Genomic DNA, 72,089 nt, shown 5'->3' with positions numbered 1-72,089 from the left:
TTCCTCATTTCTAGAAGGGGCCCAATCACACCTACCTCACAAGGGACTGTGAAGGTCAAAAGGCAAATTCAGATGCCTATTTCCATACATGATATGCTTCTTAGATGAGTGTGAAAGTCAGATATATTTCCATTGAACAAACAATATAGAAATATTATAAGGAAAGTTTGGTCCTTGATCATTATCATAATATATAAAAAGCCAGGGGCCGTCACGACCAAAACAACCGGACGGAAGACTAGACACAGGCAGGGCAGTTAGTGAGGGACGACCAAACGACTGAACAGCAGGCCCTCGATCATTATAAACTATAAAATCCCTAATTAGATCTTACTGTTCTGATAAAAGTCTTAGATATAATAGTTTAGCACTTTGTGTTATATATATAAAAAGGGTGTCCCAAAAATGTATACATACTTTTAATGATCATAAAGTCAGTGTTTATTAACATACAGTTTATTTTCAAAATTTAAAATAATCTGCAGAAATGAATAAATTTTTTTGTCAATGCCTGTTTTCAAACTGATGACCGTTCTGGTCCAGGCACCGCTGATAACACAAAGCAATGGAATGGCAAACATCAAAAATTTTCTCATTCAATATTTGTGTGTCCTCAACTCGTTGACTGTTGCAGGTTTCGTACCGTAAGCTTTATCTTGTATGTATCCCTATTAAAAAAAAGTCTCGTGGCACTTTAGGGTGAGCTTTCTTTGTTCAAAGCTTAGTTTGGCTTCACCCATTATTTCAAATTAGTTAAACCTGAAAAGGAGTAAAATTAAGCATGTTATCAGCTATTAAAGTGTGCATATATTTCTGGGGAAACACCCTATATATTTACTTTTAAAACCGGGGAAAAAAAAAAGCGTTAGTGAGCTAATGAGCTTAGGCTCAATGAACATGTGATTGAGGTTACAGATTGTTTGTTTTCAGTATGGTTATTTTATTCATTCATTTGAATATATATTATATATTATATATTATATATTATATATTATATATTATATATTATATATTATATATATATCAACACTAATAAAAGAGAAAAATGGTAATTGGCGTACGAGCTACCCTTTTCATTGGCTAATCAGGGCTATATGCAAATTAACTGCCAACTAAGATTGGCAGTTAACTGCCAACAAGATGGCGGTTAATTTGCATATGTAGGCACAATGCAGGGAGGCGAAAGGGAAAGCAGGAAGAAGCCCCCTGCCACTGACAGTGATCAGAAACCCAGGGGGGAGCTAAGAGCTGGGGGGCAGGGCAAAGGCGGCCCTGGGGCCGCCTTTGCCCTGCCCCCCAGCCATGATCGGAGAATCAGGTGCCTTTTCCGCCCTGGCCAGTGATAGCAGGAAGTAGGGGTAGAGCCAGCGATGGGAGCTGGGCACGGTCGAAGCTGGCAGTCCCAGGAACTAGGGGTCCCTTGCCTGGGCCTAAAGCGGAGCCCACGATCGCGGGGCCGCTGCAGCTGTGGGTCCCCGCTGCCCGGCCCGGACGCCTAGGCCAGAGGCATAAGGCCTGGGCAAGGGGCCGATCCTGCGATTGGAGGGTGATGGGGGTCAACGCCTGAGGTCTCCCAGTATGTGAGAGGGGGCAGGCTGGGCTGAGGGACACTCCCCCCCGCCCCACACCCAGTGCACGAATTTTGTGCACCGGGCCCCTAGTGTATATATATATATATATATATATATATATATATATATATATATATATATATACACACACACACACACACACACATATATATATATATGAATTAGTAGCCATTACTTGTCACTTTAGTCTCAAATGGTTAGGATTATGAGAAATATGTTGATTTGTTACTTTGCTTTTTTTTTAAACAAAAATTCAGCCTATTTTAAAATATTGATAAAATACAGTCCGTATCCAAATAAGTTCCCAAACACTGCAGATCATGGACAATGCCACTGCTAAACAGAACTACTAGCTGGCAGCAATACACAAGGGATGGCTCAAATGTCCTTTCATGACTGGTGATGAAAGTCTAAATTCAGCATGGAGATGTGTTTTAAGGGCCTCAGTGTAAAATATAGATGGTAAAAATGTTGAAAACCACCAATACTCTACCTAAAATATTTTGGTTAAGGCAGCAACCAAATGGAAGGGAATATTAGCACTGGACATCAGAGGGTGATGGCAGGTAAGAGAAGCAAACAAGAAAGCCAGGCGGGATGTGGAGTCCTGGCCCATAGACCATCTCCTCCTGAGAGCCGGCTCAGATGCAGGGGAAAGATGGCCTGCTTTCCTCGGGACAGCCCGTTCTTCCCTACGCCATTCACTAGCCGAGATTTCTGTAACTCCGCATTCTCAATCCTGGCTACAGATTCAAAACACTTTTGGTTCTTAAAAAAAAAATGTCAGTGTCCGGGCCCTACCCAAGACCAGTTAAATCAGAATTTCTGGGCTACTACCTGGGGAAGCTCAGGTGCAAATGTATGTCTGGATGCCAACCTGTTAGTTGTTTTTTTTTTTCTTTTCTGCTATATTAGTTTGGAGATTATACATTTTAAAAATTATTTGTTAGTGGTCACTCTGTATTTATATCATGCATCCTAGACTTAACAAATTTGAATGCCAATCTTTACTTTTATCTTTCCCTTGATAATGAAAAACCTTTCGAACACTTTAATTAAAATGACCCCTTCCTGATTTCTATCTAAATATCATCAGGTATATTAAGTCTACTATTTTACATCATTATTTCATGTCTTATTAGTTTTATCTGATGTTTATATCATTCTTATCTTCAAATATAATTATCAGTTTTATAATTACTAAATAATATTTTTTTTGGTCTTCATTATTTTCTCGGGACTTCCCTCTGGAATTACCTTCCTTATGCCTGAAGTGAATCGTTTAGAATGTCCTCTGATGTGAGCAGCTGTGGCCAGTTCTCTGCATTTTGGTATGTTTGTGAACATTTTTTATTTTACAGCCAGTCTGGATATATATTTTGATTGAGTATAGAACTTTAGATTGGCATTTATTTTCATTCAGCCCACCACTCTCTTTCACACGTGTATGTATTTCATATGTAGTCTTTTCAGGCTGGCTGCTTTCACTTAGCAATATGGATTTTCACATTTCTTCAGTCTTCTCATGGTTTGATAGCTCTTTTCCTTTTAGCCCTGAATAATATCTCATTTTTTGGATGTACACAATTTACTTATTCACTTACATGCTGAAGGGCGTGTTGGTCGCTTCAAAGTTTGGGCATTTATGAATAGAGCTGCTATAAACATCTATGTTTATAGTTTTCAATGTATAGCTTTTTAATATTCCTGTTTAGAATTAGCCTTATTGAAACTGTCGGTTATTGTTTCTCATCAGTTCTAGAAAGTTGGGTTTTTTTTTTTTATTACCTCTTCAAATATTGCCTCTGTCCCAATTCTCTCTTTGTTTTCTTTCTAAACTCCAATAAAATATATATTATATATTTTTATTCTACCTGCCACAATTCTTAATCTCTCTCCTAAAATTTCCATCTTTATGTCTCTCTTTTCAGCATTCTGGATCATTTTTCTGATCTGTCCTTTTTGTTCATTTCTCCTCTCTTCTGTGCTGTTCAACGTGCAGCCAAATCCACCCTCCAAGCCTTTCACTGGTTATAGTACTTTTCATTTCTAGAAGTTATATATTGTTCTAAGAGTTGTCACTTTCATATGTTATGTTCTCTTGGCTAAAATGCTCAAGCTCATTCCTATTTCTTTAAACATAGTGGGCATAGTTATTCTGTCAGCCATGTCTGATGGTCCCTATATCTGAATGCTGGGATCAGTGCTGCTGGTCCGTACTCATGGCCCCAGTACTTGTACCTTCCTGCTTGTCATTGCCCTCGATAAAATTATTTACAGAGGCTGCCCGAAGGACCTTCCTCTGAAGAGGATTTGGGTTTGGCTTTGTTTTTGCTGCTGGCCATCTAGGGTATTACTAATCTCTAATGATTTTAGAGCAAGTTGATGGTTTGAGCTTTCCTGGCTTGCTCTGGTGAAATCAGTTAGCACTTGTGCAGCAGGGAGGGGTTAGTTTCAGCCTTGCAGGGACAGATTTCTCCTCTTATATGTTCCCTCTGCTGCTCAGTGCTGAGACAACCCCCTAGTCCATGGGACAGCTGGGAATATAATATACTGTTCGTTCTTGCTCACCCCTACCTTGACTGCGTAGTCGTTTAGAATTGCAGCTCATTGTGAATTGCAGTGTCTGTCAGACCCCAGATTTTGTGCAGACGTTCATTTCTGTCCTTCAGGTTCTAGGCAGTCAAAACACAACTGCACATTATCGTTGCTTCTTTGAGGGTGACAAATGTCCTCTGGGCAAAACTAATTTTGCCTTTTCGCTTAACTTTTGAGATTCTTACCTTCATGTTTACTTGATTTTGATCTAAAAATGTCTCACCTTTTTTTCCCAGCACTTTGCTGTTTTTAAGGAAAAAAACATATTTTTTTCTATTTTCATCAGAATTGTTAGTTGTCCTTAAGGAAAGATTAGTCCAAGTAACCTAGCCTGTCATTTCCAGAAGCCAAAGAGTCCTTGAAGTAATTCTTTTAAAAAAAAGAAACATAAAGACATCTTTTATCTGTCGCCACTCACTTCATTCAGAAAACTTCACATGAAATAATATTGATATGTCAAGTGTGTAATCAGTTGCATAGTAGGAAAACTATTCTAAGTATTTGAAATCTTTAATTAGTGGGTTTTCACTAATGGGATATGTGTAAGGTCTGAATTTGAAGAGTTAAAACTGTTGCATTTCAAAAGAAATGGATGCATTTGCTAGAAAGCATAGTCATATGGTCCTTTTGATCTTTGTATTATGATTTAAGTCAGACATCTTTATTGTTTGTGCAATTTCTCCAAACCCATGAAAGGTGATATATGTCCCTCTGGCATGAATCCGACCCTCTGGATTGGCACGGGGTTATTTAACCACCCTGATAAATAATTTACACTTGGGGATATTGTGCAGAAACCTTTTCAATTAACCTGTGTTGACAGAGAAACTAAATATAGTAGTCAATGAAAAAACTGTTTTAACACATTCTTGACCTGTTGGGCACCAAAAAAAGTTATTGCTGAAAATATTATCTACTCTACATAAGAAAATATGTTAAAGGGGAATATTGAAAATAATAATGATGGTAAATATGAGATTTAAACATCTATTATTTTTTAGAGAGAATTTTAACGTTGTGTATTATTTTAACTTATGTATAAAAATTTAACTTATGCACACTATTTTAGTTCACTAAAAGAAGTGTCCACTGGTCGAGAAGGTCTCAAATCTGAGAAATTTTGGTTCAACTCCTGGTCTCATCAGGCTTGCCATTAGGCTTGCTAACACTCACATCCCTTAACTGTAAATTGGGGATAAGAATACCTGGCAGTGTTGTTACAAGGATTAGAGATAATATAGGTTAAATAGCTTATGTACGTAGTAGTTTTTGTTTTTCTAGAAAGAACTGTCTGGGGTGAGTTTAATCATATCTCCTAATTTGTCATATACTTGATGATCTATGGTCTTAGGAATTTTCAATAATGTGGCCTTCTTTTTAAAAAGAAAATAAGCTCCTTTAATTTTTTTTTTCAAAAATACATACATCTTTGAAAATTAAGTAGGGGGCAAAGTAAATGCATACAAACTATGGCAGAATTAATTGTGTTGGCTTTAGTAAATCATATCTAATTAATCGAAGGCAGACTGCTTACTAAAAGGAAACCCCCCAAAAAGCTGGAAGGCAGTAGTCAATAATCTGACTGAACTGTATAGAACAGTGATGGCAAACCTTTTGAGCTCGGCGTGTCAGCATTTTGAAAAACCCTAACTTAACTCTGGTGCCATTTCACATATAGAAATTTTTTGATATTTGCAACCATAGTAAAACAAAGACTTAGATTTTTGATATTTATTTTATATATTTAAATGCCATTTAACAAAGAAAAATCAACCAAAAAAATGAGTTCGCGTGTCACCTCTGACACGCGTGTCATAGGTTCTCCATCCCTGGTATAGAAGCTTCCAAGGGAATTTGTGGCCAGATTAAAATTTTTCTGTGTGTGAGCTTTCTTTCTAGCTTCTCTCATACTAATTCCAAATTACCACCGACTATCATTGTCAAGGCTTTGACATCCCCGAGGCTTTCAGACTCATCATGGCGTATTTTGAGGAAGAGTGTGCTGGACAATTCAGTGTCACCTTCACAAGCCAGCAGGGCCCTCTTCTCTCTGTAAGGGTTGAACACATTGTCTAGAGGGGCAGGCAGAAACCAGTTAAATTAGTTTGGTCTACCCTGGCCATCAATAGAATGATAGACATGTTAGTTTTTAGGTCATTAATTAACTGATTAAACAATCAACCTAATATCTTGTGAGTAATTGATATATGACTGCCTTTTGCCAGATGTTAGCAGGAGGCAGAGCATGTTGAAATATATGCCCCCGTCCTCAGCACACTGCAGTCTGGTTCTTGAAAACTCACATCTAGCCTTTGAATCCCCTCTACTTTTACTTCTCTGATTAGATTTGCAGCAGATAAACAGAAATAAATATTCCTGGGTTAGCCAGGGCTTCAGTTATAAATGTCTTTCTAATCCATTCACACTACCCACAGCACTTATGCAGGATTATCCATCACAAGTCATTCTACAATCTTAATCAAATTGCCTGCTGAAGGAAGCCTAGTATTTATTACATTTTTCCTAAATGGAAAACAGCTGTGATAAATTAATGTTCACCAGAAATCTCATATTAGGAATGATTCTCAACTGTCAGTCTTTCCAACTATGAATAATATATTCCTCTACAGCAACCTGTATCACTGAGTGTGGCTAATTCACTTGGCCCCTTCTACCTCTCTGTGTGGTACACTGGAGGCGAAATGTTTCCTGAGCCAGACTGGCAATATTTAAATGATAAACATATATTTTAAGAAATAAAAAAGAAAATGGCCTTCAGAAGGCGGCATGGTTGGCAACCCCAGAACACATGTGTACAAGGCTCATTTCAAAAGCCATGTCCATCCAGAGCATCAATCTCCCGCTTATGGATGTGCCTAATGCAAGTATCACTGCTAATGTCACCCACATTCAACCTCAGAATTAGTTCCCTCTCCTCTGAGTCTATAATAGCTAATCAAGGTTCTGATTAGAATTTGGCTTCCCAAATGGATTTCCCCAGTGAGACAGAACATACTATGGGAAGGAAAGAGGTTTCCAGTTCCTCTGGTGGTTTCTCTTTGTCAACTGACAATTTGACAACTTTAAATATCTGAGGCTGCTAAGCAATGGCCCAAGTATTGTATTATTGTGATTTCACCAAAGAAATGCCTCTCCTTCATCAGCCCCCCTCCTCCCTTTTCAAGCTATAATACTCAATTTCTTTGTGCCTTCTATATATGGTTTCACTGGCTCATTTGCAAGGTGGTTTTCATTAGCAAATTTATATGTGTGCTTTTTTTCTCTCTAGTCAGTAATCCTGGTAATCTACTTTTTTCATAGGAAACAAAATCCATCCAAATATTTTAGGTGGCCAGCGATAGAAGATAGTGTAGAAGATGCCTACAAATTCATGGAAAGGGCTGGAAAAGTAGGATAGGTTATAGTAATAGGAATGACTCCCAAAATACTACAGAACTGACCTAGGAGGGGAAGCTACTGCTTCTGCCACAATCAGGAAGGTGGGGACCTCCAGGGTTCCGATGGAAATACTGAGTTACAACCCACAGCACCACAGCTAGGACGCAGGGATCCAGACACGGGCAGGACGCCACTACCCTGCAGCCTCCTCTCTATCTCCACTAAGAAATGAGTGGACGCAGAATTTGGGGGTCTATCCCAATTGCCTCTTGTCGTTAAAAAAACCCCAGCAAAACTAAACAAAAAGAAATAGCTGTGTATCCACAACCTTTCTTGCCCACAGAAAATAGCCAGGAAGAGTAGAAAGAAGACCCTCTTTTCAATTCTCCCTTCAAAATCTCACTGTAGGGGCATCTATCTGTTGGAAGCTGGTGTGCACCCAGCACATGGGCATCAGGGTTTGTTGCTCATTGTTGTGAAACTCTCCAGCCTTCGCAGGATGAAAAGAGCACTCTCCTGGTCGGAACACTGAACACCAGTCGCGCATGTCATTCAGGTTCTATTTCTTGTCGTATGTTTGTATAAGCTCCATGTAAGTAACATTGAAGGCATCCTATCTTGCATATAGCCTACTGTTCAGATGTGATTGTTTAGTGCATGTGTATGGATATGGGGACAGCATCAAAACTGTGCACTGGAGGAGTTGTACGTTAGTTGTACTCAGTGTTACGTACTGTGTGAGATCCTGGATAGCTCCGTACCCAAAGGAGACTGTAGCTACGATTAAGTGTGGAATGTGCATATCCTTGAACGTCCCCATATTACACAGAGTGTGAAGCCAGACAAAGGCCCTCTGAAGAGAAGGGAACACTCGTTTGACTTCTGATATTCACATTTACTTTAGTGAGGCGGAGACCCCCACGTCTGCTGCCTTGCTACTCTGCTAATACTTTTCTAATTTAAGTATGGACACCTTTTTGTAGCTTCCACTAGTTCTTTCAAATATTGAAATATTTGAATATATCGAGATATTCAAATATAGTTATCCTCTTTCCAAGTTCACAGAGAATGCTAGAATAAGAACGTGCATTCAGAGAAAAATGAAAAACACACACATTGGAGCCTTCTCCGCCCTCCTCCAAAAGACTCCAGTGACTTTTGCAACACCCCCAAGTTCATTTATCTATAGGATGGCTCTTGATAGCTTTGTGTGAGCTTTTTAAAGTTCAGCCAAGCCAGCTGCATGATCAGCACAAAGACAATAGCTCCCACACACGGGGCTACATGGATTAAAGAACCCGACCCATCAGTAAATCTGCCAGATGGCAGTGGAAGAAAGCTTGTAACTCTCTCACTTTCATTTCAACAGCAGCAAACAATGTTCAATGTTTAAAATAAACTCTTCCAGATGAGCCAGAGATAAACTCCGAGGTGGGTGGACTGGAGCTCAAGAGGCTGCAGCTCTGAAGTGTTTGATTACATTAGCTCAAACCCCTGGGTAGGACCCGCTTCTGTCAACAGAATGCTTCGCCTCCAACACCTACTACATGAAGCCATTTCCTGTGCTTTCATGGGTTGGTGGCAGAAACTAGCTTTGCTTTTTGCACAGACTAATAATGATTATTTATTTCTCCGTGCTCAGCATTTCCTCAAACAGTGTGTACAACTTTAAGATATACCCGAAAGGCCAGCGCTGTATGTAGGTCTGCACAGATTAAAACCTTTTGAATGTATTGGCAACTCAAACTTCTACTGATGCTTTCACCCTCTTGTGCACTTTACTGTTCTCATGGTGACAAGAAAGGTACCATTATTTAGAACCATTCTGCTAATAACTAGACACCTATTTAGATCTTTTGGGTAGAAAAAAAGAGAAGGAAGGAAGGAAGGAAGGAAGGAAGGAAGGAAGGAAGGAAGGAAGGAAGGAAGGAAGGAAGGAAAAGTACAAGTATTTTGTTAAGTCAGAATTTATAAAAGAAGTTAGAAACATTTGGTTGTTTTCAGTAAACTTTAAAAGCTGTAACTTAAGACCGACCAGGCTATAATACATCATATGCAATATGGCAACTTTTAAAGATAAAATGACACACTGAAAAATAATTCTATTAAATATTAAGGAACTTATTTATTTAACACAATTAGTAGATGCTTTAAATGAGGGAGAGAAACAAACACAGGTTGATGACGAAAATAAATTTTAGGACACTCAGGATATCAACAAATACCCCATGAAGTATATTGGGGCATTTTAAAAAACTAAACATCGCAGCCTTAGATTAGAAGTCTTCGGGAAAATGTGATTCACAACACAGAACAGTGATTGCCGGTTCCTCCGGACCGAAGCCTTTATGGTGCGTCAGTAAAAGCCCTACTGTATGCAATAGAAGCTCTCTGATTTGGAGTCAGCTGGTTACATGGGGGGAAAAAAAAGAACTGATTTAAGAAGAATTTCATAAAGAGTAGTAATTGAACTTAATTATTAATTAAACTTAAAACATATGAGGTGTTCATTCATCTGCCTATCTTCTGACATAAGGTTAAAGGCTTGTCTATTGTTTTTCTGAGTGTGGGTTCACTTGGAATTTCATCTCCTTATATTGTGCTCACTTAGTTTATGGCTTCCAGCCTTTGTGCCTTTAAAATGGAGTCAAAGTTTAAGGTCATTTGCAGAGCACTAAATATAGACCCGTTTAGATGTCTATAATATTTATTTTAGTTGTTTTGAAACATTATTCAACAGTTCCTAGTGATTTGCCTTCATTCACTTTTTCACAAAACATTCAGCTTAGTTTTCATACAAATTCTTTTTGTACTCATAATTTATTAGTTTGCATTACGATGAACAAGTTCTATTCTAAATTATAACTAGCACAGCTAACACACACAGGATTGGCTGGGTTTTCTCTGTTGCCGCCTATGAGCCTAGAGGCTAGGTCAGTGATGGCGGACCTTTTGAGCTCGGCGTGTCAGCATTTTGAAAAACCCTAACTTAACTCTGGTGCCTTGTCACGTATAGAAATTTTTTGATATTTTCAACCATAGTAAAACAAAGACTTATATTTTTGATATTTATTTTATATATTTAAATGCCATTTAACATAGAAACATCAACCAAAAAAATGAGTTCGTGTGTCACCTCTGACACGTGTGTCATAGGTTTGCCATCACTGGGCTAGGCTAATGACTGGACATTTGATTGTATTTGTGAAATGACAAATGAATGGTACATAACTCACTCTTTCCATGTATGTGACAGAACAGGTAGGTAAGAGTGGACACTCTCAGCCTAGAGCATTCTCATGCTACGGGCCTCAGTCAGTATATTTTAGGGGAAAAAAGGAGAATCAGTTATTACAGCAACTGCTTCGATTAAATATCTTACTGAGCAGCAACTCTTCCTTAAGATGGGCATAAACTGAGCTCTCCATCTAACTTTCCTCTAGGAATAAACTACCTTCTTCCATGCTAACCTGTGACTAATTTAACTCTACATTGTCCAGAGAAGGTTCATGAAACATCTGAAGCTGTCTGGGGGGGGCCAAGCTTCTGAAGGGGGATTAGTGACATGTTCTCTCTTCAGTGTTGCTTAGGACATTTGGAATCAATTAAATATTCAAATATAGATTCTCTCAGATCTCTAGCCAGGCCCAGCAAGTTTGGGAGGGGAGGAAGTTCAAGGGAGATAACTGCTACTCCTCACACCAAAATCTATAGCTGACGATTTAAAAAATATACTCTCTAGACTTCCTGGGTCTGCAAGCAAATAGACAAGATTAGAAATGAGGAGGAGAAACAGCAGGAGCCTTGTTAAGAAATAGGAGGTACAATATACATGAGAACGGCTGCCATGAACCGTGTCTCAAACACAAATAACTGAGCACTTTGGGATGTTGCATAAGAATAACAGTGCGTATGGCCTTTGCGCACTAAGAATGATTTTTCATTGGTAAAGGATTATAAAACAATATGTAACACAGACTGTATATGGCCTAATAACTTTAAATATTTACACTCTGGCCTTTTGTTAAATTTGCTGGCTCCTTGGTTTAGTTTTCTTTCCATCATTTGTACTAATATAAAATTGACTCGCTCTTCCAATTAAATGCTGTTTAGAACCTCACTATATAAAAGTTACTCTGACCTCACCCCTTTTCAGAACAAGCTGTTTGAAACAGAAATCAATTATTCCACAAGATGAAGCCAATAGCCAACATGAAAATGGGTTTCCAACTCAATTATTCCAGGATCTGGCACATTACACATTTGTCTCCCACAATATTTTGCTGAGGTCAGAGGAGGTATCAGAATTGCCCTTGACTTGTTTCTGTGCTGAGTGAAATGGTTAGAAGTCAGTGAGCAGAGGGAGAAAGAAGAGAGCAGCAAAAAAGGTTTAAATAATCTTTAAAATCTAAGTAGCCATACTGTAGCTATTAGTCCCCGATTCCATCAAACACCGGGTGGGAAGGACATCTTCCAAATGGCAGCTCATTTTCCCTTAATAGTTGGTGTTTCCAGATGAGTTCCTAGTTTTCCATCATGATAAATTAATATATCCTATTTTATTATGGTGCCACAAACAAGAACTCTGAAAGGCTCAACTCTTACAAAAGGCCCAAATCCCCTGAAAAGCATCAGGTATCAAAATGCAGCCAGAAAAGATGGTATTAAAAGAAAAAAATATGGGCTCCTTTTTAATGAAGTCGAGGTGTAGGACAGATTTATTAGCTTCCATTTTTCCAAGTTGCATTCTGGTGTATTTCCTGCCCATACTTCTAAGTTCAGCAGATCTCTTTGCAGGATTATTTTTTTTTGTTTTAATACTTTTCAAAGAACATGATGTGGCTATACCCACTACACCTGCAAAGACACACCTGTGATGATACAAACACTAAGTGTTCCTCATATTCACAACCCAAGCTCTAACAGAAAACAGACCTGCTGTGTGATCTGCCAAGATCCTGCCATTCTCAAAAAGAACTGATATTATAAAAAGTCTTAAAAAAAAAACCAAAGATCACTCCTGACCAAAATACTCATTAAATTTGGTGTAGTGCAGTCTATTCTTCACCATAATTCATTTTCCAATATTAAGAGATGATTAAGGCAAATAATTAAAATAATTACTTATGGTGTTGTAACAGATGCCTACAACATTCCGACGTAGATTCTATTTTTATGTACACCATTGATTCCTTACTTATTATTCATTCAAACATCATTACCAAATGTTTGTGTGTCAGATACTATACTTGACTCTTGAGGAAGGAAAATTAATACAAATATAGTAAAAAAAAATAAAATCTTTCCTTGGAAAATTTCTATTCCAATTGTCTAACTGGGTTTGTGAACAAATAATCAGTGTACTAAATCCCTACTAAAGTTGCCAAGATCAATGAAAACAAAGTAGAAAGAGAATGAGTTCAGCCTATAGGGACTGGAAATAGGAACACACTTGAAGAGAATGTTAAAAGGGTCGGTAGTATTCCCAGTGAAAGGGAGAGGGGTACTCCAGATTGAAAGAACAATGCCAGGAGGCGAGTGTTTGGTCTATACTGAGGACGGGATTATCCAATGGAATAACTGGTGATAAGACATTAATTAGTCACTAGGCACATGTGCCTATTTAAATTTAAGATTAGAATTTCAGTTCTCAGTCATATTTCAAGTACTCAATAACCACATATGTCAAGTCTCCCATATTGGACAGTGTAGAGAATTATCTCCATCATTGTACAGTTCTACTGGACAGCACTGTGTAGAAAAGTACAAGGTAAGCCTGTGGCAGTTCATGGAGAATCTAAAATGTATGAGTGTTCAAACTTTAAGTAGAAATGGTTCATAAACTACTATAGTCTACAGTCCCTTCACAAATAGCCTGGGGGATCCCACCTGGGTATACTTCTATGGCCTGTTTTACTAATCCAGCTTCTGCATTTAAGTTTTTTTTTGTTTTGTTTTTTGTTTAAGAAAAAAATTCTGTAGCCTTAAAATAGCTAGCTAGCTAGCTAGACTGGACACTTACTGTTGTAGGTAACTGGAAATCACCACAGGTTTTTAAGCAGTGAAGTGACACCATGACACAGATTTGGGTTTTAGAAATATTACCTCTTAGAGCAGCAAAAAAGAATGTGAGAAAAGACACTTGGTATTCCAGAATCAGTACAGACTAATGACGTGGTAAGGACTAATTTCAGTGAAGCGTCTAAAGAAACAGACAATGAAGAATTTGCATCAGTAAATTTATTCCAAGTAAGGATCGCACACACACACACACCGGGCATATTATTTCCATACAAAAACCAGCATTGCAATAGAACTATTTAACACTTTGGTCATGAAAATCAGAGACAAAAACTTCTCAAGTTATCTATTTTAAGTAACGTGAGTTCTTTAATATTTGTAATCCAAGCATGTTCAATTACAATTTTTAAAATCTATCATATTTGTTCATTCATTATGCTTATTGTATATTTATAACATCTTTTTTGAAATTTCATTTCCCAAATAAAACTTTTCATAACTTCAAAATAGCCATATGTACTTCTTAGTACTATTGTAAAACCAAAATTTTTCAAGTAGCAAGTGCTCAAGCCATCTGACCATAGATATAAGTGAGATCCATTTTTTAAATGGCTCTTACACTTCTTGCTCCTACTGTACTATGCCAACCATTACTTCACTGATATCCCAGAGTTTTCTTGCAACAGACTCATCCATGGCTTTAGGCAATAGTTCTTCCTCTTTACAATCCCCAAAGAACTTTCCTGACACACCTTCTACCTCCGGTGAAGAGGCTAAATAAACCGAAGTTTGGGCACCTTCTACCGGAGTTTTGAAAAAAGCCCAAGACACCAAATTGAAAAGTGGCTTGACCAGCAGCGGAATGTGCATGTGCCTCCCGAGGTTAGTCCGCACGATCCCCGGGTGCAGGACGTTGACAGTAACCTTTGTGCCTTCCAGGCGGCGGGCGAGTTCCCTGGTGAAGAGGATGTTAGCCAGTTTGCTCCGACTATAACAAAAGCTCTTATTATAGCTTTGCTCACTGTTCAAGTCTTCAAAGTTGATGTCTCCATATTTATAAAGTTTGGAAGAAACTACCACCACCCTGCTGGGCGCTGAACTTTTGAGCAGTCCCAGGAGAAGGTTGGTGAGCAAAAAGTGACCCAGATGGTTCACGCCAAACTGCATCTCAAACCCATCTTCCGTCTTCATGTAAGGGCACTGGAAGACTCCTGCATTATTGATCAAGACGTCCAGTCTCGGCTCTTCCTGTAAATGTCAAAAAGAGAACAGCAGAATTAAGACACAGGCCTTAAATGTAGCCAAAATAAAAAATTTTTAAATTTATTATGAACTACTAAAACTCCATAAAATGTCTATGAATTTTCAACTATTGACAAAGAACTAAAAAAGCCTTGTATGCCTAATAGGGGCGTGGCCTTCTGCATTTCACGTGTTATCTCATCTACTCTCAACACAGAAGCACTGAAGATCTGTGGTTTGTCCAGTATCACAGGCCTCCCAAGTGACAAACAAAAATCTGAAGATGGACGCTTCTGATTCCAGTGCCCAGGCTCTTAATTAGTAAGCCAGCTTGCTTTTCTAATTGGGATTCTCAAATTAGAAAAGCTAGAGAGTTGATGTGAGCTGGAGAGTGGAAATACAGCAGAAGGTCAGTATTGTTTATTCCCAGAGCTGCCAGTATCAACACCAGGGGCAAGTTAGGATTGCTTTATTTTGTAGTTTTCTAAGGGTAAGTGGTACTGTGGGGATGGAGCAACTTCAAATTGTTTCCTTAAAATTAGGACAAGCAATAGAGTAGGTCAGGGATGTAAATTAAGGCCAGACAACATCATAAATAAGTCAAAGAAATATTTTTTAAAAAATGATCCAGGTAATATAAAAATATCAGAAACAAGTCTAAATACTAAGTCTTAGAATAACAGCAAAGGAGATTAACAGAGGAGATAGGATCAACAAACACCTTAAACTTGACGATGACTGGAAGTCATGTTCTTCTTCCCTATAGGGTGAAATCAACCTCTTTCAGGCTTCAAGGGGCTCTCAACTTAGATCTATATAGTCAGAACTTTGCACTGTGACCGGATCCTGCCACATCTTTCCAGATTAAATTTAGACTGTCCTGAAAGGGAAGTCTTTTCATTTAGTAATTCATGGTAAGTTGATTTTCTCCAGCCCTGTCCTGGCTCCTCTCTGTCTCTTTTGATGGGCAGAGAAAAATAAATGTACAACATGTTCCAGGTGTAAAGACAGAGGGATGACCCACCATTGAATTAATTTGAGGTCAAATTTCAAATTTCACTGGCCCGTTTGCCAAGTGTAAGTGAAAAGAAAAATGTGTTAAATTTCACAACTGTATCAAAGCCTACCCGTCAGAGGATTAACTATTTCTCATTCTGTCTGTCTAAGCACCTTCAGCTTTTCCAATAGTCAGCTTCAAAAAGAAGGCAAAAGTTCACCCGTGGGGGAAAGAAAGGAGTGTTCTCTTTCAGTAATCCTTTGGAAGAGTTTCCTGTATTAATCATTTCGGAGCCATCATTCTTTGCTAGACTTGTGTTATTTTAAGACTTTATCATCTACTATTTTTTTTTTTTTAAATTCTAGGAGATAAATGACATAAATACCAAGAATACCAACCTGTGGGAAATTTACATTTCCATTAAAAAAAAAATTCTGATATGGTCACTGAACTTGAGAGCTGGGAAGAAACTTAATACTTAGAAGCAAGGACAACTTAGTTATCTCTTTATCTCAACTTTTAATTGGTTCTGCTCCAAGTGGCCAAAGAAATAAAATACCAGATTAGGAATAAGAATACCCAGCCACATCTTCATTTCAACGACAAAGAGGGAGATCCACTTTTAATATTTCCAACATCTCTTCTGAGTATTATTTCTTATGCTTAACCTGTTTTTTCTGATAATGAAGTAGACATAAAAACAAACCAACAAACTCCCCCCAACCTCTCCAGATCTGCAACAGCTCCCAAACTGTGCATCGGGATGCCCCAGAGTCACAAGGAACTCCCAGGATCCTCTGGAATATGTTAAATGCTCAAGGGCAACAGATACTCCGCTCAACATCTCAAAAACGACTAGTTTCAGGTGGCTCACAGCTTCAACATTACGCTGTGCTCTCTCTTTTGAGGATGTCACATCTCTGCAAAGGTGTTTTTAGCAGCTGCTGTAAACAAGTGCATGTACAGTGTTAAAAACCAATGTGGAACAAGAAATGAGATGGCAAAGTCCGATCTGATTCCAAAGTCAGAGGAGTGAACAACAGGTACACATTCCCTGTAGTAATTATGGTTACTGAAGAATGGAATGCATATATCTCTTTTTTTCCTTTTCATTATGCATACTATTTTTTTCAAATAGTGACCACGTTGTTATGACATCAACACTTACTAGGTTATTTGAACCTAAGTATTGAATAGAAATAAAATGGCAGATATTTGTTTTGGCCTCAGGGCATCATGGAATAATAATAATTTAAAAAAATCAAGACAGTTTGGGAACCTCTGCTCTAGGCCTGACTCCATTTCATCCAGGCCCATTTCCTATGCCAGCCAACTTTCAATCTCTCTCCCCAGCGCCCTCTGCAGGAAGCCCTTCGATGTCAATGTCAATGTCAATGTCGGACATGCACTTCAGTGGAAAATTTACCATCTTTAAACCAAGACATCCTCCCGGTCCCTGGAGGGCAGCAGGAATACAGGAGTTAAAAGCGAGGGCTCTGGAGACAGATCCTGGGCACCCAACTTGGCCGCCCTATGCCTGCATCGCCTTGTGCTGTAAAATGGGGATAACACTGCCCACCTCACAGGGTTACTGTGGGGATTCCAGGACAAAAAAATAGCCAAGGGCGCTTGCATCTCATTAAATAAATGTATATATATATATTTTTTTTAGTATCTGAAATGCTTGGAACAAGCTCCTGGCACTTCGGGCACCTTCCAATAAATGCCAGGTATTGCATATTTCCTTATTTCTGTCCCCGTTTCGAGCACGAGGCCGGCTGCTGGGATTCCACGCTCCAGTTTATTTGGAAATGAGGCCCGTGGCGGTGAGGGTGGTGCTAACGAGTCCCCCGGGGCCGAGCGCCGAGCTCCTACCCCCGCGGGGAGGGTAAGGACACGGGTTTCCAAGCCCTTGGCCAGCAGCCCCTCCGTGCTCTCGGCTCCCTGGAGGGCGACGGCTCGGTCCACACGCACTTTGGGCTCGGGAAAGGCCGCGCAGGGCCCCGGCGGGCCTCCTGGCCGCCCGCGCCGGCCGAGGGGACACGCGCGCACACTGGCCTGCTGTCCCCTCGGGCATATTTCCCGCTCAGCTTCCCGGGAAGACGGGACACGGCCCTTCCAACCCTCCCAGCTCCCGACTCCCCAGCCGCCCCAAATCATGGGATCGTTCCTCCTCTTCGCTGCCGTCCTTCCCAAGGTCACACCCCCGGGCAAGGGCGGACCCTCCGGGCTCGGCCCCGGCCCCGGCCCGCCCCTCCGCCCGGGCCCCGCGCTGGCTCCGCGGGCTCCACACCTGGAGCATCTCCCGACAGAAGGCGCGCACGGAGCGCAGCGAGGCCAGGTCCAACTCCTTGACGACCAGCTCGCCCGCCCCGCCGTCCGGGTCCAGCCCGGGGTCCAGGCCGGGGTCCCCGTCCCGGCGGAGGTCGCGGCGCAGCTCCGCCGCCGCCGCCTCGGCGCGCGCGCGGTCCCGGCAGCCCATGATCACCCGCGCCCCCAGGCGCAGCAGCGCGGCGGCCGTGGCGCGGCCCACGCCGCTGTTGGCCCCGGTGATCAGCACGGTCTTCCCGCGCATGAGGCCGGCGTCCGCTCCTCCGTGCAGCCGCGGGACGCTGGACCCCACGAATCGCCGGGCCGCCAGCCAGAGGGCCCCTCCCAGCGCGGCCAATAGCGCCGCCACTCCGGCCACTGCCATCGCCGCCCGGGCCAAGGGCCACCCGCCCCTGCACCGCACTTCCGGAAGCGCGACACCGCGCTGCGCAGGCTGAGGCAGCCACCTGTGCGCCGCGAGGAACTCTGGGGCGCGGCCTGTTGTCCCCGAAGGGGTGGAGTGGGGCATGCTGGGACTTGTAGTTTTCCTTCTGCGGACCTCTGATCGGGCTTCTCTGTGGGTTCTGGTGACTCCTTGAAGCAGGCTCCCAGCCTGAGAGTCCTGGGTGAGCATAGTCCCCGGTTTTCACAGGGCGGGGTTCCTCCCCAAGGCAATCCCTGGGTGGTGGTGGCCTTCCCCACGTGAATGCTCAGTGAATATTTTGAATTGCCAACTCGCTCTATAGGCTGGTTTACAAATCTCACACTTCATGGATGGTGTAGCGTGTTTTCCGTTAAGGGCTCCTGGGACATGTTAACCCTCCCTTCAATGTTTCACCCTCTGGAGAATTTTCCCTGCCCACTAAAGCCTAAGGAAGGGCTCTAACCGCCCCCCCCCCCATCCCCCCACTCCACCCCCAATAAATGAGGCCATGAACTGAGCAACATGAATCAGTTGGAAATAGAATGGGCCAATGGTTGTCAAACTTTAGCATCGCATCAGAATCACCCAAAGGGCTTGTAGAAACAAAAAACAACAACAAAAACTGAAATTTTGGGGCCTGGGCACCAGAGTTAGGAACTGAATTGGTTCAAGATGGGGCCTGAGAATTTGCATGTCTAACAAGATCCCGGCTGATTCTGATATGGCCTCTGTAGGAGGAGGCATCCTCGAATGGCCTTATTTGACACTGGCAGGCATACAGTAGGAAAATCCTGCACTTACTGTAAACATGGACTTCTGAGCAGGCCACTTCCAGCCCCCTGCATAAGACCATTAAATGCATAAATGGAATGGAAAGTGCTCTATACCCTGGAACATGCTTCAGAAATGCCAGGTTATTGCACAGAGACCCATCTCAAAGATTTGTGGCTTTAGACCAATGGACTCTTAAGTGGTGATTTGTCCATCTACTCACCCATCTAATATGTGCCAGCCCTTAGGCCCTATGAAAGTCACAGGGAATAGGGTGCTTACTTGTCTGGTGCAGAATATTCCACTGCCCCAGCCCCCTTCTAGAATCTCCAGAGCGAGAGAGGATACTTACAATGTGAAGTTGAAATCAATCCCTGTAAGATTTTGATAATAAAGCTCTCCTACCCGCCTTTACATTTGTGAAGGATATAACATGTAACAATAGTCACAATACAAAGAGAAAAGGGGTGGAATGGCAGAAGCAGTTTCCTATGAGTGCTGAGAATGAAGCACAGGGGTGGGAAGGAGCACAATCACTGAGGATTAGGCAAGGCACCAGGAACAGAAATCATGAAGGGATCGGAGCCTTTATTTCCCCTATAATGTGAAGCTCCCTGTCAAACTCTGTTAGCCTGGAACACATCTGTTTCCTCTCTCTCTTCAGTTTTATCTATTTTCTGTCCTTCAAAGCCCACCTCAGTTCTTTTCATTTCCTGACCACTGCCAGCCCATGCAGATACTTGCTTCAACCTCGCATGTGACCCTCATTTGGCACTGAGAACAAACAGCCCTCTAGTGTTGGCTATTTGAGTTTGCACATTGGACTTCCTCTATGGTACTGTTAAGGTTTTAAATTTCCTCGAGGATGGGATTATTGTCTGCGTTCTCTTGTGGATTTCACATTGGGGAATGCATAGAAAACACTAGGTACTCATTAAGTGTCATGACTGGTATATTTTGGACTGGCTTACATCAAATTAGGAAGCAGATCAAAAGATGTAGGCCAGCAGCATCTTCTTTAACTAGAGGCAGGGTGGAAATTGCATATGTGAGTGGGGTAAGATGGAGGTAGGAGTAGAAGGAACATGAGAGGGAGTGGGGAAAAGAGGAGAGAGACCTGCTATGTAACTGCTGAGTAGCTTAATCATAGAATTCAGTGGAATGACTAATCTGTTCAGGATGGGCCATGGAATCAGTAAGAACAACTCAGTTTGGAAGGTTGTATATCACAGGAAAAAAATATATATATATATAGCATTTGAAGTAAATAAGACCTGAATTTGATTCTTAGTCCTGCTATTTATTAGCTGCTGTTCTTGGACAAGCTACTTAATCTGTTTTTGCATCTTAGGTTCTACACTGATTGAAAAGAAGGGTAACAATATGATATCACACACGTTTGATTAGATGAGAAAATGAGGTAACATGAAAATATCCAGCTTACCATGCCTTATCATGTAGTAGATTATGGTTAATCATGTTTTTGAAAACAGAACAATGATAACAATGAAAGTCCAGGACACTACGCTTCATGCCATATTTGAAGCCATGGCCAAGGCTTAATAGGGCCAAAGCCAGAGACTGCAGAAATGTTGTTCACAGGCAATAAACCCACCAAACAAGCTTCAAAAAACCTTTCTAGGAGGTTCTGTTTGGAGCTAGACTTAGATGGAAAAAGCCCTGTATGAATAACCAGCTGATTTATTTCTGAATGACTCCTGTGGAGGGATATTTTCATTTTGCATTGATTCAAAGGCTGTTCATAGAGGTAAAGGACTAAAAAGCTCTAACTTTCAAAAGTGTATGTAATCCTACTCTTCCCCCCTTTGAAGACCACCATTCTATAATGATGATTTGTAACAATTTATTCTATTTACCAACATCCAAAAATGAGCAATGCGTTGTAAGACCAGTTAGGTTTCTGACATAGCCTTTTAAGCATTCAAGCATTCAAGTTCTAAACTTATCCTAAAGCGTCATCATCATGATTTACATACAAAGGCAGGTGCAATGGTATTCAACAGCATTGACATCTCAAAGAGACGTAGCTTGAAGGCAACTTGAAGGTTCACAATGTTTTCCAAAAAAATCAAGAGAGAACCTTTCCAAATGTACTTAAGTACTGAGGTCCAATCTTCTGAAATACCTAACTAAATACCCTAGAGATCCACAAGAAGTGGCTTCTGTAATACCAGACTCACTGCTTTATTTCTCCTCCCCATCTCTAATTGTTCATTTTTGAGTAATGCTATAAGGTACATGAGCTGTGTTGGTGCCAAATTTCTGTGCCCCTTCAATATGGAACATGCTGTCATCAAAGAAGATGTGGGGCCGTATTTTCACCAAGATGGGACCTTTGGAGGCTCCAGCAAGGAATAGGGCTTCATCTATCTCTAGCCCCCAGCGGCGAAGCGTTTTCAGCACTCGGGCACCTGAACTGGCTGCACTCCTGGCTGTAACCAGGTAGGTCCTGATAGGGCAACATAACCGTTGGTCTTTGGCATAAAACTTCTTCTGCAGTCTGCCTAATTCTTCCAGAAAGCATTTCAGGGCACCCTGCAAAAGGAACATACATCAGAGCTGTGATCGAGTGAAGTCAAGGAAGCGAATGCTGAGAAAGCAGAGGCTTATAAGAGCTTATGAAAGGATATATGCAGTATCATGATGCCCATGGCACAATGTTGAAATTCCTTGCATTCATGTGACTATATTTTCTTATAAGGAACCATCCTTGTATTCCTTGAATAAATGTAGGATGATCGTATAATTTATTGTCTAAATAGAGATATTTTAAGAGTGAAAGAAATTTCTATTGAAAAGTTAAACCAAGGCAACAGACATAAACTATTGATGGCAAAGTGGGCTATTCTAAATAAAGCTCAGTTAATTACCAAAGCACTATTTTAATGTGCTTTTTTGTGAATTTCACATTTTAATCTTATAAGGTATAATTTGTTTTGTTTTGTTTCATACCTTGTTGGCTTGAATACAACCTTGTCTTACACTTTTATCTTCAGTCTTTCCAAACACTTAGTTTTAGCTGTAGTACTAGGGAGCATAGAATTGGATTTTGCTATTTGATCCAATTTGAAAGTCTTGATTTTTAAAACAAAAGTTGACTTTTAGGACATTTATATTTGTAGGTACTACATGGTAATGGTTCTGTCTTATGACCTTTATTGTATTTTTCATGCTTAAAGATTTTAAAGGATTGTTCACTAACAAGTGTCTTTTTTGGGGTGTGTGTGTAAGTATGTATGTGTTCTAAGATTTAGGAAGGTTTATATTATTTTCTTCTACTGGTTATCTTTATAATTATAAATTTTTATAGTACTCACAGTATTCTATTTTTAAAAAATCCAGGATTTATTATTTTTTTACAATGAGAAATAGTGAAATTAGGCTACTTCTTTACCTCTTAGTTATTCTCTATTTCTTCTTCACCCATCCAATTTTACTTATTTACACTTGCATCATTAAGGATTCTTTATTTTTTTAAAATCCAGGATCTGTTATTTCTTACAATGAGAAATAATGAAATTAGGGTACTTTTTATCTCTTTTATCTCTATTTCTTCTTCAGCCATCCAATTTTAATTGTTTACATCAGCATTATTAAGGATTCTCAGATTTCTATTTATCAGCTTTACATTTGATGATTTGATCAGCTATTGTAGCCGAAGATATCAGCATATTTAGTCTTCCTTAGACCTTTCCTCTGTGTTTTTCCAGCTTTCATTAGTTATATAATTTCTATATAAGGGCATGTAGTATGCACTTTCTTTTCTACTCCCTAATCCCTATGATTATTTTAGTTTGGTTCTCTGATTAAATATATTCCAGGCATACCCTTTGTGTTTCTAGTAGTCTACAGAGTAACCAAAATATGTTCTCTAATACTTGTTTTGTCAAGAAATCTTATGGGAATAAAATCCTTGAGAATATTGTATATTCTCAACTGTTGACCTATTTCCTTTTTATGTGAATGAACTTTTGGCTGGATATAGAATATGTGATTTATATGTTCTTTCCATATGATCTTATAAGTAGTGCTCCACTGTCTTTTCTTTAAATATATTTTAAATGTTATTTTTATTTATAGTTAACAATATTATTTTGTATTAGCTTCAGGTGTACAGCATAGTGGTTAGGCTATCATATATTTGACAAAGTGTTTACTCCAATAGTTCCAGTACCCCCTGGCCCTATACAAAGTTATTACAATATTATCAACTATATTTCCTATGTTGTACTTTGCATCTCTGTGACAATTTTGTTACTACCAATTTGTACTTCTTAATGCTTTCACCTATTTCACCTAGACCCCGGAGCCCCTTCCCCTCCGGCAACCACCAGTTTGTTTGTTGTATCTATGAATCTATTTCAGTTTTGCCCTATTCATTTATTTTGTTCTTTAGATTCCACCGGTAAGTGAAATCATATGGTATTTTACTTTATCTGACTGACTTATCTCATTTAGTATAATACCCTTTAGGTCCATCTACCCTTTATTGCAAATTATAAGACTTCCTTTTTTATGGCCAAGTAATATTCTATTGTATATATGTACCACAGTTTTTTTTTATACACTTATCTATTGATGGGCAATTGCATTGCTTCCATATCTTGGCTATTGAAAATAATGAATAAATAATGCAATGAACTTCGGGGTGCACATATTCTTTCAAATTAGTGTTTTTTGGTTTCTTGAGATATGAAACCAGCAGTGGAATTTCTGGACCATAACGCAGTTCCATTTTTACTTTTATGAGGAACCTCCATACTGTTTTCCACAGTGGCTACACCAGTCAGCATTTCCACCAGTAGTAGAGCACAAATGTCTTACTATTGAGTGCTGCTATGGACAAGACTGAGAAAAAATTGATTTTTTCCCCCTCAACTTGCATGTGCAGGTTGCCCAAAGAATTATTCTTTCATCTTTGAAGTCAAATAATTTTACAATGACATGTCTCATGATCATTCTGGTCTATTTCCCTGTTACATAATGTGGCCTTTAATCTTTTAATAGTTTAAGATATGAATGAAAATCTTCTGGTAATTCAGGATCTTTTCTTCATTTATATTTTTAAATATATATTTTGTTGATTTTTTACAGAGAGGAAATGAGAGGGATAGAGAGTTAGAAACATCGATGAGAGAGAAGCATAGATCAGCTGCCTCCTGCACACCCCTTACTGGGGATGTGCCTGCAACCAAGGTACATGCCCTTGACCGGAATCGAACCTGGGACCCTTCAGTCGCCAGGCCGACCTCTATCCAGTGAGCCAAACTGGCTAGGGCTTCATTTATATTTTTATATAAATATGCATGTTTATATTTGCTACACACAATCCTCATCTTCTCCCCAAGAACATAATTTCAGTGTTTTTCTTTAAGGATTCCAATTATGCATATTTTGAATTTTCTTTACCTGTGATCTATTTCTGCTTTTTCCTTTCTAAATTCTTATTTTTCAGTTCTCCTCCTTTCCAGAGTGTTATTATTTAACATTTTATCATCTCTTCTCTATTCTTTAAAATATATTTTTAAAGTATATTTTATTGATTTTTCAGAGAGAAAGGGAGAGAGAGAGAGAGAGAGAAACATCAATGATGAGAATCATTGATCTGCTGGCTCCTTCACCCCCCACACTGGGGATCGAGCCCACAACCCAGGCATGTGGCCTGACCGGGAATCAAACCCTGATCTCCTGGTTCATAGATCTTCACTCAACTCCTGAGCCACGCCTGCTGGGCTCTTCTCTATTCTTGCATTTACAATTTATGACACTGCTGTATTAAGCTTTTAAAAGTCGTAGTGTTTAGTCACAACTTTCACCTATACTTTGGCAAGTATTTCTAGTGAGAGTTCTTCATCTGTTATTAGATTTTTCTCTTCTTTGTCTGCCTTTTTTTTTTTTTTTAATCCTCATCCAAGGATATTTTTCCATTAATTTTTAGAGAGAATGGAAGAGAGGAAAAGACAGAGAGAAATACCCATGTGAGAGAAACATATCCATTGGTTGCTTCCTGCCAGTGCCTGACCAGGGCCCAGGCTGGGGAGGAGCCTGAAACCGAGGTCCTTGACCAGAATTGAACCCAGGACCCTTAGGTCCACAGGCTGACTCTCTATCCACTGAGCCAAAGCGGCTAGAGCTGCCTTTTTCTTATAGTATCTTTGCATATGTTCTGTCCTGGTTTTCTTTTTACTACTCATCACTGATTGGTTTACCAGGGAACAATTAGTGGTTTCAGGGGAAGGTCAAAGATAATGATAGTATTTTAGGACTGACTTGTTTTCACAAATTAAAAGCTCCCTTCTTTTCTGTTGTCATGGAGACAAACTGTTTTCTGCAAACTTGGCTTATCAACGTGATCATTTATTTAGCTTTGTTATCTATGAAGCTATATATATATATATATATATATATATATATATATATATATATATATATATATATATATCAGGAAAAAAATGAAAATTTTACATCCTAAAGGTGGAAGGCACACACATAGTTGAATAAAAAGTAAGAGTTTTTTGTTGTTGTTGTTTTGCAGGTGTTGAGGGAGCAACTGCAGCAAAAATGGTATAGTGACTATTGGCAGGGTCAATATGAACTTTCATATTGAGTGCTGGGGTCATATTATTCTCGATAAAATAGACAAAATAGTAAAAATCAAATATTTTACAAGGTGTTTACGCCAATATTTCCAGTACCCACCTGGCCCTATACAAAGTTATTACAATATTATCAACTACATTCCCTATGTTGTACTTTAAATCTCTGTGACGATTTTGTTACTATCAATTTGTACTTCTTAACGCTTTTCACCTTTTTTACCTAGACCAGTGGTCAGCAAACTGCGGCTCGCGAGCCACAGTTTAATTTAGTATAATATTTTGGTGCAAATGATAAGACTCATTTTTTATGGCCAAGTAATATTCTATTGTATATATGTACCACAGCTTTTTTATACACTTATCTATTGATGGACACTTGCATTGCTTCTATATCTTGGCTATTGAAAATAACTCTGCAATGAACTTAGGGGTGCACATATGCTTTCAAATTAGTGTTTGGTGAACTCCAAGGGCAATTTTAAATAAGGTGCCAACTCTGTGCTGAAGTTAAAAATGAACATGGCCTCTCTTGTTCTGACATAGGCAAATAAACATTCCTCATGGAGAAGGGGGTGTCAGTATCAAAGACACTGCATTAGTTAGGCCACAGCAAAAATCACATGGGGACAATTATATAATAGTCAGGTAATTCATAAAATAGCAAAACCACACACAGGACACCATATAAATGCCTCATCACTGGGGGAGAGGCAAGATCAATGAAATAACTTTACTCCTAAGACCTAGGAAGATATAGGCACTGCCTTAGATTTGATGAACTAGGACAACAGAGAATGTCTCTTCCCTCTCATCTAACAAAACGTGTAATATTTGTGTGCTGAAACCTACAAAACACTGATGAAAGAAATAAAAAATGGCCTAAATACACGGAGAGATATACCATGTCAATGGGCTGCAGAAAGACTTGATGTTGTTAAGTGCCGGGGTCCAACCCCAGCGGGTCCAGGGGTTCCCCAAAGGTGTGGACGGAGTCGGCGAAGAAGGAATGTCACGGAGACAGCGTTCAGTTGATCAGCAGCCTAGCCAGGATCTCCAGCCCGGATCTCCAGAGAGGTTCTGTTTCGGATCTCCAGCGAGGTTCTGTAGCCATGTTCCCTCGCTAGGTTCTCCAGCCAGGTTCTGTCCAGGCTCTCCAGTCAGGTTCAGTGTCCAGGTTCCAGTCAGGTTCTCCTGCCAATCTCTGTAGTCAGGTTCAGTCCAGGATCCCTTGCCATGTTCTCCCGCTAGGCTCTGTCTCTAGGCTCCGAGGCCAGTCCCGGTCCAGGATCCTCTGGCATGCTCTCGCCAGCGAAGTTCTTCTGTCTCTAGGCTCCGTGTAGGTTCTGTCTTCTGAATTCTGTCTCCTGAGTTCTGAGTCTTTCTGTCTTGTTACAACTGTATTTATACCAGTTGATTCAATCCTATCAATCTCTATTACAAAGGTTAGGGCGTTTCTTATCTCCATTCCAGGGAGAAAAGATTATGTAGTTTAAGCATGATTGTTCGTAGTTAAAGGGATTAATTACCCGCCTGGCACTTAGTTGAGGGGTTTTATTCCCTCCCTAACTTCAGGGGAAAATCCCTACCTGGGGATTCAACCTTTCTCGGAGAGGTGACTTTGGTTAAAACACAGCGCCAAGAAGGTGAGCAAACATATTAAGAAAAGTATGCCATATATGCCAGGTCCCTTGAAACAGCAAGGATGGACCGGCTCCCGGCAAATTCCCCCTTTTTTATTTTTTAAAAGCAGGCATTAAAAAGAAAAACCTGAAACGCTCTCTTGTATCCATTTTAAGAGTAGGATTGGCGCTTTCTGCTATTACCTGAGTCCTGATCTATCACCCCAGGGAGAGCTTGCCAATCCTGCACTTTCCCGGGGTGGAAAGGCTGCAGTGAGGTTAAGGATAAGGCTCCTTGGGCCTACCTTCTCCCATGCCTCTACATTTACCTTTCCGGCACCTTTCCTTCCTCAGAAAAGCATGGACGCATTTCTTGTATAAAATGTTCTGTCTGACTGGGAGTAACCTTAATTCCTCTGCTAATAAGCATATATGTTAAAAGATCAATACGGAGTCTTTTTTCTTTAGACTCAGTATGGCACATCTTCTTAATCTAAAGATCAATACAGAGTCTTCTTTCTTTGGACTCAGTATGGCACATCTTCTCAATCTAAGTTCTGTACTATCCACCTTCTTACCCTACTTATCCTCTATAGGGGGGTCTGTAGCACCCTGGTGGAGTCCTATCCGTCCCGAGTGTGGGGTTCTCAATGGGGGGGGCTTACCTAAGGGAATCCTGTTCCAGGGGTTCCCAAAGGTGTGGACGGAGTCGGCGAAGACTATCCACCCTCTTCCTACGGTGGAGTCTGATCCGTCCCGAGTGTGGGGGTTCTCAATGGGGGAGGGGGGCTTACCTAGGGGAATCCTGTTCCAGGGGTTCCCAAAGGTGTGGACGGAGTTGGCGAAGACTATCCACCCTCTTCCTACGGTGGAGTCCGATCCATCCCGAGTTCAGGGCGCTTACCTAGGGGTCCCTGTTCGGGCGCCATATGCCGGGGTCCAACCCCAGCGGGTCCAGGGGTTCCCCAAAGGTGTGGACGGAGTCGGCGAAGAAGGAATGTCACGGAGACAGCGTTCAGTTGATCAGCAGCCTAGCCAGGATCTCCAGCCCGGATCTCCAGAGAGGTTCTGTTTCGGATCTCCAGCGAGGTTCTGTAGCCATGTTCCCTCGCTAGGTTCTCCAGCCAGGTTCTGTCCAGGCTCTCCAGTCAGGTTCAGTGTCCAGGTTCCAGTCAGGTTCTCCTGCCAATCTCTGTAGTCAGGTTCAGTCCAGGATCCCTTGCCATGTTCTCCCGCTAGGCTCTGTCTCTAGGCTCCGAGGCCAGTCCCGGTCCAGGATCCTCTGGCATGCTCTCGCCAGCGAAGTTCTTCTGTCTCTAGGCTCCGTGTAGGTTCTGTCTTCTGAATTCTGTCTCCTGAGTTCTGAGTCTTTCTGTCTTGTTACAACTGTATTTATACCAGTTGATTCAATCCTATCAATCTCTATTACAAAGGTTAGGGCGTTTCTTATCTCCATTCCAGGGAGAAAAGATTATGTAGTTTAAGCATGATTGTTCGTAGTTAAAGGGATTAATTACCCGCCTGGCACTTAGTTGAGGGATTTTATTCCCTCCCTAACTTCAGGGGAAAATCCCTACCTGGGGATTCAACCTTTCTCGGAGAGGTGACTTTGGTTAAAACACAGCGCCAAGAAGGTGAGCAAACATATTAAGAAAAGTATGCCATATATGCCAGGTCCCTTGAAACAGCAAGGATGGACCGGCTCCCGGCAGTTAAGATAACTATTTTCCCAAGATTAAGATATAAATTCAACACAATCACACACATACACACACACACAAAACGACAAGCTAATTCTTAGATCTGCATACAAATGTAAAGATATCAGAATGTCCAAAAGATATTTGGAAAATAATGTATTTGGAGGACTCATACCACCAGATCTCAAGACTTACTATACAACTATGATAATCAAGACAGTACAATATTAGTAAAAGATAGATACCTATATTAAAGGAACAGAAAGCCAGTGTTGGAGCACTTAGGATACCTATAAGCAGTGAAAATGAACCTTAACCAATATTTTGCACAAACATATAAATTTATTCAAAATAGATCATCTGAAGTTTAACATATACTTATCCTGTGACCTAGTAATCCTACTCCTAGGTATTTACTCAAGAGAAATGAGATTTAATGTTTACACAGAACCCTGTATGTAAATGCTTAAGGTGGTTGTATTTATAAATAAACTGAAAACAGCCTACATATCTTCCTACAGGTTAATGGATAAACATAATGTGGCATATCCATAGAGTAGAATACTTCTTAGCAGTAAAAAGCAACAAGTTACTGATACATGGAATGACAGGGATGAATCTAAAATGCATTATGCTGAATAAGTCAGATTCAAAAGATTATATTCTGTATGGTTCCATTTATATGACATCTGGAAAAGGCAAAATTATGGGGACAGAAATAAGATTAGTGGTTGGAGATAAGAGACTTAAGGATGACTACAGAGAAGCACGGGGAATTTTGTATGTTTTGTATTTTGATTGTGGTTTCAATACTACATGAGTTTGTCAAATCTCTTAAACCACCCACTAAAAATGATGAATTCTATTGTATGTAAATTATACTTGAAAAACTGATTAAAACACACACACACACACACACACACCTGGGTGTGATTGTCAGAATGGTGAGACAATGTAGAGATCAAATCAGGAGACATTCATTACTAGTCATGATACCACATTGGAGGCTTATATGATACACTGAACGTGGCCAGATTAATCCTTCCCAACTGTGTCGTTTGCCAGGGACGCTCAGATTTCTTTCACTTGAGACAACTGGGACACTGCCATGGCCAAACCCCACGACCAACATACTAGAAAGCCTTTGGTAGGAATCGGCTCTCATAACATTCTCATCAGTGGAACACATCGGGCAAAGTCTGGTCTTTATAGAAAAGCTACCCTTTCTATGCAAAAAAATAGTATTTTTTTTTCTACTGCATAGTGAAAGCCTGTATGAGTAATAGAAATTTGTTGGTTTTCTCAATTTCAATTGTTTAATGGGAAAAATGGTTTAAAACATGCAAAATGTATCTGATAAATACAAAATCTAAAAAATTTTCTTTACCTGGGATGAGAAAATGGTATTTTTAGATCATCTTGTAGTAATTCTTTTTTTTTTTTTAAAGTGTGTGTGTGTGTGTGTGTGCTTTTTTTTGGAGCTCTTCCACATTTCAATAATAGTTAATGGATAATATAAAATGGGCTGTGAATTTTAGCAAAGCAGATATATATAAAATATCACAAATGATTTTCCTTGCAACAGTAAACTTTTTTAACACTGAACAACTTCATAGCATGAGAACAAGTCTTCCAAAGTGGCTATTTAGGAAGGGCCTATAAAGTTAAACACACACACACACACAGTTTAAATATCACTTGCTGTAACGTAAGGTTAGTTAGTAAAACTTTTCAGCTTTCAGTTTGTCTCTTCACAGTTTTATAAATGTAATAAAATATAATAAACTGTATCTTCACTTCAAGAAGAGCTGAGAAAAAGAGGCCAATTAAATTTTTTGGTAAGATTCATAGATTAAAACTGAATGATCCATTAGTTCAGTTTGGAGAATATTTTAGTTCTTCAAATTTCCTTTGGTTCAGAAGGTTGGTTCATTTCAGACTGTGGCTTTAACACTTTCACTTCAGTTTATGGATAGGTTCCAAAAAAAGTTCATGTTCAGTTTCAGATTGATTAGGTTTTCATAGTTCGCACTTATTTGAGGCTCATTCTTTGATCCAACTCAAGCTGTCAGTTTTGCAGATTTTCTCAATTAAGCAATGCCTTTATCGAGTTTGAGGTTACGGAGAGAGAGGTTCAACAAATGTTTACTGACCTACTGGAAATGACCTTACTATTTTGAGAACCTGTTATGTAGAAATGGCTTATTGGTAAGCCACAATGCCTCTGTTACTCATAATTTGGAGGCTGAAGTCATTATCATAAGATCATAGAAACATTTCCAAAAGGCTAGATAAAAGAATGTTTTGTTAAAAAAAAGTCAAAATAGGAGTTAACAAGAGAAAGGGAGAAAATGGCAAAGGATCAGAACTGAGGAGTGGCTGCCTAAAGTAATCTGAAAGCCATCACAATGAACAAATAATGCTATCTATTGGAAAATAGGGGGATCAAAGTTAATTAGAGCTCCTTGAACCCACCTGAACAATAGGCTTAGTCTCACATTGTGTTTCATGTTGAAAGAATTTCTCCAGCCCGTCCTTGGTAGGATATTCCAGCTCATCAGAGAAGAGGATGGAGTCTCCATCAAAAGCCACACGGAGCTGTGAGTCACAGTAAGACGTGTCTTTTCCTCCGTCAAACATTGTTGCAGAGGCGATCCCTGGAAGACCATGGGGACGGATTAATACTACTCTCAGGGCCATGAGATTTAGTTTCTACCATTAAAAAAATTATAAGCCCTCCCAGACCTTGCATGTCCTCTCTAGCTATTATTCCCTGATGACTCAACTCCTCTTCAGAACCACACATCTCGAAACAGTTGTCCATGCACTGCATTTTTATCAGGGATGGAAAAGTGTAAAATGGATGTAAGATGATCACGGAGGATGTCCACCTCCAGGAAGGTCAAAGCTCTAAAAGACGAACGTAAGGGCTGCCACTTGCAGAAACATCTTATGTCCAACAAGGGCATAAACCGCATAGTCGTATGGGAAGCTCAATGGAAGTAAGCACTAGCACAAACCTCTCTATTAACTGCCGGGATAAAACCAAGCCTATACCTTCTTGCAGTGCTTCTTGTACTTTTTCACAGTCCGCAGAAAGATAGAAGTTGGTAAGATATGCCTTCAAATAGCCAACAGGGCTTTTTCCACCGGTCAGACAGAAGCGGTCAATTAGTAAGCCTGTTATCGGGCGAGAAAGATTTTCTTATGTCAGAGTCTAAAGACAATATAGCTACTGTAAATGCAAGTGAGAGTTACCTTAGGAATAAGTGAGTGCCCACTGAGGTTTTAGAATTTCCTTCTGAGTACCAATATGGGAAAATGAAAATTACCTTCTTAGCACCAGCATCCTATATAATAAAGATGTAATATGCAAATTGACCCTCACTCCCTCACTCCATCACAAGATGGCTGCACCCACAGCAGAGGCAGGGTTCCCATAACACTAGGTGGCTGCACCCACAGCGGAGGCAGGGTTCACATAACTAGCCATAATGAGCGATCAGCAGGGACCTGAGACTGTGTGGCGCCAGGCTGGGGTGGGGGACGTGAGGCTGTACCCCCCTGCCCAGTGGGGCTTAACGGGGGATTTTGGGCTGTGCCCCCCCACCCTGGCACCGGGCTGGGGGACCTGAGGGTGTGCCGGGGGACCTAAGGCTGCAACCTCCATCCAGCGGGGCTTGACGGGGGACCTGAGGCTGTGCCCCTTGCCCAACAGGGCTTGAGGAGGGTGGGGCTGGCCTGGTCTGGATCTCATCCAATGGGGGTGGGGCCAGCCAGGTCTGGGTCTCATGTGATTTCGAGGCATGGACTTGACTCTGGGTCCCACGGCACGCCCCAGACTCTGACAGGAGGAAGATTTTCATTTACATTTTACTAATTTCCTTTCACCTCTGACATTTCTATTATAAAGAAAGAGCAAATAGCAATATTAAAATATTTCTTCTAATTAATTCCCTTTTAATGTGCACAAATTTTGTGCACCGGACCACTAGTTTTATATAATAGTTGATGTGTTTGATGCATAAAAGTTTATGAAGTCCATCCACATTGACCTTGCCAATTTAGTCTCACAATAACTGGCAGGCATTATTACCTTCATTACAGAAAAGGACACCAAAACCTAAAAGCTTGTCTAAACCCACTGGTTCCTGTTGACTCTTGTCTTTCAACTGCAGCCTCCTAACTTGTTGTAAGGGCCAGTTAAAGTGTGATTCTGTTTTAAGTACTGTTCCTACCTTTCTTCAGTAACAATACAATAGTAATAAAAAGTTGTGCTAGGAATTGAACATTTTTTTAAAAAACATCAACAAAAGGTTTGAAATTGTCTCTATTTCCTGACTTGGAAGTTTAAATGGAATTAATAACAGACTAAACACTAATATACCACCAAATGTCTTTTAAATCAACAACAATTAAAAAAAGGACTAGATGTTGGTGAGAGGTTTGTAAAATAAGCATCCAAGTTCACTATGGATGAGGGTATACATTGGTACGAGCTATCTAAAAAGTAATTTGACAAAATATATCAAGCACTTCTAATAGGTTTATACATTTTGACCTAAGATTGCATTTTGGGGGACTTTATTTTAAGGGAATAATCTGAAACTCCGATAAAGATTTATGTAGAAATGTTTTGGTGCAGGATTATTTAAAAAAGCAAAACATGGTTAAATAATGTGTGAATAATTAAGTAAAGTGTAACATGCGTAGGAGATATTTACCCACTCAGAGTGTTTGTAGATAGGTGATACACTGGGCAGCTGCATATAACAAAAAGCAGTATTTTGAGTACAACACCTATATGGACCTAAAGAATAGATAGAGTCCTTCAACCGTTGAGTGCAAGTGTTTGTTGTGGAATTAACAAAATGCTCTCACTTTTCCACGTAAGCCAGCACTGGGCAAACATGACACAAAACTGTACCCTCCAAATCCTTAATTATATTGATTTAATGAACAGAAATTATGTGGTGGCACTGGGGCTTTAGAAATGCCTAGAACATTGTTCCTTATTTCAAAGAGACAGTTCACTGAGGAGCCAGGCTTGTAAACAGATAATTATAAAATAACAAAGACCATAGCAGAGAGGTATACAAATTGCCTTCACATATTGTATGCGGGAAACGTATTTATACATTTTACGTATTTATATGTTCTACCCGTGTAGTAGAGTGCGGGACACGTATTAATACTTTTTTTATAGACTAGCGGTAGAATGCGGGTAAAATATAAATGCATAAACTAAAGTTACGGTAATTTTACTGAACGTTGCCATTTGCGCAAAAAATTAGCAAAAATGTCCCGCGCCACCTGTTAGCGCGCGATAAAAACTACCCGCAAACAATGTGTTCAGCACCCGTAGAAGGCAAGTGACTAACTCTTTTTCCAGGTGACAGGTTGTTATTCCATGAACAAGGCTGCATGAGAAGATTGGGCTCAATCAGTTAATTTGCAGATTTAATCAGTGAATAATGATGCTTTTTTATGCTACTACTTTTGTGGGCTCAGTGTGATGAGGGATAGAAAGACATAACTCACCTACTAAGTCACCTAATAGCTGCACTTTATTGAGTAACTAATCTATGCCAGTCCTCTATGTTAAACCTTTTACATACGTTATTTTCATGTCCTAACATGATGAAAGCTGCATTTTTGAAAGGCAAACATTTTTTAAAGTATGTAGTTAGGTTAATACAATTTATAACTTGTAATATATCTTGATTATTTATACATATGCCCAATTTTAACCAAGCATTTAAATATGCCAAATTTATACCTTATTTTGGCTTGACATCCCCATAAAACTGATGTCATTTAGAAAATAGGCTAAAGTCCCCAAATAAGAAGTCAGGTAATTCCACAACAGGAAGAAGGGGACTTTTCCCTTAAAGTCCCCAGCACACTGATGGAAATACTCTGAAGAGACGTTTGATGTGTGGGGAGAACAGCCAGGGAAAATCAGAGTTTAAGAGTGGAAAGGCAAGGTGAGAACCTTTAAACCTTTCACATGTATCTGCGGTGAGCAAGAAGTTTGATCACACAGTGAAAGCCTCTGGGATGACGGCTCCTTGAAGTCAGGTTCAGAAGTGAAGAACATAAAACAGAAATGCATCGCAGGACCTGGGATTAAGACTTTGAAATTCACACTTGACAAGTTAAGTCCAGAGCTTTGGGCCCAACTCTGTGCTGAAGTTAAAAATGAACATGGCCTCTCTTGTTCTGACATAGGCAAATAAACATTCCTCACGCAGAAGGGGGTGTCAGTATCAAAGACACTGCATTAGTTAGGCCACAGTTAGCAAAATCACATGGCCTCCCTCTTCCAGAGCGGCGAGCCGTGCTTCCACATGGTATTTATTTTACTTACCATAGTGATTGACGCTGTTTATAAGCCGCACTCCCACTTGGGCATGGTTATTAGTCATCAGTACAATATCAAATAATTCGTGTTCTTCAGGATACAGATCACGGAGTCTAGCATTGACATGCTGCAGGGCCTGTAGGTTACAAACATGAGCGTGTGTGTATAAGAGGGCCAGGCAAGGTGGGCAGTGGGAGTCTGGAGAGAAGGGATCTTATCAATGTCAAAATCAAGCTTTGAAGACACTTCACTGAGAGTTGGGGCTCCTTGTAGGTGAGGTGATGTCATTCATTTCTGTACTTCATGCCTCTCACACATAGGACTTCAGTTAATGATTAGGGAACCTATAGGTATTTGTTGAAATTGTTACATTTGGTCTACTAGCATTATCTCTGTGGGGTAGGCAAAGAGAAGGATTAGGCTAGCCCTTTTATAACTTTATTTTTGTTTTGTAAAGGCTGCCTTTCTTGATCATCTAATCATTATTTTATTACTTTTCAATTATCATTCACATTCAGTATCATTTTATACCAGCACAGTGGTCAGACAATTATATAATTTCAGAAGTGATCCCCCCCTCCCCCCCATAATTCTAGTACCTTCTCGGCACCAGACATATGTATTACAATATTAACGACTACATTCCCTATGCTGTACTTTCATCTCCATGAATATTCTATAATTACCAATTCATACTTCTTAATCCCTCTTTTACCCAGCCCCCCCCATGCCCGTCCCCTCTAGCAACCCTTAATTTGTTCTCTTTATCTATGTGTCTGTTTCTTTTTTGTTTTATTCATTTATTTTTTCTTTAGAAAGTGAAATCATAGCATTTGTCTTTTTCTGTCTGACTTATTTCACTTAGCATGATACTTTATAGTCCATCCATGTTGTTGCAAATGGTAAGATTTCATTTTTTTTTTATAGCCAAGTAAAATTCCATGGTATATATGTACCACATCTACTTTACCTAATTGACTATTTATGGGCACTTGGGTTGATGATTATTCTTTTATTGTGAAAAATATAGAATACTTCATGAATTTGCATAGTTAACCTTACACAGGGGCCATGTTAATGGTCTGTATTGTTCCAATTGTAGTGTATGTGTTGCCAAAGACCACTTTCTCTCTTTTTAAGCAGGAGTCTTCAGAATAGGTGTGTGGTTTCCTCCCATGCCCCATACATACTTTCTACTTACAGCTTGTTTCTGCCTGGTTATGATGCTACTGTGTAATATTTGTTGAAGTTATATAGGGATCACAGTTAAGTGCTATACATTTCTGTATAAATGTAGATAACTTTACTTCATTAAAATCATGCCCCTAAGTGCCAAGAACATCTTGCTTTTTTAAAAATATGCTAGGTTTGGGGCAAAAGCAGCAAGAGTGAATTTCATCTCATTTTAAGGAGGCGTTTTATTCTACTAGTGCTTGGAATTGTAAATTCATCATTTTTTCTGGCTACCGCTCCTTCCGAGGAGAGGAGGAAACAGGTCTCCTGATTGGGACTCTACTTAGGAAAGCGCAGCATCTGTTCTGGGGCCGAGCCTCCCTCAATGGTCTGGGGGCCTCTGTGAACGCAGAAACCGGACTGGGGTCAACTCCAAGGGCAAGAACAACAAAGGTGGGTTAGGGATTGTGAGGGAACCTGGGGGCGATCCCCAGGCCGGCCTGGGTCCTCCCGGTACCTTGACGAAGCGGAAGGCGGGCCCGGGGGTCAGGATGACGTTCTCGTTGCAGAGCTGGTACTCCATGTACTTTTCCAGACCCTCCTCCTCGTAGACTTTCCTGCCGTCCACCATGTTGAACAGAGCCCGGGATGACACAGCGATGGTGAGGGCGTGCTTGGGTTTGGCCTGCAGACAGAGGTGCCAGTGCAGGGGGGGTGGGGGGTGTGGGGGGAGTCACACAGACGGGAAGGGGTCAGGAATAGGACTCATCCCAGGGCAGGGGAGGGGGGGGGGTGGGGAAGAAAACAGATGAGCCCTTGCTTGGGGCCCTGGGATGCTGGAAACAGCTAAGGCCTGGGCCCCCCCTCCCCCCTCCCCCTCCTACCCCCTACTCCCCACCCCATCACCACCACCACTGAGGCTGCAGGAGGGGGGCTTGGGATGCACTTGGACTTCCCTCCAGCTTGGAGAGGAGAGATGCTGGGAGGGGCGTGGGCTCGGGCTGCGCAGAGGGGCGCCCAGGGTACCAGGGTCTGCAGGCTCTGCTCACCGGCCGGGGGCGTGAGCAGCCAGGGTTCTTCTCATACAGTGTCCTCACTGATGACCAGTAGGCCTCCTCGTCCTCATTATCCTCCTCCCGCTGCCGGCCCAGGTCAACTATATAGTCGCGGTCCTGGGAGCTGTAGGACCTGCGCTGAGAATAGGGCTTCCACTCCAAGGGGGGTGTGCGTGGACAATCCCGATGCAGCGAGTCCCGGGAATCCCGGGAATCCCGGACATCCCGATCTCGATCTCGATCTCGATCTCGATCCCGATCTCTATCCCGATCCCGATCCCGATCCCGATCCCGAATCAGGCTGTGCCCCCAGTGGTCATGGTGCTCATGCATCTTGATGCTGCGCATGGGTTGGGGCAGAGACTGAGGCAGGGACTGGGGCTGAGGAAGGGACGGGGGCTGGAGCTGGGGCTGGGGCTCGGGCTCCGGGGGGGTGGGGGGGCAGGAGTCCACAGGCACAGGTGACGTGCGCAGCACGGGCGTCGTGGGCGGGGAGGGGAGCCCGGGCAGCTCGTGCTGGGACAGTTCGTGCTGGGACTCTTGCTGGCTGTGGGAGGCAGCGGAGGAAGTCCGGGAGGTTGTGGAGCTTGTGGGGCCCTGGAGCAAGAGAATGGGCGTCTGAGTTCCACATGCGTCTGGGACCCCTTCCCCCCAATCCAGCAGGAGCCAAGAAGCCGTCCCCTGGCCTCTGGTCCTTCCCTAGCCTTTCACTGGCTCCTGGTTCACCCCAGCTCTTTTTAGTGGGGCTTCAAGGGGCTTAGCCATTTCAAGGCTCCAGATATTAGTCGTTTCTGTTAAATGGCTACGGACACAGTCAGCTTTCATTGACCCCATTCCCCCATCACTCTTTTTATTTATTTTTTAGTAGCTGGGGCACAGGCTCTCTTTCTGACCCTCAGCAGATGGCACACCCTTTGCAAAGTTCTCTCATTGGACTTCTGTATGTATACCTGCCCAGTCAGAGACTTCCAGGCAAGCCTGAGTAAGGGGTCTTGCTTGCCACTGCCTCCATCTGTGAGCTCCAGTTAACCCCATGAGCACCTAGACCAGATGCCCCCCCCCCCCCCCCCCGCAAAGACTCTACAGAGCACCTTGGAGACATCTCTTTGTACATTTGCCCCGTGACTAAGGCAGTGATCGCTGGAGGGCTGCCAGGCTGGGTAGCCCAGTGTCTCCCTTATCCTGCAGGGCTGTGTGTGTCTGCGGATCAGGAGAGAGTACCCTTCCCAAGTAGGAAGGAACCAGTCTAGAGACAGCACTCCTTTACTAAGGTGTGCAATAAATCGTTAAGCATCCATACATTATTTCTGTTTTTATGAAGGTTTCACATAGTTTGAAAGGCGTTTTCTTGGTTAGATTATTGAGACGGTCCGCACAGAGCTAGATGGATTGATGGGAAGACAAGTTTTCCCAGTGGCTGGATCTATGCCACCCTCTCTCTACAACCAAGGTCTTAATCTCAAAATTAACTTTTTCTTCTTATGTGGCCAGGCTTACGTAAGGGCCCAAAGTACTACACAATCTAAGACTCTTCAACAATTTATCTTCATTGTTGACCTTTCCAACCTTTGTTCTTACTTGTGAGTACTCAACAGTTTCGTGGAAGGAAGAAAGGTAGGAAGGGAGAAACCTAGAGTGGAATCATTTCAGTGTAAATGATTAAAGATATAGTGACCTTGGATTTTAATCTAGCTCTGTTAGCATTATTAATATGAAATCTTAGGCAAGTTATTGTGTGTGTGTGTGTGTGTGTGTGTTTTCAGCTGTAAAATAGGGCTTTGGGGGGCAGGGGAGTGTGAAGTACATAGAACAGGGGCTGGCACATAGAAAACATCAACAGTTTTTAGCCATCAGCATCATCAGTATTATCGTTACTGTTGTTACTATTATGCTATCATGCACTCCATCCTTCATCCCTATCTCTACCTTAAGACTGGTGGTCTTGCTTCTGGCTTCCTCTGCTGATGGGACTCTGGAGGATGGGTTCCGTGAACTTCCAGACCACTGGCTTCGCACGACGTACCCTCGAGACTCTGTCTTTGGCAATGCTTCTTGTGATCCCTTTTGAGGAGAGAAGAGATCCAGGGCTGTAATATGCCACCACCCAATCCTCCCATGCTTGTGCCTACAGAATAGCCATGTCCAGCTAAACATAGCAAACCCCATTGAGAAGATCGCTGGCCACTATGACCCTTAATTCAATCTGGCCCAGTCCTCACTTCACTGAGGATCAATAAAGTGGAGATATATCTGGAAGAGCATCCAAAAGCAAGACACAAATCTGACATCTCATCTTTTTTCACCTGTCACCCTTCAATGGTCATTCGTAGAGTTGACCATTTTTTCTCCCTTTCCCCACATCTTCCCTTAAGAATAAGCCCATGAACAGATGCTAAAAAGACATATCCCCATTTTTGACCAGACTACAAAGATGAGGGCAGCTGGTTCCTAAACAAGGCTGTGATGGGGCTCCACAGTGTAAGAGGGAATAGAGCACTCTAGCATTCCCTCTGAGCAGAACAACACTGAAGGAGACCATGGAGAGGCAAGGGGAAGAGTTTCTATGTCCCATTTCCTTCCCCTCACCCAGACTGACTGTGGCTCCCCTACAAAATCAGTAGTTTGATCTCTGCTCACCCTGCTCATGGTGACCTGCTGGCCCTGTTTCCAAAACAGGCACATGTGAATATAAATACGTATTGTGCGGCAGGGGCCAAGAAGGACTGTTCCCTCAGCTGCCCTAAGGCAGTGTCTACACGACAGATGAGGACGCATGGGGCAACATCTCAGCCAGTGATGCGGATTGATTGCATGCCTCATCTGAAAGATTGTGCAGAAAATAGTCAATGCGATGGCCAGACTCCCCTGCCCTCCCTGATTTGAACAAAGACCAGTCTCCTCCCATAGGCTGAGCAGAGGAGACGGCTGTGGTTTCTACACCATATTTTTCTGTGGGAACATGGGGATGTGTACTGTAGGGAAGGCAGGGACCAGCTTCTCCTAGCTTTACCTTAACCTCTCCATGAGGGACATTAGATAATCCCTTAAACAAACCCCAATAGCTCAGTCTCTCAGAACTCCCTTACCCCGAATATTTTTATCATGCTTTCTGCTTTTTAATTCTCTTATCAACTATAAAAAAAGTCAGCTCACCGGAGTGCTGAGACGAATTGATTTTTCAGATTCCCGTCTTTTCTCTGTTTCTAGACTCTCTTTTGAGTATTTCGTGGCAGATTCATTCTTAATATAGAAACAAAGAATGTTTATTAATTTTAATCTCAAGGGCATTAGAAACCTGGGGCTTGGGGACAAAGGATAAATTAAAATTAGCATTCATCTCTTTGATAATCAAATCTTTATATATATATTTGCTCTGTTCTGCTAAGCATGAGTAAAAACAATTCAAAGAACTGTATCATTTTTAAGGTAGAAATTCGTTGGTTTATAGGTTCAAGGCATAAGGCATTTATCATTTAAAAATTGTAATATGGGCCCGAGCTGGTTTGGCTCAGTGGATAGAGTGTCAGCCTGCCGACCAAAGGGTGCCAGATTCAATTCCAGTCAAGCACCAGTGCCTGGGTTTCGGGCTCCATCCACAGTAGGGGGCATGCAGGAGGCAGCCAATCAATGATTCTCAGCATTGACGTTTCTAGCTCTCTCTCTCCCTCTCCCTCCCTCTCTGAAGTCAATAAAGATATTTTTTTTAAAAATTGTAGTATGGGCTATTCTGTGGGAGAATCATACAGGGTCAGCAACTGTGTTTTCACCTTTTACAACAAACATGAGCATATACTCCCTTAGTGCTGATTTATCGGATTGACTTATACTTTATACTTCAATCTCCTTTTTCTCCCCTCTTATCATTTACTTTTCCCTCCATTTTCCCTCCACGTAGTAGGGAAATAATTTGATAATTTCATCTGAAATAATTTCATAATTACAGAGAAACCCCAGAGGTCAATGCTGGATGGATATCTAACTTTCCTTGACTCTTTGGCAGCACTCTAGGATGTTTAATTCGCTCACCTTCTTTTTCTGTTTCAGAGATGTTTGACTCATTTCTTTAACTATTGAAATTATTTTGCTGTTATGCAGGTGTTCATCTCCCCAGCGCCATTTTCTGTTGCTCAGTCTAGGCGTGCATAGAATGTCAAATTTATGACATCACATGTGACTCCATAGTAACAAACTGACTGTGAATACATGACTATTAAATGTTATTTATTCATATTTGAGTACATCCGCTCATAATCATTGTCTGGGTCTTTAGAAATTGATATTTAAACATCCAAATATTTATTTTTTTTATTATTTTTTTTTAATTTTTATTTTTTTTATTGCTTAAAGTATTACAAAGGGTATTACATATGTATCCATTTTATCCCCCCGCCCTAGACAGTCCCCTAGCCTCCCCTATCCCCCAGTGTCTTATGTCCATTGGTTAGCTTATATGCATGCATACAAGTCCTTTAGTTGATCTCTTACCCCCCTACCTCCTGCCCCCCAACCCTCCCCGGCCTTCCCGCTGCAGTTTGACAATCTGTTTGAGGCAGCTCTGCCTCTGTATCTATTATTGTTCAAAAGTTTATAATGGTCTCTATTGTCCACGAATGAGTGAGATCATGTGGTATTTTTCCTTTATTGACTGGCTTATTTCACTTAGCATAATGCTCTCCAGTTCCATCCATGACGTTGCAAATGGTAAGAGTTCCTTCCTTTTTAGAGCAGCATAGTATTCCATCGTGTAGATGTACCACAGTTTTCTAATCCATTCATCTACTGATGGGCACTTAGGCTGTTTCCAGATCTTAGCTATGGTGAATTGTGCTGCTATGAACATAGGGGTGCATATATCCTTTCTGATTGGTGTTTCTGGTTTCTTGGGATATATTCCTAGAAGTGGGATCACAGGGTCAAATGGGAGTTCCATTTTCAGTTTTTTAAGGAAACTCCATACTGTCTTCCATAGTGGCTGCACCAGTCTGCATTCCCACCAGCAGTGCACAAGTGTTCCTTTTTCTCCACATCCTCTCCAGCACTTGTCGTTTGTTGATTTGTTGATGATAGCCAGTCTGACAGGTGTGAGATGGTACCTCATTGCTGTTTTGATTTGCATCTCTGACTTTGAGCATGTTTTCATATAAACATCCAAATATTTAATGTGTAGCAATATTAATATTACTGCTTCCTTTTTAAATATCTTTTAGCATTACTATATCACTCAGCACATCAATCCCATATATGGCTGTATATTTTCTGGTACTGTCAAAATTAATGACAAACCCATTTGTGGACCCAATCATTTATTATTGTTCATCCTGACAGAGTTTGGAGAACTTTCTGCGAATATAGAGACAATTTTTGCCAGCTGAGAATTTGTTCTAGATATGGTGGTTAGACTTTAGTTTAGCTTTAGTGTTTGGTGTTTCTTTCACAGCAAGATCATTTTTGCTTCACAAGGTCAAAGAATGTCCCCTCTGGCCAGACAGTGTGGTAGAATGATACTTACACTGTCTGTCCTGCTTAAACATTTAAGCACACATATGTCCCTCTTGTGTACACGCAGAGAAGCATATGTAAAATCCAGCCCCCAGCTTGGGTTTATAGGCTCCAATAATACTCTTCTAGTTCTGATTTTATCTTCACCCAAGTTCCATGCCAACCTGAGCTGGTCAAATTATCATGGATTGAGATAGATTTCTGGCCTGTCTTCATTGGAGTTGAAACTTAGTTTGGATATCAGGAGAGGTTTTAGGCAGCCTCAATCAAAGTCCTCCAGGGGGTCTTCTAGAGAGTAAAACATGCAGGTTCCAGGCTACACTGCCTGGGTTTCAATCCTTTCATGTCCCATATCTCACCTCGATCCTCAGCAGGTTGTTTAATTCTCATAAGTCTCAATTTCCTCATAGGATGGAGATAATAATGGTCTCAACATCAAATGATAGCTGTGACAATTGAAATAGTATGAAGTACTTAAGACAGTGGTTGGCATGCCTAAGTCTTTAATCAATGTTAGCTATTACTTTTATTCATATTTTGCCACATCTATACTATAGAGTTCAAAGAGAAAAATCTTTAATTTAATCTCTATTGCAATCTAGGAACAGAATTTTAAAATTACTTATTATTTGTGTACTTCTATAACCAATCAAGTGTCAGTTTAATGATTCTTTCCATAGTGTTATGACAGAGCAAGAGGGCAGGCACTCGAGCAGCATTTGGGAACAAAAGCTGGAGAGCTCTGAGACTCAAGTTCTACAAATTAGAACAGGAAGGTTTTACAGAGATGAGGGCTTGAAAGAGCATTTGATTTCTGACATTTCTGACTGGTCCTTCCAGCCTACACCCACAATCATCTTTTGCTTGTGGTCTCTTCCATGTAATTCAGCACTTATATGCTCAATAAGTTCTTTGATTACTGGTCTTCTCCCATCACACACGACGTAGAATAGAATATGAGACTAATGACTATTTTGAATTATTTTATGTATTGAGATATAAATATATAACTAATTATTTCATTCGAAATGATATGAGTGACATTAAAGAATGATTTGTATGTTTTTTTCAGATTTCCTTATTTGTTTTTTAAAATTATTTTCTAATTCTTAACTTTGTTATTGAGCATGGAAAACTTCACATACATGCAGGCGACTTTATTAGTCAAGGTTCTCCAGAGAAAGAGAACCAATAAAATATCTATCTATCTATCTATCTATCTACCCACCCACCTACCTACCTACCTACCTACCTATCTATCTATTTGGATTTATATATAGGTATGTAGATATATAGGCATATAAAAAAAGATTTATTATGGGAATTGGTTAATGTGATTATGAAGGGTGAGAAATCTCACAGTATGTCATCTACAAGCTGGAGAACCAGGAAAGTTAATAGTGTAATTCAGTCTGAGTCTGAAGTCCAGAAAACCAGCCGGGAGGATGGTATAAGTCCCAGTCTGAAGGTCAAAGACCTGAGAACCTGAGGGGATGTTGGTTTAAGTCCTGGAGTCTGAAGGCCCATGTGCCAGGAGCTCTGATGTTCCAGGGCAGGAGGAGAAGAAGGAAATCTCTTCAAGAAGGGAGAGAGTTTTCCCTCCCTCCAACTTGTTTGTTCTATTTGGATCCTCAAGAGATTGGATGATGCCTGCCCACACTGGTGAGAGCCACCTTCTTTATTTAGTTTACTGATTCAAATGCTGATCTCTTCCAGAAGCACCCTCACAGACACACAGGAATAAACTGTTACCAGCCATCTGGGCACCCCTTCGCGTAGCCCAGTGGGCACACAACGTTAACCATCACAGCAGTGTAGCTTTTGTTTGGCTTAGACTCTTCTCTCCATGAGTTCAGCCTCGGCAATAAAGTCAAGATGCAACACAATTGTAACCTTTTCGTGCAGCCTTTCCAAGTCACCTAAAATTGGTTTTGATAATGAAATTATCTTTGCCGGTTCTGGTTGTGGATAATTTTTTTAAAAAAGGAGTTTCATAAAAGGAACTTAAAAGGCATTTTGGAATACCACAAACATGGGTACATCGAAGTGAGCACTCTCCATCCATTTTGAAAACTATTTTTGATTCTTGCCATGGTTACCAAGAGGAATATACCCATTCCCTTGGCGGTGTTAAGAGGAATATTACAATTTGTGGGACCTGGTGTACATGCAGATACTCTTGCCAAAAGCTGATAAGTGGCAATTCCTTGTCCAAAATGTTGACTGGAGGCTGATGTGCACGTACCTAGGCTCTGCCCAGTGGCGTTTATGTCAGCATTCTGCTTATGGAGGTCAAGGTGGCAAAGTACAAAATCTGGGAAGCCTATCCAGAGGGGAGAGTATGCCATTCAGAATTCACCAGTGAAGAACGGTTGTGTGGAAGTTCACATGTCTCGAGTTGGTCCATTTTGATTACCCACATGACTCAACCGTTACTGCGGATTCAGAGAGCCAGAGAGCTGTGTGTGTGGGACCCTAGAGTGAATGTGTTTGATGGATTAGAAAATAAAAATAAAAGTAGACGCTTGTGATTTAGGAAATAATTTTTGAAAAAAATTCTGGGGTGAGTCTTAAAGGTAATAAAGGTCTATAAAATATAAGGCCTTGAAAATAGCAGTGCCAATTAATTTCTGTGTAGACAAGGGCTCTGAGCTTTAATCCTCCCATCTGTAAACTAGGAATTAAATATACTACACATTGAACAATTTTGTTGTAAAAGTTGAATAAAATCATGCAACTAAAAGGACATAGCACAATTTACAGTAAGTTTTTAATACCACATACCTCCAAGGCAATTTTCATTCAAAAAAGTCTGCATGTTGCACAGGGGGAAAGGTTAGTTGGAAGATGGCCAAAGGGCTTAAAAATCAGGCAGGAGAAATACAAAGGGGCGACCACTTTCTCATAAAGGCCAGTGTCAAATTGGGTCTTGCTCTTTTTAAAAAAATCATGAGGCATTTTTTCCACGTTTCATTCAGCTTAGCCAAAATGGTCCATGTTCACCTCTTTTTTCCTCCGTCCTGCCTTCAACACTCACTTTCCTAAGTAAAGTTAACAAATGATCCCATTTCTCCCATTAGTAACAGCCATTAGCAAGAATGTTCGACACTCACCAGCATTAACCGAACCCTAATTAGCCAAATACTGCCCACCGCCCCCTTACAATGCACACCTTTCTTTCCCGCGCCCGCTACGGCTCTCCTAAAAGAAACATTTGTAGAACTCCCCTTCTTAGCCCACTCTCCCTCACATCATTAATCAGCTGGCTGTGCCTCATCCAAAGGGGGAAAAAAATTATCCCGTTTCCTGTTGTATGCAGGCCAGATGCACAAGTGCTAAGTAGGACTTACATGTGTGTCCTCCTTGTGTTCGTGTCACATGCATGGCTGCATCTGGAACTCTGGTGTGCTAGGGACGCCCGTCCCGGATTTCACAGCGGCTGTGTGTAAGCTGTCTAGTCTCTATGATGCCCTGTCCTGATGACTCTGCTTTCTAGATGCACGCCTTGCAGCATAGAGCAAAGCAGGCGCTGCCTCCTGGCCTGGGACCTTCAGCTTGCTGTCCATCAGTTTGCTCAGAGAACCCACGACCTGAGAGGGATGAAGGGGACAGAGAGACTTTCTCTATTCGGTGGCTTTAAAAGAGAAAAAAATGTACAAAAAGAAAGAGAGGGTTGAGATGCCTACGTATACACACATCACACATCCCCTGAACTGTCACCAACTTATTTCCTGCACATGGGTGGCAGGCACCAGGAGCTCCTGGGCGGCCAGCGTGCTCATGTTCTTGCAATGGGCAGCTTGTTGCTGAGCAACAGCTCGGTGGTCTACAGGCTCGGCTTTGAATACAAGTGCTGCTGCTGCCCAGGGGTCTCTGCGAGTTGCTTAACCTCACAGATTTGTGAAATAGGAATGATAATAATCCCGACCTCACAGAGAGAAAGGAAACAGGGAACCTGGAGGTCTCAGCACAATGCCTGGCACAGAAGAGCCACTCAGGACCCACCCTCTTCCCAGGTCCCCTGCCTCCTGATTCACCTGCAAAAACACAGCGCGGGGCCTCTGGGGAGGATTTTATCTGGACCATGTGACCACCTAGGGAGGACCTTGCCCTGAACTTCAGTGCCCCGTGAACAGGAGACTCGGAGTCTTGTCTCTTTGTTTTCTTTTGGCCTGTTTTTTTATTTGGGGTCTGTGTGATTTCCTGGCAACAGCCCCTTTGGTGGTGAGAAAATATGTGTGTTTGCTATTTGAGGAGCAAGCAGCTTGTTTCTAGGGGTGCCCCTCCCCCAAGGCCCTTGCAGAATGTGGGTCAGCGATGCATGTCCCTCAGTTCAGCACAGTTCAGAGAGCCCCCAGGCTAGTCCAGCTTGGATTCTGTATTTTTCATGATGCCTGTGGACAAAATTGTTGTTTTGTGACATTTTTCAGTTCTTGAAGTTTTGGCTTTGAGATTGATTAACTTTCCTTTTTCTTTTCTTTTTTTTTTTCCTGGTTAGTCCCCTTGGCTGCGCACTTCTTCCCCAGTAAAATAACAGCTTGCTTCTACTCCTGTCTTCCTGTTCCTGTGAGCGGCATCACCATCTTCCTGGAAGTGTGGGTTAAATCTACGATGTTTCATAGACAGCTGCATCGTCTTCCCTGTCACCTCTTGTCACTCCTCAGCATCTTTTACTTGAGTTTCTTAATATTTTTCAAATCCAGTGACGCCCTCCCATGGCATCTGCTTTAAAAAGTAGCCTCAAGGGGGAGAGCTGGGTATTTCCCCAGCCCCAGTTTTTCTATTACTAATGCAGACAAGGAGGTTTTGAAACAGCCACGCTTGTGGCAGCTTTTACCAGAATTGGATGCTCCGGGGACATTATGTACATCCTATCGAACACATGCCGGGACACTTGCTCGTTTATGTGTCTGTCTCTCCTGCGACACCTTGGTTATACTAGTATTCTGCCTAGTATGCTATACTCTGATGCACAATACTGTCCTCCTTCCTCACAGGCCTCAATAAATGTTGCTGAAGGAATGAAGGATGGGTAGCTAACTTCTGAAATGAGTGGCTTCCCCTTTCTCTAGGACAGTGATGGCTAACCTTTTGAGCTCGGCGTGTCAGCATTTTGAAAAACCCTAACTTAACTCTGGTGCCGTGTCACATATAGAAATTTTTTGATCTTTGCAACCATAGTAAAACAAAGACTTATATTTTTGATATTTATTTTATATATTTAAATGCCATTTAACAAAGAAAAATCCACCAAAAAATGAGTTCGCGTGTCACCTCTGACACGCGTGTCATAAGTTCGCCAACACTGCTCTAGGACATGTTCAGCCAATTCACTTCCAGATCTGACCTCATGATGTGAAGCTTCTGTATAGAAAGGAAGGGGCGGGCATTCATCTGAACTAGGATCTGCAAGGCAACCGATGGATTCTATGCAAAGACATATATGAAGAAACTTCTAGGTGCCAGATGAGTGCTGCATGTGTTTATCTTATTTCAGCTTAACAACAACTCAACGATGAAGGAAATAAGAATCTCACTTTGAAGAGGCAAGTTTCATGGGAGCTAAGTAACTTCCTGAAAAAAAAAAAAAAAAGAAGGAACCAAAATCCAAACTCTGATTGGTCTGACTTCAAACTTGAACCCTTTTTGCTATGTGACTGCCCAACAGAGTTTGAATATCAGAGCTCAGCCAGGTAGAGAAATCGAGAACAGAGAAGTTAACTAATACTCGTAGGGGAAATTCTGCTCTGGTGCATCACCAAAATAAGTGAAGTTATCAAGTAAGTCCAGTGGTGAACACAAAAGGTTATTGTATTGGGGAGGAAGTGTGACAATTCTGCTGGGACAATAGGCTTTTTAGAAGTATGGATTAATAGAGTAGATGAGATTTCAGAGACCATCAAGAGAAATGAACCCATTTTACAGATGAGGAAACCAAGGTCCAGAAAGAAGAAAGAACTTCAAGCCGCCCAGCAAGTTGATGGTGCATTCAGGATTCACTACCAGGTCTTTCTATCTCTTCCTACTAAATCTAGCTACTCTCTTCCACTTCATTTTTTCTTAGGTTAGTCTGTCTTTCCCATTTGCTTCAACACAACAACCAAATGCTTATTGGGGAATCAGCTTTGCAATAAAGCATTATACTGGCTCTGGAGGGCCAGTGGCAAGAGACGTGCCTGGGGTTAGCAAAACACTTCTCTCTTTCTCTGTCTCTCTGTGTCTCTGTCTTCCTTTCTCTGCTATGGATGGCCTCCTCCCCAGGCGCAGACAGAGGTCAGAACACGCCTGCACGTGAATGTGACCTTCGTGTTTTGTACTCCTTATTACTGCGCATATGTTCCAAGGCTCAGTGTCATACTATGCAGTGCCCACTGATAAATGGTAAGCAGAGAATGGACGAGCATGACTATGGAGATCGAGAAAATGTCCAGATGTTAGTAGCTCATAATGTTTCAATTTGGAGGAGCGCTCTTGCCCAGCGCCATCACCAAAGGTTTGTCTTTGGTTTATTTGTGTTATCACAACAGTGACGATGGAGTTAAATGCAGCCTTTGAAGAGAGGATTTTGGGTTGTTTCATTTATATTCTACTGTTCTTTCATTAAACATTTCTAAATATTCACAGGGCCCGACTCTTACAAAAATAAATCAGATAAACCTAGGGTTCTTGCCAAGTCAAATATCTACAGTTTCTGGCAATTATGTAATTTCCAACTCCGCTGCAGTAACTATTGCTGATAAGTCAATCGTCATAAAGAGAAATGTTCCAGACCAATCTTTATTAGTGTGTCCTTCACTGATATATGCAGCCTTTTTTTTCCTTTGCTTTTTTTTTGAAACAGAGTTGTAACTTTTTTTTTTGTCCCTAGTGAATAGCTTCTCATCATAACAGTTTATATCTGGATAATGTCATAGTAAAATGTGAAAATGGTAAATTAAAACCCGTGAAATTAGGCTCCGCTGTTATTAATAAAAAGCTGCTCTGGTTTTCACCATTCTGTTATGATGGCACTGTCCTATAATGCAGCCTCGCAGTAATGTACTTCTGGCACCGCGCGCTGATTTGGCCCAGACAAAAGCAATATTTAGAAAGTTAGTCTGTGGAACTTCTCTGGGAAAAAGGAATTTGAGAATCATGTGCTAATTTAAATACCTCCTCCACACTGAGATTAAACACAGTATTGATCGGAACAGGCCTTTATGGAGACAGGAACTGTACTCTTAGGGAGGAAGGGGATGGAATAAACGCACTGAAAATAGCAGTGTGCTCTAAAGCAGCGGTTCTCAACCTGTGGGTCGCGACCCCTTCAGCGGTCGAACGACCCTTTGGCAGGGGTCACCTAAGACCAACCTGCAGATCAGATATTTACATTACAATTCATAACAGTAGCAACATGACAGTTAAGAAGTAGCAACGAAAAGAATTTTATGGTTGGGTCACAACGTGAGGAACTGTATTTTAAGGGCCAGAGGGTTGAGAACCACTGCCCTAGAGGAACTTCTCTGTGGGGTGCAGATAGACATTGTTGGAAACACAATTAAAGGACTCCCTGGAGTCTGCCTTTCCTCTGTAGTGAGAGCTCACGTGCCATGAGCTTATTTTATTGGGGTCCTTAGAGTTTTGTGGAATACTTTCACTCACATTATCTCATCCATTTCCTATAATAGGCCTAGGGCATTGTAGACCAGGAAGGCAACACTCACACTAGGCCCTGAGCAGTGTCCCTCCCAGTGCCTCTAGAAGGAGAAGCCCTGGGATTCACCCGCACTTTCTGCGTCTTGACCACTCTCCACCCTGCCCTGAGTGAAAGGAGGGAGGCAGTAGGTCCTTTTGTGATGCACAGCAATAGTTTTACTCTCCTGGGGAGATACTCAGTAGATTAACCCAGCTTTCATCTCTGGGAAGGGAAAGTAGCTTGACACAGTCATCTTAGTTTACTTTAAAAATATATTTTTTTTATTGATTTCAGAGAGGAAGGGAAGAGGGAGCTAGAAACATCAATGATGAGAGAGAATCATTGATGCGCTGCCTCCTGTATGCCCCCTACTGGAGATCGAGCCTGCAATCCGGGCATGTGCCCTGACCAGGAGTAGAACCATGGCCTCCTGGTTCTTAGGTCGATGTTCAACCACTGAGACACGCTGGCTGGGTGAGTAGATACCTTTTGAGATTTTGGGTCAGGACTTTATGAAGGATCCAGCGAGCCACCTGGCTGTCAAAGTCTTCTTGGACATTGAGTCCTTGTCTATATGTGAGGCCGAGGGTTGGAATAACTGCATCTCTTTCTCCATATCTTTATTCACACAACAACAGAATGAAAGCCACAGGTTCATAATTATACATCAGTTGTCCAAATGCCCTCTTTGGCCTTGCCCAGCCTCTATTTTACTGTGAGCACAATGTGAGATGGCCATCCTTGGAAGGAGAGGAAGGAAGCCAGGACCCTCTGCCTTGTTTCTTCCAGTGGCAGCAGGGGTCACTATAGCCAGGCTCTTTTGCTTTCTGTGCTTTAGGGAGGAACCAGTGCAGGTGCGGTGAGGGCTGCCCTCGGTGTGGGGGAAGGAGTGCTGAGCTCCCACATGTTTCAGTTAGGGTTAGTTTGGAAATGAGGGCGATTGGAGTCCCTGCTGTTCTTGTTTTATCTGGGACTATCCAACAGGAATGGGGCCAAGGAGAGGTCTGCAAAGGCAATTATAGTGTGAAGCACACAGCACGTTTGACAAGCTTGGGCTTTCTTCAAGTGTCTTCCCTGGGAGTTATTTTCTCTGAATTGGAAAGCTCTAGTTTTAGCTCGATGAACTGGTTTCTGGCTAATTCAATTGTTCTAGCCTCTGCTGGAACTAGAATAATGCATAGTCACAACAGAGAATGTGGCTTTCTGAGATGGCATCGTGGATAGGGTGGCCAGGTTGAGCAAGTAATTCAGGGTGGCTACTTACATTGACATTTCAGTTAAACAATGAATAATTCCTTAGTGCAAATATGTTCCAAATACTGCATGGATCCTCTCAAGTATTGCAAAGGAAACACCCATAATAACAATAATTGTTGCCCAGCCAGTGTGACTCAGTGGTTGAGCGTGGACCTATGAATCAGTAGGTCACAGTTCGATTCCTGGTCAGGCCACATGCCCAGGTTGTTGATTATTTTCTTTGGAAGCATTTCTGGAAGTGAAGTGATTTGATCTAAAGTGACATGAACTATTTGTTGCCAGTGCTGTTAGATGGCAGCCTACACAGCCCATGTATGTTTCAGTGTTCTAGCCAGAGGGATCCTCCTGGGCACTTTTGTCCTGCCATCTCTCCTCACTCCTTCCCATAGGGACAGGCACGACTTACTGAATGGATGAGTTTAGAAGCAGGCAGTTTGATTCAGTTCTTTCTAGGTTCTGTTTCTTTCACATATGGCTGCCCACATAGAGGGGAGCTCTGGGTTTTATTCTCTGTGCCAGGTGGTCAGATTACCTGGGCGGTCTCTGGCTGGCTGAGCAAGCCTAGAGTGATCTACTCTGCTGATGGCAGATTGAAGTTGTGAGGTCATATTGGGAAATCCACTGTGACTATTCATCTAATTCACATCCCCCTTTCTAGTGATTTTAAGAAATACATGCGATGTTTGGTCTTTATCTCTCTGATAGCCATGTCTAATACTCAACTAGTCCCAAACTCAAATTGGGGAGAGAGCTTAGATTGTCACAAGTAATAACTCCAAATGTAAGATCATTGGCCAGGAGTAACTGAGCCAGAGTTAGAGGGCCTGGCATTTAGACCTCATAATAACATGAGTAGAGTAAGATTTTGAGTACCACCAGCATTCACCTAAGGCGATATAGCTTTCTTTGCATAGGCCTTGCAGTTTGGGCCTGTAAGCTTGACAGCTGGCACAGTACATATTATAGTTGTGCAGTTGGGATTATGAATTGATTTGGGGCAGACAAGCTCTGGTAAACCTGACTTGTGTGGTCCCCTGTGTGTCACTTTGATCTGATTTACAAAGGTATGGTTTGGGTGAGATGGGAATTCGGTTCCTGGGAAAAGGAGTCTCTTAGGTCCTGTTAAAGATAATTTTGGAATCAGTTTATAGGCTTTTAACTATTTGCCGATGAAAGCTTTTTTTCTCTTTCTCTTCAGGGGAATTTTTTAGCATGGATGATAACAGGCCAGGACTGAATACTTCTAAGATAAACAAGTTCCATGCAGCACAGACAGCACGAGGCAGGTTCTGTCAGCTCTGTCTCAATCTTCTGAAATTCCAGAGACAGAACACATTTCCCAACTCTCTCCTGCCTCTCCTTATTTAACATCCCAACTCTGGAGTTCCATCCTAGATTTCTAGACATTTCTGTGTCACAGCTGTGAGGAAGAATTTCAGCTTTTTCATCTTTCATGGCGTAGATCTAGTTTTCGGGGAAGTCTGAAGCTTAAGAGAAAGAACACAAAATTAAATATGACTAAATATTTATTAAGAACATGAGACAAATTCCAAGAAATTACTGGAGGCTTAGAGATCCTGATGTCTTTTTTTTGAAATCACTTTGCCAATTTATCGGAAATGCTTAATTAGAAGTACTCCCTGATTGTTGCCTTGCATTTTCTCTCCTGCCAGAACATTCTATGGCTCTCAAAACTCACAATGACAGGCCTGATGCTTAACCTTTATTGAGCTCCATCATTTCTACCTCTGCCTGTTTCTTCAGGGCCTGCAAAGCCTTGCTGGAGCATTCCCCTTGTCCAGAGGGATGATTACACGCCTCAGGGAGAAGATTCTCCACATTTGCAATTCCAAGATTCCTCATCAACAGAAAAACAGCCTCACATAGAACAAAAGTACTCATTTTACTTGGTGCTATAGGCTGAATTGGGTCCTCCATTCCACTCATATGTTGAAATCCTAACCTCCCAGAATCTCAGAATGTGAGATAGGGCCTGTATTTGAAGATGGAGCCTTTAAAGAGGTAACTAATGTAAAATGAGGTCAGATGGGTGGGCTCTAACCCAATATGACTGGTGCTCTTATTAGAAGAGGAGAAAAGGACACAAAACAGAGGAACGGTGAGTGAAGACACAGAGGGGAGGTGGCCATCTACAAGCCAAGGAGAGAGGCTCTGAAGGAACCAATGCCGCGGTCGCTGTGATCTCACATTGTCAGCCTCCAGATCCCTGAGACAGTGAATCTGGTGTTTAAGCCACCTGTTTGGTGGTGCTTTGTGAGAGCAGCCCCAGAGAACTACTCTAGTGGGATAGAGGCTGAAGGAGGGGCCATTGCTTTATTGTGTGATTGCACACTAAATCAGAACTCTTCCAAGACTGCAAGCAGGAGGGAAGACTGGGTCATCCTGAATGTCAGGAGCTTGCAGAACACTGTGTCCTGAGGAGCCCTTTCTGAAGAAATGGGTCAGTTCTGGGTGAGCAGCTCCCACTGGCAGCTCCTTGTCCTCTGTCTTGCACTTTCTTGACTTGCATTCCGATCCGTTACAGCTCATCATAGCCATCCCTCCTGCCGCCTTTCCAGAACTCATTCCTGGTAGGGGTAACCACTAACTACAGGCGGTGGCTGTTTTCTAACTGTGCCACCTACTGATCCTTTCTCTGTAAATTCATGCCTAATCACCTGCTACTCAGCGAAATGCTGAATTGTTCAAATAAACATTGCTGGGAGAGCTAAGATCAAAACGGGCCTATGTGTTAGCAATCACCCCCAAAAGAGATGGGGAGGCCCAGTCTTTTGGTCCCAGCTGTTGTACTATTACAATCCTGCTCAACCACTGCTTTTCCTCACCCCTCTCCCACCCCCACCCACATCCCTGGGTGGGTTATGTACTTCCTCTTTGGAATTCCCGGATAGTTAACCATGAGCTTCATTCTAACCCAATACTTATGTTGTGAATGATTATTCACAATATCTCCTTTACTAAACCTTAAGTTTCTTTAACTCCTGGGCTATGTCTAATTCATCTTTGTATCACTAGGGGCTACCAAAATATCTGTCAGGAAGTATTTCTTTCTAGTAGGTGCTAAAATTTGAGCCTCAAGAAAGGTCTCTATTTGAAAGGAAAAAAAATTTTTTACCTGGCATTGACCAAGAATATATTCCTGTAGGCTTTGTTCCCTGTAAGTTTTTTCTTTAGGTCACTTGTAATCAACAAACATGTGTTGAATACTTACCATGTGCCAGGTGTGTTAAGCTTCAGGAATAAAATATGAATCCAACTCAATCAGATGAGTTAGAGCTTCAAGTATATCAGAGAAAAGACAAGCTCGGGCATGTCTCTCACACAAGTGCTTGCCATTCTAAGGGGAGTGCCAACAAGGCATCTGAGGGTGGAAAGGTGGGAAGGTAACAATGAGGTTTGGAAGGGACCACAAGAGGAAGGCTTCTGGGAGAAGGTAGCATTGAGGTGGATGACCAGGTAGTACACTATTCTGCCAGGACTACCATAACAAAGTACCACAAACTGAGTGCCTTAAACAACAGAAAATTATCTCATACTTCTAGAGCCTAGAAGCTTGAGAGCAAGGTGTCAGCAGGGTTGGTTCCTTTTGATATCTATGAGAGAGAATCTGTTATACATCTCTCGTCCAGCTCCAGGTGTTTGCTGGCAGTCTATGGCATTCCTGGGCTTGTAGATCCATGTCTCTAATCTCTGCTTTTATGTTTGCATGGTCTTCTCTTGGTGCATGTTTCTGTGTCCAAATTACCCTTTTTATAAAGACAACAGTCATATTGGATTAGGAGCTCACCTTATCCAGTGTGACATCATCTTAACAAATTATATTTGCAATGACCCTTATTCCAAATATGGTCACAATCTGAGGTACTAAGGGTTAGAACTTCAACATATGCATTTTCAGGGGATCGAGGTGGGCACAATTCAACCCGTAACAGGTAGGTTTCAGGAGGCAGAGACTATAGGAGGAAAATAAGAGGGAAGACCCTCCCAGTAGTAAAAACAAAGCAGAAGCAGGTAAATCTGCTTCTAATAAACTTTCGAACTACTCATTTCCTAACCATTCTTTTTGCTACCCTTCTAACATTTTGGTTCTTTAGTTTCCCCTGCTAAGAATGCCCTCCTTTCTCCCTGTCTTCTCCTTCCTACTCCAGAACTCTCTGTTGAATCCCATCTGTTTATGCGTTGAAGAGGCACTACCTTCTGGACAGCGTGGGGTTCTGCCTTGGGCTCCCATCTTTAGGGCCCCAAGAAGCTGTAGAACTCCTGTGACATTAGATTATCTACACCACTCCTGTGGCATTCACACTTATTGCTGTGTGTTACCATCTTTTCATTTGTACATGGTTTTAAGCTTGACTATAGCAGAAACTTCATGTCAAAGCTCTGTGCATAGCCTTCAGTGCTGAAGAATAATCAAAGACTAATATGTATGGTAGGTAACAATCTAAGATGTCCCACCAAGATTCTCATCCCCTGTATACACACCAAGTACAATCACCTCCCCTTGAATTTGGGTAGGAGCTTTGCACATAATGGATTCCAAAGGTGACAAAGAGTTTTACATATGCCATTAAGTACCTTAACCAATCCCCTTTGAATCAGTTAAAAGAAATATCATTCTGGGTAGGCCTGACCTACTCAGATTAACTCTTTAAAAGAAACTGGAAACTTTGAGTCTCTGCTGAGTTTGAAGGAGCCGCTGTAGTTACTACAGCTGCAAGAAAACAAATTCTGCCTACACTATTGACCCATGGAAACTGTGATATAATAAATGGGTGTTGTAAACCACTAGATGTGTGGTAAATTGTTACAGAGCGATAGAACACAAATATAATGTCTGTGCTGATTGTACATACTTGTGCAATATGGTCTGGAAAGAGGGCAGCTGATTCCTCTGAGCACACAGAGACAAATAATGTATGAGTCAGCTTATGCTGCCATAACAAAATACCACAGATGGGGTGACTTAAACAAGAGAAACAGTCCAAGATCAAGGCCCCAGCAGACTTGGTTTCTGGTGAGGCCTCTCTCCTCAGCTTGTAGATAGTCACCTTTTCTCTGTATCCTCACATGGCCTTTACTCTGTACCAATGAAAGCAGGGGGTGGGGGGCGGGGGGGGAAGGGGGAGTGGAAAGAGAGAGAGAGAGAAGAAGAGAGTGAGAGACTTGCTCTGGTGTCTCATCCTCTTCTTGTAAGGACACCAGCTTTATCAGATAAGAGCTCCATCCTTACGACTTCTCATCTTAATTACCTCTTTAAAGATCCTCATCTCCAAAAAGAGTCACATGGGCTTTAGGACTTCAATATATTAATTTTTAGGGGACACAGTTTAGTCCATAAGAAATAGCTAATGAAATGGGTGGCAGAGGCAGGGGTGAGTGAAAAGTAGGAGAGTGATGCAGCTTGAAAATTAATAGGGCATAGGTAGGAAGATAGAGAGACAAGTGTATATACTGAGCCAATTACCCTTTAGCCTTTAGTTCATGGTCCAAGCTGGTCACTTCTTTTAAGCTCCAATGCCTCCATCTGTGAGTTGAGGGTTTACATAGAATAATTTATAGTGTCCTTTCCCTGACTTCATCCCTCACCCAGATTTCTTTAGCATCCCAGAATAAGCTAGGCCTCCTTTTTCAGTTCTAAAGTATTTGCATCTCTCCCTTATCTCACAATTACTTGTCAAATGTTTATTCCCATTAGAGTTTAAAGTGTCCAGGGTCATGGAATATATGTTGTTTACCACTCTCAGTGCCTGGCACAGTGCCTGATCCATAATAGGTGCTTAATAATTATTTATTGACCAAGTGAACAGTCCTTTATGATCTTGCCAAATGAATATGCTCTTGTTTCTATACGTTCAGTCAGTATTTAACATAATCAGGCAGTGCTGAGGCATTTTCAACATTATGTGGTTTTAACCAGTTAATGAACCCTACCTATTAGAATATTATTAAAAGGTAGGTCTTGTTTTGCTAATGGGCTGGACAGAGCTAATGGTAACCCCCTCTGTAGAGCAGGAGGTCTTGGGGCCAAGTGAACTCATCAAGGATGCTCATGCAAGGTGGCCACTGGAATCACTGAAAGACCAGTGTTATTGAGAGAAACCAAGGTTGAAGCTAGAAAAGTGGTAGCAAGTGACAAATAGAGCAGGTAAGGGAAGGAAGAAAATGGGCAGCAAGTTTAGTAGACAGGTGTTAGAAGGCATTATGGAATTAGCTGCAACAAAGCAATCTCAGAGAGTGGTTTAGAAATAAAACGGAGAGTGAAAAGAATGTGAATGCGCAGGCTCTCTAGCGTTGCCTTGTACCTGGTGTGCTTGGAGGCAGGTGGGAAGGTTGGGTTTGCAGACCTAAGGAATTACACAAGATAGGGGAATTTTGATGCCCTAAGTCAGCCGTGGGCAGGCCCGTTTGAAATGAATAAAACTAAAGAAAGAAAAGACCGTACCCTTTTATGTAATGATGTTTACTTTGAATTTATATTAGTTCACACAAACACTCCATCCATGCTTTTGTTCCGGCCCTCCGGTCCAGTTTAAGAACCCATTGTGGCCCTCGAGTCAAAAAGTTTGCCCACCCCTGCCCTAAGTAGACCCCGTCTGTGGATTTACTGGATAACATTATCTGATATTTATAGTGCTCAACTGAAAAATGGGCCATAATCACATAATTAACTTTAAAGTCTGTTTTTATTTATAAAACTTACAAAAGAAAACATTTCCCATGGATTCCATGTTATGTGAAGGTTGATTAGATTTCAAGACAATTCACCAGCATTTTAAAAATGTGTATTTTACTAAGAATATCCTAGAAATGTTTATATGGTTTGTTGTTTTGGGAAACCAAGCACCCTTTATCTTTTCAGAGTGCTTTGTACTGGTAGGAAATAGTTCTAATATAGGTATTATGCTTACCAGTTTGTCAGTCACAAATTAATAAAATACTTCTGTAATACCACTATTTTGCTTAAAATTATATTTTTTGATGTCTTTATCTTGTGGGAGTAAGTGCATTAATTTCCATTTTAAGCCTCTATTTGATATTAAAATTAGAACAACTTGTTCAAATCCTGAAGTTTTTATCTCGAATAAATATTGCTAAATTTTTATTGAGCAACTGCCTTAGGTTTAGCTTTGGAAAGTTACCAAAATCTTTTCCTTACTCATTTATTTCTTTTGATCTGAATTCATTTTCATTTCCTTCCTTAGTAAAGTTACTTCATTGGGCACCTCTTTGCCCAGCTATAAACATTATATCTTTTTTGTAGTGATTTATTTATATAGTACACATTTTGTTCTTTTATATTTGGGAACATTTTATATGTGTATGGCCCCATATTGAATTATTGCCAGACTCTCAGTTTTAGGGCTGTGAAGAACCCTTTGAGGTTATCCTACATACTCTGCCTTTCAGCCTACAGATGCAGAAAATAAGTCCAGAAAAGTTGAATAGTGTGTCCCATATCACATGACAAAATAAAGCTGGGACGGACTGAGACTCTGATGCCTTAATTGCCTGCTCATCGACTTTTTTGATATACCATGCCATCTTGCCTGTAGCACTTTCTTTTCTGCAAAAAGCTCTATTGTTTCATTTGGTCCAGTGCATCGGAGGGGGCTTCAGGGAGGTTAAAAGAATGGCCAGTAGTTTAGGGGAGAAGCTTAGGTAAAAGGCAGGCCCCAGGGGATGCAGAGGGCCCCACAGGCCTTGGGCTCCACAGGCTCCTGGTGGTGCTTGAGAGTGAGCCTTTCACTCACCCAGCCCAGCCTGGGGGCGGGCAGCCTGTGGAGGTGAGGCAGGTGTCCCCCATTTTCTTGATGAGCTTCACCTCCTCGCCCGGAAGTGGTTCCCGCAGAGCTGAGGGTCTGCTCGGGTAGAACCCAGGGCCTGCAGCTCCCCAAGGGCTGGGTCAGGCTCCTCTCCAAGGCCGGGGCGGCCTCCATGGCGTCCTGAGCTTTGCCCGCTCATCCTGGGGCGGCTGCTGCACGTCCTGGAGAGAAGGCGGCTGCCACGCTGGTGCTGGTTTTGCAACTTTAAGAGACGCTCAGTGCCCTCACTCTTCTCCACCAGCTCACGGAAGAAGTGGCCCCCGCCTGCCCTCGAAAGCCATCCTCACCATTGAAATAGAAGCCCAGGGAGAGGTAGGTGTGCGAGGCCAGAAGAGGCAGGCTGGCCAGGGGTGACCGCAGCCTCCACCTGGGGGAATAATTCTGACGAATTTGGGAGCTCACGGTTGTTCGGCAATAAGGAGTTAAGGTAGAAAAAAAAAGGTGCGGAGGCGGTTCTGCAGGTGGGGACTGGATAAGATGCAGGACAGTGGCCCAAGGCTGGAAGAAGGGGCGTCCCTGGGTCTGTTCCGTCCAAACACTGTTGAAGCAAGAGACAGAGCCGGGACTGCCCAGGGCACTGCTGTAGCATTTGTTTTTATTTTAGATTCTAGGCTAGACTGCCTAGGATCCAAAATGTATCCAAAAAAGTATCTTAGGTATAGTTATGTGAAAATTTCGTCATTAAAATAAATAGCCAACCAAATACTCTAAACGGCTTAACAGAATCTTTGAACTGAAAGAGGCATACGATCATATACTCGAGCCCTCTCAAACTTGAATCAGGTTCATTTGTAGTGGTGTTAAGAAGGACGAAATATTGAGGCCAAGGTCATGGAGACCATTGGGGCACAGAATAGTGGTCTGCAGCCTCCCACCCTGCACAAGTGGAGAAGAGCCATGACCATAACTGTTTGGTTGTTGACACTCGTAGGGGGAAGATCAAGATGAGACTTAGCCATGTTAACTTGTAGAACATGATCATTTAGGAGTTTAAGGAGCAAGCAAAGCACAGTTGTAAGTCTAGGTATTTCTATACTGCAGAGGTTTGTCAGATTTCAATCATTCATTCATTCAAGAAGGGTTTACTGAGTTCAACATTCAGTCAGACAGGGATGAAAGATGTGGTCCCCGCACTTCAGGCACTCAAAATGTGAAGTATAAAAGGAAAGGTGGCAGAGAGAAGGCTGGAGGGGAGAATCTGGAATACCAGGGCCCTTTTTGGAATGAGAGAAAAGCCAGCACTAGTAGAATGACTTCTTTCCCTTTTTGTACCTTCATCCATCCAAGGTTATTGTTCCTGTGTCTTTTCTCCCTTTGCTGTCCACTGTCCTTGTTGTCCCCTGTTTAATCCCGTCCTTGTCAGCCTTGTTGTACCCCTAAAACTATGATAATTGTACCTTGGAAGAACTTGAGGTGCTGTGTTGAGACCCTTCTTGTTTTCCAAAGAAAGTACTGCAAAAATTGCACATAAACAAGAATTATTGTTTTAGACAGGCTCAGCCCAGACACATCATCCATGCTACCAGGTTCTGGCACAGCCCTATCGCTCACCATCCATCTTATTCATATTTGAGGCTCAAGCACTTTTCTTACCTCATGCTCCTTCCTCCTCATTTTCTGACAGTTCCAGTTCTTGCCAAATACCTTTTTCTTGGAGGTGCAAAGGTTATTACCTGGTCTGTGATGATGCCCTCAATCTGGCTGAGATTTATATTAAGTCCTGGGATTCTATAGTGGAGGCTTGCTACCAGTGTATCGCTGGTCTTTTCTTAAAAGATTTTGCTGTTAATGCAGCTGCTACTAAGGCCTGGAATGAATGGTTAAAGCATGTAGGTCAATTATTGAACCACAAATGCAATTTGTGTTTAGTGAAATGTAATTTCCTTACAGTGGCAGTGGGGAATGAGGGAGAATGGGAGCCTCAAGATCAGAGCTGAATAATGGCTGAGGTTTCATGTTCTTCCCTTTTAGTTCATAGAAAAATAAGAATAATACCCTATTTATGTGTGTGCCCAGGACTCTCCTAAGCAGTTTAACATGGATTATTCCATTTAATCTTCATAGTAACACATAAATGGGTTCTATATTGCCATGTCACAGCTGTGGAGACAGAGCCTTGTTGAATTCAAAATAAATGCCTTTCCTGTCACATATCTATGACGTGTCCGAGTCAGGATTGAACCCAGGTCATTCTGTTTCCGAGACCTGAGCTGCTCATCACTGCGTCAAACTGGGACTTTCCTTCATTTTATTGGATGTTCTTTTTTTCTTTCAATGAGTTTTATACCCGTCTCCCCTCTCTTTATCCAAATCGTGGGAGACTTGTATATTTCAAAACTGTATCCAGTAAAAAGGATCCTAAATTATAAGCAGGAATGAACAGCCCAATAGTAAGGTATTTTAGTTGAAACATTAGGCTAAGTGGCCTCCAACCCCCTTCCTCCTCTGACAGTCTGTGATTCCGAGAGGGATCTGGGTCTGGGCCACTGCTGTGCCACTCTTTTTTTGTTTGTTTTTTATCCTCAACCAAGGATAATTTTCCATTGATTTTTAGAGAGAGTAGAAGGAAGAGGGAGGGAGGGAAGAAAGGAGGGAGGGAAGAAGGGAGGGAGGGAGGAAGAGAGAAACATTGATGTTTGAGAGACACATTGATTGGTTGCCTCCCGCATGTGCCCCGACCAGAGGTCAAGCTTGCAATTGAGGCATGTGCCCTTGACCAGAATTGAACCTGGGACCCTTCAGTCCGCAGGTGGATGCTCTAATTCACTGAGCCACACAAGCCAGGCTGTACCATTTACTAGCTGCATAACCTCAGTAGAGGAACCTTACCTCGCAGAGACCTAATTTTCTTTTCTTTTCTGTGAAATAGCAATAAAGGATGCATCTCAGAACTGATATGGCATTAGTGAAAGCACAGCACGTGGCCTTTTCCATCGTTATAGCTAGACTCTTCAGATGGCCAATTTCCTCAGCCAGGCCTTCATTTTTAAGATGGAGTTTATTTCTTAAGATCCCATTCATTAGAAAAACCATGATCATTGCAGTTGAGATAAAGGATATCTTTTCACAAAGACAAGGCGTTCTCAGCCAATGGGCAGCTCATAGACTCTCTAAGTGCCGAGTGACCTTAGAAATGGTATAAGCCCATCCCACTATTGTGCAGATCTTAACACTAAAGCCCAAAGAAGTTACACATATTCCCCCAAAGCACACAGTAAGGCTGTGGAAATTATAGCCAGGATTTATTTCTCCTGATTCCAGGCCCAGTGTTTTGTCTGCAGAGTTCTAATAAACTCAAGATAAAGGTTGGAGGTTAGAGGGAAGGCTAATTTAACTACATCATAAAAAGAGACATTTTATATTCATTTATTTCTATTTCTATGTTAATAATTGTTTATGCCCTAAATATCATTGGCAGTAAAGATTTGGGAGGGAGGAACTTAGCGTATATATTCCAGCATACCTGAGTTTAAGACACAGATCTGCTACTTATTAGCTATGTGATCTTGGAGGTTAAACTCTGTCTCAGTTTCCTTATCAGCAAAATGAGATAATGGTTATAACTTTCTAGTGGTTGGGAGGATTAGATGATATAATATATGTGAGGGGCTTAGTGTAATGCCTAGGATACAGTTCATCATATCATGAATGGTAACTCTTAATGATAATAAGCTGTAGTAATAAAAGCATAATATGTTAATTAGACTGGACATCCTTCCAGGTGTCCTTCCAGATGACCTCCTGGATGAACCTGGGGCTTCAAGGAAAGCCCGGGTCCCGGGTGCCTGCTGGCTGTTGGAGGAAAGCCTGGGTCCCGGGTGCCAGGGGGAAGCTGGTGCCAGCAGCCAGGGGAAGGAAGGCCTACTCTTGCATGAATTTCGTGCATTGGGGTTCCAGTATTAACATAATGCCCATGGGAACAACTTTGCCACAACCACAACCACCTCATTCATGAGTGAATTCATCCCATTGAAACGGAAAACTCCTCATTTCTACTGAAAGTCAACAAATTCCAGAGCCAAATAGACACATTGCATTTTGAATTAGTGAAGGTGTCCCTTGACTACAGCCTGCTGACACCACTGACTGATTCAGGGACCTCTCCTGAAGCACGCAGGTAGTGCTCATAAGGCTTACCAGTCCTTAAAGTCATAGTGCACAGTCTTTCACTGAATACAATCAGAGAAGAGGTGCTTATTATTACCAGAAAGCCATTTCTATTCCCCTTGCCTTTGGGTTAAAAAAAAAAGTGTGGACATACATTGTATAGTTAGTCTATGGGTGATGGAGACTTCAAGGAAGAGAATAATATCAGTAATATAAATACTCGAAATGTTCAAATAAACCTAAAACTAGAGGCAATTCATGATTTTTCAGTTCTCCTATTTAAAGGGTTCTAATGATATCACAGAGAGGAGAATACAGATATATGCAAGAGTATCCATGTTTTTGTTGTTGTTTGTTTGTTTGTTTTTTAGGAAAGACCATGACTAAATGAGCTGGTTTTATAGAATGATAACTACAATTAAGAAAACAGCCTGGCCGGCATGGCTCAGTGGTTGAGCATCAACCTATGTACCAGGAGGTCACAGTTTGATTCCCTGTCAGGGAACATGCCTGGGTTGTGGGCTCAATCCCCAGTAGGGGGCCTGCAGGAGGCAGGGAATCAGCTTCTCCCTAATTGATGCTTCTATCTCTCTATCCCTCTCCCCCTTCCTCTCTCTAAAATCAATAAAAATATATTTCTTTTAAAAAAGAAAAGCACTCTTATTTTTTCTTTTATGTGAATAATTATAGTAGTGGTTTTTTCTCTTATTAAGAATTTCTTGAATCATAAAGTAGTGGGAGAAATGTTAAATAATCCATTATTATTGAATTCAGGGCAAATGATACCTGTCATCCTAGAAATGTAGGCTATGCTATTTCAAGTTGGAATTTTTTTGAAGTAGTGAATTCCACAGCTCATCTTTCTTTTTCTTTATTGATTAAGGTATTACATATGTGTCCTTCTCCCCCCATTGCCCCCCACCCTCCTACTCATGCCCTCACCCCCCTGTTGTCTGTGTCCATTGGTCAGGCTTATATGCATGCATACAAGTCCTTTGGTTGATCTCTCCCCCTTTCCACCACCCTCCCCTACCTTCCCTCTGAGGTTTGATGGTCTGATCGATGCTTCTCTGTCTCTGGATCTGTTTTTGTTTACCAGTTTATGTTGTTCATTATATCCCACAAATGAGTGAGAACATGTGATATTTATCTTTCTCTGACTGGCTTATTTCGCTTAGCATAATGCTCTCCAGTTCCATCCATGCTGTTGCAAATAGTAAGAATTCCTTCTTTTTTACCACAGCATAATATTCCATTGTGTAGATGTACCACAGTTTTTTAATCCACTCATCTGCTGATGGGCACTTAGGCTGTTTCCAAATCTCATCTTATACCAAAGAAAATCCAGTATCTCCTGGGATGTATTTCATACAAATAACAGCTTTCTGAAATGTTTATAAATTATGTTTCTGTTTACTTATATTAACTTGTGTTGGTGAGAAATTAGGATTATTATTATAAAATAGTGGTTTGATTATTTTAGCCCAGTGATAGCAGAATCTAGAAAGAAGGGAGGATGCACTGAAGGGGAAGTTGGGTCAGTGAACATTTTTAAAATTACTTCTGTTTGGAACCTTGGAACCAGTTCCCAGAGTCTAAGTTGATTAGACACTGTAACAATACATTGTTCAATTGTAATGATGGAACTGTAGACACTGGCATGCATTTGACCATTGATTTCTTCTACGCTTGATTGTATTTTAAAAGATCCATAAATATTCTGTGGATATGATTTTTCACTCCTGAGTCATTAAAGTCACAAGTTCAGAAAAAAATCTAAAAAGAAAAAGACAGAGACAGAAGGTAAAAGAGAGATGGAGGTGGAGGTAATAGAGATAAACAATAGGGTGGTGAAGACCTGGGAGGGGGGTGGGTAGGGGCTGGACAGAAGGGATCAAGGGGGAGGGTGGTGGAAGACATCTATAGTACCCTCAACAATAAAAAATATATAAATAAAAAATAAACATAAAAAAAGAGAGAGGAAGAAAAAGAGGAAGAGGGGGAGCAAAAGGAAGAAAAGGAGGAGGTGACAGAGGAGGAGGAAGAGGAGGATGTGGAAGGGAGGTGAGGAGACAGAGTGGAAGTGGGGAGAGAGGATTACAGAGAGAGGGAGATAGAGAAGGACTGAGAGAAATGCATGACATGACACTTGGCAGATGCCCAGAGCAGCTGTTGCTCCCTTTAACTTGTTTCCTATAATCCAAAACTAATCAGCTATCATTTGGCTGCTGCATCTCAGAAGTAGGAAAGGTCTCTGAATCAGTCACGAGAAGACTCGCTTGTCTTGAGAGGTGTCCTGGGGCTTTTATGAAGGGCCCAGTATCTGTTTGTCTGTCAGCACACATTTGTCGTGTCTGTTTTTCTGTCCGGAACAATGCTGTCTCTATTTGCTTTTTGTGTCTTAACTGTTTTCATTGCAGTGTAAATATTTCATGATTTGGAATGTTTCCCCTTGCAATCATGTCATCTTTAAGAAATTTGAACACGCTAAGAGTACACGTTATCTTCATCTGTGATGAGTTGATTCATTGCCGGGCACTAGTTAGCCAAAGATAGAAGCAATTTTTATGCTATTAATCATGTTTCCCACAAACTCTATGGCAGTTGTCGAAAATGGAAAATTATACAAACATTTCACCCCTTACCGCCATCCTAATGTTTGAAGAATGCATCATGCTTCTTCCATGAGGGTGTGGCATAATTTAAGAACAATGTAGATTTATCAGTGTGTAGTTTTAAAAAAGGAAGTAGGTGCTGCATGTGGGACCTGAAAGAAAATCACTTTGACATTAGTAGGGAGATCTCTAAAAGATTTGAGTATTTGGGGGGATTTGAAAATCATGTCCTCAGTTATGTGTTTTGTCTTATATAAATAACTAGAGGCCTGGTGCACTAAATTCATGCATGGATAGGGTCCCTAGGTCTGGCCGGTGATCAGGGCCTCCTGGCTGCTGTCTGGGGCCTCCCTTTATTCCAGCACTGCTACCTGGTGGTCAGTGCATGTCATAGCGAGTGATTGAACTCCTGGTCTCCTGGTTGAACTCCCGAGGGGACACTTTGCATAATAGCCTTTTATATACATAGATAAACTTGGGGTTAAGGAGAAGAACCTATGCAAGGTGGAATCTATGAACTAAAATCCAGCCAGGTTTTGAGCCTGGCCAATGAACCTCATACTGACTCCTTTTATGTCATTCTTGCACATGTTAATGTTTCATGATTTAGTTATCTTCTGTGAAGTGGGAAAATGGATTCTATTCATTCACCTACCATTTATGTGATATCCAGCATGAATCACAGACTATGTTAGGCATTGAAGATGGAAAGATAACGTCACACCCTTCAGGAGCACAGATGATAAATGAAGATAAACAGGCTTCCAACATGGAAAAGGCAAAAGGCAGGCCTGGGGCCCAGCCCAGGCTCCTTCCTCTGCTCGCTGGGTGATGCTGGAGGAAGTACTTTGCCTTTGGGAGCCCGCTTCCTCATTCAAAATATGGGGATGACAATGGCAAAAGTTCTCTGAGAAAGTCGTCCCTAAGGTTAAACAGGAGTAGAACAGAATAGCAGTGTCTTGTAAATGATCAAGTGCTAAACATATGGGAGGTATTTTTGGAAGGAAATATGGTACCATGGAATGGACACGGGTTTGGGTCATCAACTCAGTTCAGATATCAGCTCTACCATTTAAAATTAATGTGAAGTGGAGTTGTCATGAAGACTAAAATAATTTATTCTTAATTCATCCATCCAACAGAGTTCTTATGTATCTACTATATGCATCAGTTCTGGGACTCTGGGACCAAATAAGTTTGTCAGTTTTAGACTTTTATGAGGTACCCTCAACGTTTCCTTGTAGGTTCAGAAATTCTCTGCAGAAAGTCAAAGAGTACTGTCTTCCCAACATTTACTGAGGTTAATATATAAAGAAGAAATATCAAATGGATTACAATTAATTTTCAGACTATATTTTTCTAGCAGAATCTGCTTTCAAGCTCTCTATGAGTACATGGGACATATGGATATGCAGGAGCAGCCTAAACTCTCCATCCACCCTTAACCCCCAATTGTATGGACTACAGGGGATAGAGATGCCTTGATTGATCAGTGAAATTATACAGTTGTTGACTTATGAGTACTTAAATTTCATTAATTCCCAAACTATTCATGTATGGGTAGAGAAACAGTTTCCTAGAGAAATTGATCATTATATTGATTTGGGGTTCCAAAGTTGGAAATGGAATTTCAATTTGAAAATAAACGACTAGATCCTTTTTAAAAATAAGAATATTTTTTATAATTCAATATACAGTTATATATTACTAGAGGCCTGATGCATGAAATTCATGCAAGGGGCTCAGCCCTCACAGCCCTGGCTTCATCCAGAAGGTAGTCCAGATGGTTGCTCTGCTCTTTGGCTGTCCGGTCTAATTAGCATATTACATTTTTATTATTATAGATTATTATAAACAATAATACTAAAAATGCGTGTTAACCCATAGAAGTGGGTGCTATTAGTAGTATGTCCATTCTACAGATTACAAACTAAAGAAGAAAGGTTTTGACATTTGAATATAAAGCAAGGAATTCGTGGAGCTGGGATTTGAACCCAGGTCTTCAGCTTTGCAGAGTGAGATGTGCTCTGTGATTTACAAAATGATTTATTTCAGTTTTTGTGACAACATAGTGAAACAGAGATTGGACCCACAGCAGGATTAACATGAATACAGAATTGCTTAAATATGAAGTGAGTAATATGAATGCTAGTCTATTTCAGGCAATAACAATGTACTGCAAGATTTTTCTAGAAGGCTTCTTCAATGCTGGTTACAGTTAGAATAGTCCCATTGATACCTACTCAGATTTCATGGAAATAGGTTTTGGAGGCTATGGTCTGCCCTTGTGCAGATGCACTATGGGTAATGAGCTGTATTATGGATGCTGTTGGAAGGTATTTGAAGAACTTTTCTGTGAATTCTTAGCTGAGAGGCTCTCCAGAGAAGTGTTGGTAAAATTAGATATTTTCTTTTATTTTGCTCATATTGGTACATTCAGAGATTAAAAATTGTGAAGAGCTAACTGTCTGGACACAGGAGGTTCTCTAGATCTACACTTATTATTATTTTTAAAAGTAAAATAATAGAATTAAATAAATTAAGAGCAGAGACCTCATCATGGTCTTTGAGCCTGGATGGGATTCTGACTCTTCCCTGTCATTCTCTGCATCCCTTCCTCCTGCTCTCCAGCCCTACTGACCACTTGCTATTGCTCTCTACCTCAGGGCCCTGTCCTCCTGCCCTCTGCCTTGGAGTCCTGCTGCCCCAGAACCCTGTCCCCTCCTCTCTGCCAGGGAGTCCTGCTGCCCCAGAACCCTGTCCCCTCCTCTCTGCCAGGGGATCCTGCTGCCCCAGAGCCCTGCCCTCCTGCCCTCTGCCAGGGGGTCCTGATGCCCCAGAGCCCTGCCCTCCTGCCCTCTGCCAGGGGGTCCTGATGCCCCAGAGCCCCCTCCCCTGCCCCTCTGCAAGGGGATCCTGCTGCCCTAGAGGCCTGCCCGTTGTCAGGGGGTCCTATTACTAACCCACTCTCACATTTTTTAGGTCTCTGTTCAGTTTCCACTTACTCAGAGCAGCCCTCCCCAGTCACCCTCAGTTGGACTGTCCCTCTCAGGTCCCTCCCTGTGCTTTCTTTGTACTTCATGGCCCTTATATCAGCTGACAGACATTGTGTGCTTATTTGCTTTTTGCTTATTGTCTATTCCATGGCTGGAGAGCGAGCTTAAGGAGAAAGGATGTGGTTTTGCTCAATGCCATATCCTCATGCTCGAATAGTGCTTGGGTCCTAGTAAGCATTTGCTGAATGAATGAGTCAGTGATGAAAACAGAGGAATACGAAAGCTGAGCAGTTCCTCTGACTTGCTGAGGCTTTGCTGAGAACTTAGCAGTGGCCACTGGGTGGCCACAGCCGCCTTCAGCATTCACACGGCCAAGTTCCTTGCAGAGCATACCTTGCCAGCAGCTTTGCATGCTGCCATTCCTCTGAGTGGAAGGCCTCGGGCTGTTAGTCTTGGTTGTTACTGCCCAAGGGAAATTAGCCTTTCAAAGACCTGGTGTAGCAGGTGGCTTTGCAATCCACACGCATTCCCTCATTGATTTGTCCCACATTTACTGAGCACCTATTATGTGACAGATGCTTAAGAGACAGAGAAGAGTCCCTCAGGGTTCCTGCTTCCAAGGAGCCAGCCCAGGTTTACTGGAGCAGGCAAGAGAAAACCAAGTCACAGTCCTTCCTCAGTAGCGCCCTGACTAGGGAGAGGATGACAGGGACAGGAGGTTGTGGAGGTGCAGGAAGGCACCCCATCCAGCCGGTAGGGAGCCGTGTGAGAGAACAGGCTTCCTGAACAAGATGGCAAGTAAGCAAAGCTGAGAAGCAAGCCAAGGCTCATCCAGGTGGAGGCGATGGGCGTCTCTGCAGGAGGAAGAAGCAGCAGAAGCCCGGGAGCTAAGAACATGTGGATCATTTGAAACTGAAGTGGCTTATTCTGCCAGCAGCGAGGCACGTGTGGGAGAAGGAAGAGATGAGGCTGGAGGAAGAGTGCGTAATGCTGCTGCAAGGAAAAATGACGCCTACTTAAGAAAGCAAATTCCAGGAATGCATAGCTCTAGACGCCCGGGTGGGTTTCCAAGGAATTACAGCATGAGAGGACACAAGCCTATCATTCTTTCTATGTGATCTGGGAAACAACATATACAACACTTTCAGCTGCAGTCACTTCCTTCTTCTATGTTCACTCTGCTAACGTTGATTTGGACACCTGCTATGGGGCAGAACTGTTAGGTGCTAGCGGTACAGACATAAAATAAAAACTTGGTGCTAGAAGGACTCGATGAAGTCCATGCCGGTCAATTTGTAGCCAGTCCATTTGTATACTTAGTTTACTGTCCTCCTCCAGCTGTCTTGAAATTCCTAATACTTTTTGAACATGCACATTCTCATTTTGCAATGGGCCCTGCAAATTATGTACCGCATCCTCGCGACTGAGGTGAAATTGTGAAGTTGATCAAGAGCCAGGGTAAGTAAACAAGGGCCCGCAGGCCCTATCCATTTGTGTATGGTCTGTGAACTATGCTAGTATTTACATTTTCCATAGCTGAAAAAAAATCAAAAGAAGTCTAGTCTTTCATGACATGTGAAAATTACAGGAACTTAACAGTTCAGTGTTCCTAAAAATACTTTATTGGCACGCAGGCATCATCCCCGGGAAGTCACCATTACCTTCCTGGGAAGTGGTGAGAAGTGGAGCCTTTCTTCCTTACAGGCCTCTAAACCCGGGGGCCACCAGGGCAGCCCATTGGTGCACCGTGTGCCAGGGGTGAATGCAGATGATTGTGTGGCCTGAGAAAGATTCAGCCATCACCCGAGGTGAGGAAACAGCAGGGCTGTTAGGGTTGCCAAAGGAGGAACGCACGAGGCCAAAGTGGTAAGGGATTATACATGTATTAGGTCATCTGGATACCAGATGGGTAGGCTCCAAAATGTCCCCAGCACCCAGGGACAAGGAGCCAGAGATTTTAAAGGACTTTAGGCAGGTTTTTTCTGGGCGGAGAAATTCTCTGGGCTGGTCCGGATCCTGGGAAGGTCCGGAGGGGAAGGATAATGGTCTTAGCAAGTGGAATGTCATTTAAGCAAAAGGGAATGTTGGTTGTGAAGTGGTCTAAAGGTCAGCTACCAGGGGAGGGGATATTGATTCAATTATTTGATTAGACCTAATAGGCTACTCAATTGGCTTGTTATCTTTAGAGTGATTGAAACAAAGCTATTAAAA

General features: G+C 41.9%; 2 protein-coding genes and 1 non-coding gene across 4 annotated transcripts; all 3 read right to left on the bottom strand.

The window, feature by feature from the left end:
* Nucleotides 1-13,811: 13,811 nt before the first annotated feature.
* On the bottom strand, nt 13,812-18,632 carry RDH14 (retinol dehydrogenase 14). 2 transcript variants are annotated; one of them, XM_059660488.1, is made up of 3 exons: nt 18,143-18,632; nt 17,276-17,305; nt 13,812-14,858 (listed from the first exon to the last, which is right to left on the bottom strand). In XM_059660488.1, the coding sequence occupies exons 1-3, from the start codon at nt 18,542-18,544 to the stop codon at nt 14,241-14,243; spliced, it is 1,050 nt and encodes a 349-aa protein (XP_059516471.1). In that variant the 5' UTR covers nt 18,545-18,632; the 3' UTR covers nt 13,812-14,240. The 2 variants fall into 2 exon arrangements, with proteins under 2 accessions (XP_059516471.1, XP_059516472.1); XM_059660489.1 differs by lacking the exon at nt 17,276-17,305 and having other exon boundaries at nt 18,143-18,631.
* A 2,954-nt stretch (nt 18,633-21,586) lies between these two features.
* NT5C1B (5'-nucleotidase, cytosolic IB) lies at nt 21,587-41,944 on the bottom strand. The gene is made up of 10 exons (XM_059660487.1): nt 41,912-41,944; nt 41,039-41,125; nt 40,523-40,705; nt 39,812-39,946; nt 37,880-38,482; nt 37,348-37,515; nt 35,664-35,793; nt 32,351-32,473; nt 31,769-31,950; nt 21,587-21,910 (listed from the first exon to the last, which is right to left on the bottom strand). Exons 1-10 carry the CDS (start codon nt 41,942-41,944, stop codon nt 21,587-21,589), a joined length of 1,968 nt encoding a protein of 655 aa, XP_059516470.1.
* On the bottom strand, nt 36,678-36,781 carry LOC132213994 (U6 spliceosomal RNA). Its single transcript, XR_009448105.1, has one exon. It is a non-coding gene; the product is annotated as a U6 spliceosomal RNA (small nuclear RNA).
* Nucleotides 41,945-72,089: the final 30,145 nt, after the last annotated feature.

Source organism: Myotis daubentonii, chromosome 12 (assembly GCF_963259705.1).
Source record: "Myotis daubentonii chromosome 12, mMyoDau2.1, whole genome shotgun sequence".
Lineage (NCBI taxonomy): Eukaryota > Metazoa > Chordata > Mammalia > Chiroptera > Vespertilionidae > Myotis > Myotis daubentonii.
The sequence above is the reverse complement of the archived record's forward strand: the minus strand, read 5'-3'. Positions and strand labels throughout refer to the sequence as shown.

Coding starts and splice junctions, on each gene's coding strand:
- NT5C1B (XM_059660487.1), bottom strand. CDS start 41,944: ATGAGTCAAACATCTCTGAAACAGAAAAAGAAG. Junction 41,126..41,911: donor CTCTGAAACAGAAAAAGAAG/GTGAGCGAATTA, acceptor TTCTATATTAAG/AATGAATCTGCCACGAAATA. Junction 31,951..32,350: donor ACAAGAAGCACTGCAAGAAG/GTATAGGCTTGG, acceptor ATGGTCTTCCAG/GGATCGCCTCTGCAACAATG.
- RDH14 (XM_059660488.1), bottom strand. CDS start 18,544: ATGGCAGTGGCCGGAGTGGCGGCGCTATTGGCCGCGCTGGGAGGGGCC. Junction 17,306..18,142: donor TCTGTCGGGAGATGCTCCAG/GTGTGGAGCCCG, acceptor GCTGCCCTCCAG/GGACCGGGAGGATGTCTTGG. Junction 14,859..17,275: donor GATGTCTTGGTTTAAAGATG/GTAAATTTTCCA, acceptor TGACATTTACAG/GAAGAGCCGAGACTGGACGT.